Source organism: Ranitomeya variabilis, chromosome 1 (genome assembly GCF_051348905.1).
Source record: "Ranitomeya variabilis isolate aRanVar5 chromosome 1, aRanVar5.hap1, whole genome shotgun sequence".
Lineage (NCBI taxonomy): Eukaryota > Metazoa > Chordata > Amphibia > Anura > Dendrobatidae > Ranitomeya > Ranitomeya variabilis.
In genome coordinates this window covers 442,226,201-442,298,289 of record NC_135232.1, presented here as the reverse complement: position 1 = coordinate 442,298,289, position 72,089 = coordinate 442,226,201, and positions in this window count along the sequence as shown.

The following is a 72,089-nucleotide window of genomic DNA, read 5'->3' as shown; positions in this document are numbered from 1 at the left end:
ACATATGTTTCCAATATAGTCCGCAATATAATCAAATGAAAAATATCATCCAAAAGTACCTGCCTGTGCTCTATGAGGATCAACAACTTAATGACATCCTAAAATGTGGCATCAATATAGTATCTAGAAGGGCTCCAACCATAGGTAGTCAAATATCTCCCAACTTTTTTCAATCACATGCAATAGGACAAAAAAAGACATGGTTGGACTATCCGGGTTTCTATAAATGTGGCACAAATAATTGTAGTACCTGCAAACATGCCTTGGTAACTAAAACATTTCAAAATGCGGAAGGTACAATTGAATTTAACATTAAACAATATATAAATTGCAACTCTACGAATTTGATATACAAAATTGCTTGCAATAAATGTAATATGTCATATATCGGATGTACATCGAGGAAACTAAAAATCCGTACTCGAGAACATTTGCATGACATTATTAATACAACAACTGGCAATAGAAATATATCAGCGGCATCCAGACATTTTGTTACTTGTCATGCACGCAGTACCGAAAGTTTCCAAATACAGGCCATAGAGCGGGTAACTACGCCTCGGAGGGGCGGAGACATGAGGAGACGTCTCTTAACACGGGAGGCATATTGGATATTTCATCTAAATACTAGGTACCCGATGGGTCTAAACAAACGTGCAGAAACCATGCTACATTACTGTTAAGTATAAAGTGAATATTTTAAATGTATATGTCTTGATTGTCAATGTTTTTAATAGGACCTTTTGTAATGTCATGTGACATAGCAATTGAATCTGATTGGTTGCTCCTTGTATATAGGAGTAACACAATCGGATTTAGATATGGCTTTGATAAAGATCTTCGGATCGAAACGCGTTGCCGTTTGCTCCTCACACAGGGATATATATACCGGAGGGAGAATAGTCATGTGTCATATTTTAATGTTGGACTGAAATAAACTTTTGGCATTTTTTACGGAGCTGGAACTCAACTTCCTTTTTTCCTTCTACTGAAATGTTTGTTCAGTAAATGCTCTCAATACTTCGGGCTCCTTTTTCATCAATTACTGCATCAATGTGGCGTGGCATGGAGGCTATCAGTCTGTGGGACTGCTGAGATGTTATGGAAGCCCAGGTTGCCTTGATAGCAGCCTTCAGCTCTTCTGCATTGTTGGGTCTGGTGTCTCTCATCTTCTTCTTGACCCATACCCATACCCATATACAGTATTCTCTATGGGGTTAAGGTCAGGCGAGTTTGCTGACCAATCAAGAACAATGATTCTGTTGTTTTTAAACCAGGTATTGGTACTTTTGGCAGTGTGGACAGGTGCCAAGTCCTGCTGGAGAATGACATTTCCATCTCCAAAAAGCTAGTCAGCAGAGGGAAGCATGAAGTGCTCTAAAATTTCCTGGTAGACGGCTGCACTGACTTTGGTCTTGATAAAACACAGTGGATGTACACCAGCAGATGACATGGCTCCTCAAACCATCACTGATTGTGGAAACTTCACACTAGACCTCAAGCAGGTTGGATTGTGTGCCTCTCCACTCTTCCTCCAGACTCTAGGAACTTGATTTCCAAATGAAATGCAAAATTTACTTTCATCTGAAAACAACACCTTGGACCACTGAGCTATAGTCCAGTTCTTTTTTTCCTTGTCCCAGGTAAGATGCTTCTGGCATTGTTTATTGGTCATAAGTGACTTGACACAAGGAATGTGACACTTGTAGCCATGTCCTGGATACCTCTGTGTGTGGTGGCTCTTAAAGCAATGACTCCAGCCAGCTGCAGTCCACTCCTTGTGAATCTCCCCCAAATATTTGAATGGTCTTTTCTTAATAACCCTTTCAAGGCTGCTGTTATCCCGGTTGCTTGTGCACCTTTCTCTACCACACTTTTTCCTTCCACTCAACTTTCCATTAATATGCTTGGATACAGCACTCTTAACAGCCAGCTTCTTCACCACTGACCTTTTGTGGCTTACCCTCCTTGAGGAGTGTTTCAATGACTGCCTTCTGGACATCTGTCAATTCAGTAGTCTTCCCCAAGATTGTGGAGCCAACTAAAACTTTTTAAACACTTAGGAAGCCTTTGCATTTGTTTTTTGTTATTCTAATTTACTGAGGTAATGACTTTTGGTTAGTGATGAGCGAGTATGCTCGCCACTACTCGGTACTCGCCCGAGCATCTCACTGCTCGATATGCTCGGAGCTCGCCGAGTGTTTCCGGGGTTGTTCGGCGGGAGCTTGGGTCCTCTCCCTGCATGTTTGGCACAGAGGGCCAATGAACACAAAGGGATTGTCTGCCACACACTGTAATGCTGCAGCCATGTTGGTTGTGGCATTACAGTGATTGGCTGACTGCACATTGTCATCATGTCTATATCATACCTTGCACTGCCATGCTCGTTACAGTCTACTCCGGAATCAGGCAGTGTAGGGAGGGGTGCTGCTGACCTAGAGAGAGATTTGCTTGCTTCTTAGTTAGTGTAGATATACCACAGTATATTATACACATATCCATCTCAACTAACAGTCCTTCTGAGGACTAATTCAGCTGCATATATATCAGTGCTAGGCAGGCAGGCAGGCAGTGTATGTGGCACACTGCAGTGCATATAGCAAGAGGGTCTATTCCAGTTCTGTCTGATGCTGCTTTTACAGATATTTGTAGACATAGCCCCAGGTATCAGGGGCCAGGAATATTTTTTTTGGATCTTAATCCTGATTATTTGCTTAAAAAGCAATCCAGAGAACATCGTTTTTCTGCTCCATTTGCTTGTTTGTGCTTGCTTGCACAGATCAGATCCTTTCCATATTACAGCTCTAAAAATCAATCTATCTAAAACTGTGGTTTGTCTGTCACATGGACCACATATAAGTGCGCTCAAAATTCTGCCATTTCTGGCCTCCATTTAAATTTTGTTGCAGTGTGTTAGCGAAGTTATTGACTTGAAAAACGATAAAGGTTGCACCATGATTTACCAAGAATGATTACTCTAGGACATTGAAAATGCATTACTGCTATAGAAAATAGGAAAAAAGCGCTATATTGGCCAATTTATGCATGAAGTACCTTCCTTTTTTCATAGCAATTTTTTGCAGATAAATATTTCATATGTACATTATATAGCGCTTTTTTCCTATTTTCTATGGCAGTAATGCATTTTCAATGTTCTAGAGTAATCATTCTTGGTAAATCATGGTGTAACTTTTATCGTTTTTCAACTTATATGTTGTTTTTTTTTGTTGGCGCCTGTTCACACTAGCTTGGATGTGCTGGTCTTTTTCTCTTTTTGTATTAAGCAAAGTTACTGACACCAGTTTGCTGTTAAAATAGTTACCTACAGGCCAGCTATTTAAAACTGTGGTTTTCCATCACACGGATCACATATAATAATAATAATAATAATAATAATTTTATTTATATAGCGCCAACATATTCCGCAGCGCTTTACAACTTATAGAGGGGACTTGTACAGACAACAGACATTACAGCATAACAGAAATCACAGTTCAAAACAGATACCAGGAGGAATGAGGGCCCTGCTCGCAAGCTTACAATCTATGAATATATAAGTTCACTCCAAATTCAGCCATTTGTAGTGAATGTGGAAAATATTGTCCTCCATTTAAAATGCAAGGCACATGGCAAGGGATGGGGGAACTGGACATGATGGTAATGGTGCATGCAGAGGCTGAGGCCATGGGCAAGCTGAAATTGTGCCGCAACAAACACCCACATCTTCTCGCCCGACCTTCCTGTCCCAATTACTAGGGGACAGCAGCACCCCAATATTGAACCAAGAACAGTGTCAAAAGGTTGTTGGTTATATCTAACCAATAATGGATAATGCTTCCAGTCACTTTGCCACCACCACCACTACCTTGTCTTCCACACGCTCAAGTCTCAGTAGCCATGAGTCTGGACCACATATTCCTCACACTGAGTCTCCTTCCTCCCACCATGCCGAGTGCCCGGAGACAACTGATCCCACACTTGGACACTCCAAAGAGCTGTTCACTTTTCCATTTATAGATTCAGGCCTTTCGCCTGGTCCACTTGAAGTGGGGCAAAAGGAGATTGCATGTAGCGATGCCCAAATATTTGAGCAGCCACGGTTACATGAAGGCGATGGTGGGAAAGTGTCACAAGAGGTGGACGATGATAAGACACAAATGCCAGAAAATCAGAAGGAGGACCAGGGTACGGATGTGGAAGACGAGGTGGTGGATGATATAGTAACTGACCCAACCTGACAGGAGGACCTACAGAGCGAGGATAGCAGCACACAGGGGCAGGGAGGCATGGCACCCCAACAGGCAAGAAGAAGCAGTGTGGTCGCCGCAGACAGAATGCGGGCAACCACTCCCCATAACACCAACATGAAGGAAGTTGCCAGTACAATTGTTAGGTCTTCCCGTGTTTGGTTGTTTTTTAAAGACTCTGCCGATAACCCCAAAAAGGCCATTTGCACAATCTGCCAGGCCCGCATCAGCAGGGGTAGCAAAACTACCAGCCTGACCACCACCGGCATGGTCAGGCACATGGCAGCAAAGCAACCGACTTTGTGGGCCGAACCCCAGGGTCCAGGAACAGTGTCTGCGGGTGACACCACTGCTTCTTCAGCTGTTGTGCGTGCAAGCCAATCTGCTGTCCATGGTGCATGTGAAGATGCCTCCTGCCCTGCACCTGTCATTGCACACACTCAACTAGCACCATCAGCAAGCATGTCCACGTCCTTGTCCTGGTCCATATCCCAGTCCTTTGGAACGCAAGCGCAAATACGCAGCCAACGCCCCACAGGCCACACTACTAAATTCCCACATTTTGAGACTGCTTGCGCTCGAAATGTTGCCTTTTAGGCTCATGGAGACAGAAGCTTTCCGCAACCTGATGGCAGCAGCCGTCCCTCGGGACTCGGTCCCCAGCCGCCACTATTTCTCCCGGTGTTCCATCCCCGCATTACACAAGCACATGTCCCACAACATTAGCCGTGCTCTTAACAATGCAGTTACCGGGAGAGTCCACCTAACCAAAGACACGTGGACAAGTACTTGTGGGCAGGGATGGTACATCTCACTGACGGCACACTGGGTTAACATAGCGGAAGTTGGGACCCAGACAGACCTTGGGATAGATCACGTCCTCCCGACTCCAAGGATTGCCGGCCCTAGGTCAATCAGGGTTGCCCCCACAGTCTACAACTCCTGCACCTCATCCGCCTCCTCTTCAGCCTCCATCTCTGAAATTACCACATCAGTTACAAGGTGAAAGCACTGCAGCACTGCCTCAGCCAAGTGGCAACAGGCTGTGCTGAAGCTAATATGCCTAGGAGACAAACCACACAATGCTGAAGAGTTGTGGACAGCTCTGAAAGAGCAGACAGATCTGTGGCTGACAAAGCTGAACCTACAGCCAGGCATAGTCGTGTGTGACAATGGCCATAACCTGGTGGCTGCTCTGAGGCGTGGCGTGCTCACACACATACCATTCCTGACCCATGTGCTTAACCTCGTGGCTCAGCGGTTTCTCAAAACCTACCCAGAGCTGCCAGATCTGCTTGCAAAGTACGCCGCCTGTCTATCCATTTTAGAAAGTCAGCTACAGCTTCTGCCGCCCTTGCTGTGCTTCAGCAGCGTTTTCAGCTGCAGGCTTACTGACTGGTGTGTGATGTCCCCACGCGTTTGAACTCTACACTGCAGATGTTGGAAAGGAAATGTGAGCAGAAAAATGCAGTTGTTGATTACCAGCATCAACAACGCCTTCGGTATTCAGTTTAGACTCCACACATAAGACCTCTGGAGTGGACATGGACTCCACCAAGATGGTGAGCGGCAATGATGCCATAATTAGCATCACCATTCTGCTTCTCTGTGTCCTGAAACACTCTGTGATCACAATCAAAGAAGATGCATTGCAGGCAGAGCACGATGAGATGGAGCAAGGAACCATACAGAGTGATTACACACAGCCCAGCCTCATCTCCTCCCAACATGGATTGGGTGACAATGAGGAAGAGGAGGAGGAGAAGGAAGAGATAGAACAGGAGCTAGTTTCATGCGCTATAGACGGTACTACCTGCACAACTGTCATACCATCTGTTCAGCGTAGATGACCTGAAGACAGGGAGGAGGAGGACAGCATGGTCAGTGTCAGGACTCTGAACATTTTTTACCTTTTGTGCATTACTGCCCTTTTCCAAGATGGCGTCTTTGGTCTCATGTGCACTGTGTCTTCCTGCTATAAAACTCCACCCCAGCCTTCAGTCTGTGCTAGAGTACTCTGCCTTGCATCCAGCTCCTGACCTCTGATTACTCCCTGGCTATACACCTGCTCCTGTGAACCTGTGTGGTGATCCTGCTACTCAGCTCTGAGTTCCTGCTGCATACACAAGTTTCCAGTAATCCAAATTCATCTGCTGTTCGTGTTTACTTCCATCTGCATTTGCTGGACATGTAAGCTGTTAATGCTTTGCAATAACCTGAGACTATTAATCAGGCCTCCCTGGTTGAGCTAAGATATGATTTGAACTGCCTAATAAGCATATCTATCTGTGCCTGGACTAAGACAAGGATTTATTCGTGTCAAGTATCCTCAAGAATAACTATGCTTCATAGACTTTCTGCTTGATTGCATTTTCCTCTGAAGTTTCCTATAGACTGCTAAGCTGCATTTATTATTTGCACCAAGTGTTGTGGACTTGAGTTTCTCTCTGCACCTGTTTGAATCACAGTGTGATAATATAGACTTTACCACTTAGAAAACTGTGTCCTGTAGTTGTCTTGTTCCACGCAAAGAGTCTCCTGAGTTATCCCCTATAATTATTACAGGATACTCTAGCCTAAAAAAAAAAGGAGACTGCTGGAACAATGACTGCAGAAAGCAAATTAGAGCAGGTGTTTTCCATAATTAGATCACTGCAGAAAGATGTGGAAGGTCTGCAAAAGAAGTTTGGAAGCTTTGAACACAATCAACAAGTGTTTGGACAAACTTTGCAGGACTTGAGAAACCGCATGGCAGCCCAGGAAAACAAACTTGCTGGCATAGAGTCCCAGTATGGATGGGTTTTCAGGACATAAGCACGCAAATAGCTGCACAAGTGACTTTACCCTCTGGGCAACCGCCACCAGCTGGCCCACCTAAGTTGCCCCCATTCAGATTTATTGGTGATCGCGACAAATTTCATGGCTTTGTGAATCAATGTATGCTATATTTTGATGTGCATGCTGACCGTTTTCCTACTGATAGATCCAAAGTATTGTGTGTAATAATGCTACTGACCTCACGAGCGCTCGCCTGGGCGAATACGATGATTGAGTCTCGTGACCCACGGTTAAATGACTTGGATGATTTCTTGGCCGCTATGGCATTAATGTTTGATGACCCTAATCGCCGTGCAACCGCTGAATCTGCTTTGTTGTCTTTACGCCAGGCTAAACATTCTGTTATTGAGTATGCCACTGAATTCAGGAGATTGGCGGTAGATACCAATTGGGACAGTTATGCACAATTGCCTATTTTTAAAAGGGGTCTGTCTAGTATTGTAAAAGATGAACTAGCCCGCTCTGAGTCACCACAAGAGCTAGAGACATTTATACAGCATTGTGTGCGCATAGACATTCGCCTTACTGAGCGTAGGCAGGAGAAATTTGCTGCATATAACCGTGTTTCTAACTTTACCCTTCCTTCCAAAGAGCCTGCAGGTAAAACCTCTCGGGAGGTGGAGGAGTGTTATGACCTGGTGATTAAGAGGCCACACTGATATGACCTGGTGGCTAAAACGCAACATGGGACGAGCTCTGAGGAGGTGGTATTTCTACTGACCGCAGTTCCTAATCCTAACAACAACACTAGTAATAGCCGTGGGATGTTCCTGACTCTCCCTAGACACCTCGTCACAGCCTAAGAGCTAACTACCCCTAAAGTAGGAAATAGAAAGCTATCTTGCCTCAGAGAAAACCCCCAAAGGAAAGACAGCCCCCCACAAATATTGACTGTGAGTGGAGAGGGAAATGACGTACACAGAAATGAAATCAGATTTCAGCAAAGGAGGCCAATACTAAACTTGATAGACAGAGAGAAAAGGATACTGTGCGGTCAGTATTAAAAACTACAAAATCCACGCAGAGTTTACAAAAATGAACTCCACACCGACTCACGGTGTGGAGGGGCAAATCTGCTTCCCCAGAGCTTCTAGCTAGCCTGAATATGACATAGTGACAAGCTGGACAAAAAGAGACATATTTGCAGAGCAATAGAGTCCAAACAAATGGACAAACAAGAACTAGCAAAAACTTATCTTTTGCTGACAAGGACAGGCCATATGAGAAATCCAAGGAGAGAACCAAATCCAACCAAGAACATTGACAGCTGGCATGAACTAAAGCCCAGAGCAGGTTTAAATAACAAACCCAGGCAAGGCGATCAGTGGAGGCAGCTGCTACAGCTACCTAAAGGAGCAGCAGTTCCACTCGAAACCACTAGAGGGAGCCCAAGGGCAGAACTCACAAAAATACCATTAGCAACCACAGGAGGGAGCTCCAGAACGGAATTCACAACAGTACCCCCCCCCTTGAGGAGGGGTCACCGAACCCTCACCAGAGCTCCCAGGCCAATCAGGACGAGCCAAATGGAAAGCACAAACCAAATCGGCAGCATGAACATCGGAGGCAACAACCCAAGAATTATCCTCCTGGCCATAACCCTTCCACTTGACCAGATATTGGAGCCTCCGCCTCGAAAAACGAGAATCCAAAATCTTCTCCACCACATATTCCATTTCCCCCTCAACCAACACCGGAGCAGGAGGATCAACTGAGGGAACCATAGGTACCACATATCTCCACAACAAGGATCTATGGAACACATTATGAATGGAAAAAGAAGCTGGAAGGGCCAAACGAAAAGACACCGGATTGATAATTTCAGAAATCTTATAAGGCCCAATAAAGCGAGGCTTGAACTTAGGGGAAGAAACCTTCATAGGAACATGACTAGAAGACAACCAGACCAAATCCCCAACACGAAGCCGGGGACCAACACACCAACGACGGTTAGCAAAACATTGAGCCTTTTCCTGAGACAACGTCAAATTGTCCACCACATGAGTCCAAATTTGCTGCAACCTGTCCACCACAGAATCCACACCAGGACAGTCAGAAGGCTCAAGCTGCCCCGAAGAAAAACGAGGATGAAAACCAAAGTTACAAAAAAAAGGCGAAACCAAGGTAGCCGAACTAGCCCGATTATTAAGGGCAAACTCGGCCAACGGCAAAAAGGTCACCCAATCATCCTGATCAGCAGACACGAAGCATCTCAAATAGGTTTCCAAGGTCTGATTGGTTCGCTCCGTTTGGCTATTTGTCTGAGGATGGAATGCTGAAGAAAAAGACAAATCAATGCCCATTCTAGCACAAAAGGACCGCCAAAACCTAGAAACGAACTGGGAACTTCTGTCAGACACAATATTCTCCGGAATACCATGTAAACGAACCACATGCTGAAAAAATAATGGAACCAAATCAGAGGAGGAAGGCAACTTAGGCAACGGTACCAAATGGACCATCTTAGAAAAACGGTCACAAACCACCCAGATGACAGACATCTTCTGAGAAACAGGAAGATCAGAAATAAAATCCATGGACATGTGCGTCCAGGGCCTCTCAGGAATAGGCAAAGGCAAAAGCAACCCACTGGCACGGGAACAGCAAGGCTTAGCCCGAGCACAGGTCCCACAGGACTGCACAAACGAACGCACATCCCACGACAAGGAAGGCCACCAATAGGACCTAGCCACCAAATCTCTGGTACCGAAAATCCCAGGGTGACCAGCCAACACCGAACAATGAACCTCAGAAATTACCCTGCTAGTCCATCTATCAGGAACAAACAGTCTCCCCACTGGACAGCGGTCAGGTTTATCAGCCTGAAACTCCTGAAGTACCCGCCGCAAATCAGGGGAGATGGCAGAAAGAATCACCCCCTCCTTGAGGATCCCAGCCGGCTCAAGAATTCCCGGAGAGTCAGGCAAAAAACTCCTAGAAAGGGCATCAGCCTTCACATTCTTAGATCCTGGAATATACGAGACCACAAAATCAAAACGGGAGAAAAACAGAGACCACCGAGCTTGTCTAGGATTCAACCACTTAGCAGACTCGAGGTAAATCAGATTCTTATGATCAGTCAAGACCACCACGCGATGCTTGGCTCCCTCAAGCCAATGTCGCCACTCCTCAAATGCCCACTTCATAGCCAACAACTCCCGATTGCCGACACCATAATTACGCTCAGCAGGCGAAAACTTTCTGGAGAAGAAAGCACATGGTTTCATCAAAGAGCCATCAGAATTTCTCTGAGACAAAACGGCCCCTGCCCCAATCTCAGAAGCATCAACCTCAACCTGAAAAGGGAGCGAAACATCTGGCTGACGCAACACAGGGGCAGAAGTAAAACGACGTTTAAGCTCCTGAAAGGCCTCAACAGCCGCAGAGGACCAATTCATCACATCAGCGCCTTTCTTCGTCAAATCGGTCAGAGGCTTCACCACACTAGAAAAATTAGCAATAAAGCGGCGATAAAAATTAGCAAAGCCCAAACATTTCTGAAGGCTCTTTACAGATGTGGGTTGAGTCCAATCATGAATGGCTTGGACTTTAACAGGGTCCATTTCAATAGCCGAGGGAGAAAAAATGAAACCCAAAAAAGAAACCTTCTGAACTCCAAAGAGGCACTTAGACCCCTTCACAAACAACGCATTAGCACGAAGGACCTGAAACACCATCCTACCCTGCTTCACATGAGACTCCCAATCATCGGAAAAAAACAAAATATCATCCAAATACACAATCATGAATTTATCCAGATAATTCCGGAAGATATGCATAAAGGACTGAAATACCGATGGAGCATTAGAGAGCCCGAATGGCATCACAAGATATTCAAAATGGCCTTCGGGCGTATTAAATGCTGTTTTCCATTCATCACCTTGTTTAATACGCACGAGATTATACACCCCTCGAAGGTCGATTTTAGTAAACCAACTGGCACCCTTAATCCGAGCAAACAAATCAGAAAGTAAAGGTAAAGGGTACTGGAATTTGACCGTGATCTTATTGAGAAGGTGATAATCTATACAGGGTCTCAAGGAGCCATCCTTCTTGGCAACAAAGAAGAATCCAGCCCCCAATGGTGACGAAGACGGGCGAATATGCCCCTTCTCCAAGGACTCCTTTACATAACTCCGCATAGCGGCATGCTCTGGCACAGACAGGTTGAAAAGTCAGCCCTTAGGGAACTTACAGCCAGGAATCAAATTAATGGCACAATCGCAGTCCCTATGAGGAGGCAGGGAACTGGACTTGGGCTCATCAAATATATCCTGGAAATCCGACAAAAACTCAGGAACTTCAGAAGAAGGGGGCGAGGAAATTGATATCAAAGGAATATCACTATGTATCCCCTGACAACCCCAACCAGTTACAGACATAGATCTCCAATCCAGCACTGGATTATGTACCTGTAACCATGGAAAACCCAGCACAACAACATCATGCAAATTATGCAACACCAAAAAGCGAATATTTTCCTGATGTGCTGGAGCCATGTACATGGTTAACTATGTCCAGTACTGAGGTTTATTCTTGGCCAATGGCGTAGCATCAATCCCCCTTAAGGGAATAGGGCTCTGCAAAGGCTCCAAGGAAAAACCACAGCGCTTGGCAAATTCTAAGTCCATTAAGTTCAGGGCAGCACCAGAATCCACAAATGCCATAACAGAAAAGGACGACAATGAGCAAATCAGGGTAACAGACAAGAGAAATTTAGGCTGTACAGTACTAATGGTAACAGACCTAGTTACCCTCTTAGTACGCTTAGGGCAATCAGAAATAGCGTGAGCAGAATCACCACAGTAAAAACACAGGCCATTCTGACGTCTGAATTTCTGCCTTTCTGCTCTAGTCAAAATCCTATCACATTGCATAGGATCAGGACTCTGCTCAGAGGACACTGCCATATGGTGCACCACCTTGCGCTCGCGCAGACGCCGATCGATCTGAATGGCCAAAGACATTGACTCATTCAGACCAGCAGGCATGGGAAACCCCACCATAACATCTTTAAGGGCTTCAGAAAGACCCTTTCTGAAAATCGCTGCCAGGGCATACTCATTCCATTTTGTGAGCACAGACCACTTTCTAAATTTCTGGCAGTATACTTCTGCTGCTTCCTGACCCTGACACAGAGCCAGCAAAGTCTTTTCTGCCTGATCCACAGAATTAGGCTCGTCATACAGCAATTCGAGCGCTTGAAAAAATGCATCAATATTGAGCAATGCAGGATTTCCTGGCTCAAGGCAGAATGCCCAGTCCTGCGGGTCACCACGCAGCAAAGAAATAACAATCTTCACCTGCTGAATGGGGTCACCAGAGGAACAGGGTCTCAGAGCAAAAAACAATCTGCAATTATTTTTGAAGTTCAAAAATTTAGATCTATCCCCAGAAAACAAATCAGGAATAGGAATTCTAGGCTCTAATACCGGAGTCTGGACAACATAATCTTGGATACTCTGTACCCTTGCAGCGAGTTGATCCACATGCAAGGACAGACCCTGAACCTCCATATCAGCACCAAAATCCTGAACCACCCAGAGATTAAGGGGAAAAAAAAAACAAGCTACAAAGGAAAAAAAAATGACTCAGAACCTTCTTTTCCCTCTTTTGAGATGCATTTAACACATTGTTGGCCAGCTGTACTGTTATGACCTGGTGGTTAAGAGGCCACACTGATATGACCTGGTGGCTAAAACGCAACATGGGACGTGCTCTGAGGAGGTGGTAACTCTACTGACCGCAGTTCCTAATCCTAACAACAACACTAGTAATAGCCGTGGGATGTTCCTGACTCTCCCTAGACACCTCGTCACAGCCTAAGAGCTAACTACCCCATAAGTAGGAAATAGAAAGCTATCTTGCCTCAGAGAAAACCCCCAAAGGAAAGACAGCCCCCCACAAATATTGACTGTGAGTGGAGAGGGAAATGACGTACACAGAAATGAAATCAGATTTCAGCAAAGGAGGCCAATATTAAACTTGATAGACAGAGAGAAAAGGATACTGTGCGGTCAGTATTAAAAACTACAAAATCCACGCAGAGTTTACAAAAATGAACTCCACACCGACTCACGGTGTGGAGGGGCAAATCTGCTTCCCCAGAGCTTCCAGCTAGCCTGAATATGACATAGTGACAAGCTGGACAAAAAGAGACATATTTGCAGAGCAATAGAGTCCAAACAAATGGACAAACAAGAACTAGCAAAAACTTATCTTTTGCTGACAAGGACAGGCCATATGAGAAATCCAAGGAGAGAACCAAATCTGTTGTGAGTTTGGTTTTTGGGCTCCCCCGGTGGTCACTGGTGGTACTGGACTTGTGTGCTTCACTTTCTCTGTTCACCTGTTTCCATCAGGATATGGGTGTATCCTATTTAGCCTTGCTGCTCAGTTATTCTAGTGCCGGCCATCAATGTAACCAGAGCCTTTCTGTTGCATGTTCCTGCTTCTAGACTACTATCAGCTAAGTTGGACTCTTAGTCCTAAGTTTGTTTTGCATTTTTGTTCCAGTTCACAGTTATGTTATTTTTCTGTAGCTGGAAGCTCTTGTGGGCCGAAATTGCCACTCCGGTGTCATGAGTTGACACATGAGTCTTAAAGTAATTTCGGGATGGTATTTTAATAGGGTTTTCAGCTGACCGTGAAGTTCCCTATTGTATCTTCTTGCTATCTAGTAAGCGGACCTCGCTTTGCTGAACCTACCTTCATACTGCGTATGTCTTTTCCTCTGAACTCACCGTCAATATATGTGGGGGGCTTCTGTCTCCTTTTTGGGGGAATTTCCCTAGAGGTAAGCCAGGTCTGTCTTTTCCTCTATTAGGGTTAGTTAGTCCTCCGGCTGGGGCTAGGCGTCTAGGGATAAAACGTAGGTACGCCACCCGGCCACTGTTAGTTGTGTGGTAGGTTTAGCTCACGGTCAGCTCGAGATTCCATCACCCAAGAGCTGTTCTGTTATTTATGTTCTCTGACGTTCCCTTGCCATTGGGAACCATGACAGTATGGCCGGCCCAGTGTTAAAACCGTTGGCAGAAGAAAGGAGAGAAAAAGAAGTCTGCAGATTTTTTTTTTTTTTTTCCTCTGAGCTTGCTCTATAGTTGACTTAGTTGCATTTCTGCTCTAATTGCAGCCTTTGTCTCTCTCTCTCCTTCTAATCCTTGAATGGCTCTGATCTCACCTGATTAAAATGGATCCTCAGAGTTTGGCTACAGGTTTGAATAATCTTGCTACGAAGGTTCAAAATTTACAGGATTTTGTTATTCATGCTCCTATATCTGAACCTAGAATTCCTATACCAGAATTTTTCTCCGGGGATAGATCTCGTTTCCTGAATTTCAAAAATAATTGTAAATTATTTCTTTCCCTGAGATCTCGCTCCGCTGGAGATCCCGCACAGCAGGTTAGGATAGTAATTTCCTTGCTGCGGGGTGACCCTCAAGACTGGGCATTTGCATTGGCACCCGGGGATCCTGCGTTGCTCAATGTGGATGCGTTTTTTCTGGCTTTGGGGTTGCTTTATGAGGAACCTAACTTAGAGATTCAGGCTGAAAAAGCCTTGATGGCCCTATCTCAAGGGCAAGATGAAGCTGAAATATACTGCCAAAAATTTCGTAAATGGTCTGTGCTTACTCAGTGGAATGAGTGCGCCCTGGCGGCGAATTTCAGAGAGGGTCTCTCTGATGCCATTAAAGATGTTATGGTGGGTGTTGTGAATTTGCTTTTTGCTCCCTCTAGTGGTTACTAGTTTTTTGACTCTGGTTTTTCTGTCATTCCTTTTATCCGCACCTGGGTCGTTAGTTAGGGGTGTTGCTATATAAGCTCCCTGGACCTTCAGTTCTATGCCTGGCAACGTAGTTATCAGAGCTAGTCTGCTGTGCTCTTGTCTACTGATCCTGGTTCCAGTTATATCAGCTAAGTCTGCCTTTTGCTTTTTGCTATTTGTTTTGGTTTTGTATTTTTGTCCAGCTTGTTCCAAATCTATATCCTGACCTTTGCTGAAGCTCTAGGGGGCTGGTGTTCTCCCCCCGGACCGTTAGACGGTTCGGGGGTTCTTGAATTTCCAGTGTGGAGTTTGATAGGGTTTTTGTTGACCATATAAGTTACCTTTCTTTATTCTGCTATCAGTAAGCGGGCCTCTCTGTGCTAAACCTGATTCATTTCTGTGTTTGTCATTTCCTCTTACCTCACCGTCATTATTTGTGGGGGGCTTCTATCCAGCTTTGGGGTCCCCTTCTCTGGAGGCAAGAAAGGTCTTTGTTTTCCTCTACTAGGGGTAGCTAGATTCTCCGGCTGGCGCGTGTCATCTAGAATCAACGTAGGAATGATCCCCGGCTACTTCTAGTGTTGGCGTTAGGAGTAGATATATGGTCAACCCAGTTACCACTGCCCTATGAGCTGGATTTTGTATTCTGCAGACTTCCACGTTCCTCTGAGACCCTCGCCATTGGGGTCATAACAGTTTGCCAGGCCAGTATTAAATGTTTAATGCATTGCAGAAGAGGGATTATAAGAAAGAAGATTCTGAGTTTTTTTTTTTTTTTTTTCTTCTTCCCCTTTACCTCAGAGTGGCTATGCTTGCTGCAGACATGAATGTCCAGACCTTGATTACAAGTGTGGACCAGCTGGCTACTCGTGTGCAGGGCATACAAGACTATGTTATCAGAAATCCTAGGTCAGAACCTAAAATACCGATTCCTGAACTGTTTTCCGGAGACAGGTTTAAGTTTAGGAATTTCGTGAATAATTGTAAATTGTTTTTGTCCCTGAGACCCTGTTCATCTGGAGATTCTGCTCAGCAAGTAAAAATTGTTATTTCGTTCTTACGGGGCGACCCTCAGGATTGGGCTTTTTCACTGGCGCCAGGAGATCCGGCATTGGCTGATCTTGATGCGTTTTTTCTGGCGCTCGGTTTACTTTATGAGGAACCCAATCTTGAGATTCAGGCAGAAAAGGCCTTGCTGGCTATGTCTCAGGGGCAGGACGAGGCTGAAGTGTATTGCCAAAAATTTCGGAAATGGTCCGTGCTGACACATTGGAACGAGTGTGCACTGGCCGCTAATTTTAGAAATGGCCTTTCTGAAGCCATTAAGAATGTTATGGTGGGTTTTCCCATTCCCACAGGTCTCAATGATACTATGGCACTGGCTATTCAAATTGACCGGCGGTTGCGGGAGCGCAAAACCGCAAATTCCCTCATGGTGTTGTCTGAACAGACACCTAATTCGGTGCAATGTGATAGAAAAACCGCAAATTCCCTCATGGTGTTGTCTGAACAGACACCTGATTTAATGCAATGTGATAGAATCCTGACTAGAAATGAGCGGAAAATTCATAGACGCCGGAATGGCTTGTGCTACTACTGTGGTGATTCTACACATGTTATCTCAGCATGCTCTAAACGTATAGCTAAGGTTGTTAGTCCTGTCACCGTTGGTAATTTGCAACCTAAATTTATTCTGTCTGTAACTTTGATTTGCTCACTGTCATCTTATCCTGTCATGGCGTTTGTAGATTCAGGTGCTGCCCTGAGTCTCATGGATCTCTCATTTGCTAAGCGCTGTGGTTTTACTCTTGAACCATTAGAAAATCCTATTCCTCTTAGGGGTATTGATGCTACACCATTGGCAGCAAATAAACCGCAGTATTGGACACAGGTTACCATGTGCATGACTCCTGAACACCGCGAGGTGATACGTTTCCTGGTTTTACATAAAATGCATGATTTGGTTGTTTTGGGGTTGCCATGGTTACAGACCCATAATCCAGTCCTGGACTGGAAGGCTATGTCAGTCTCAAGTTGGGGCTGTCGTGGTATTCATGGGGATTCCCTGCCTGTGTCTATTGCTTCTTCTACGCCTTCGGAAGTTCCGGAGTATTTGTCTGATTATCAGGATGTCTTCAGTGAGTCTGAGTCCAGTGCACTGCCTCCTCATAGGGACTGTGACTGTGCTATAGATTTGATCCCAGGCAGTAAGTTTCCTAAGGGAAGACTGTTTAATCTGTCGGTACCTGAACATACCGCTATGCGTTCATATATCAAGGAGTCTCTGGAGAAAGGACATATTCGTCCGTCTTCTTCCCCTCTTGGTGCGGGATTCTTTTTTGTGGCAAAAAAGGACGGATCTTTGAGACCTTGCATTGATTATCGGCTTTTAAATAAGATCACTGTCAAATTTCAGTATCCTTTACCGCTGTTGTCTGACTTGTTTGCCCGGATTAAGGGTGCCAAGTGGTTCACCAAGATAGACCTTCGTGGTGCGTACAACCTTGTGCGCATTAAGCAAGGTGATGAATGGAAAACCGCATTCAATACGCCCGAAGGTCATTTTGAGTACTTGGTGATGCCTTTTGGGCTCTCCAATGCGCCTTCAGTTTTTCAGTCCTTTATGCATGACATTTTCCGGAAGTATCTGGATAAATTTTTGATTGTTTATCTGGATGATATTTTGTTTTTTTCTGATAATTGGGATTCGCATGTGGAGCAGGTCAGGTTGGTCTTTAAAATTTTGCGTGAAAATTCTTTGTTTGTCAAGGGTTCAAAGTGTCTCTTTGGTGTACAGAAGGTTTCCTTTTTGGGGTTCATTTTTTCCCCTTCTGCTGTGGAGATGGACCCAGTCAAGGTCCGAGCTATTCTTGATTGGACTCAGCCCTCGTCAGTTAAGAGTCTTCAGAAGTTCTTGGGCTTCGCTAACTTCTACCGTCGTTTTATTGCTAATTTTTCTAGCATTGTGAAACCTTTGACGGATATGACCAAGAAGGGCTCCGATGTAGCTAACTGGGCTCCTGCTGCCGTGGAGGCTTTCCAGGAGTTGAAACGCCGGTTTACTTCGGCGCCTGTTTTGTGCCAGCCTGACGTCTCACTTCCCTTTCAGGTTGAGGTGGATGCTTCGGAGATTGGGGCAGGGGCCGTTTTGTCGCAGAGAGGCCCTGGTTGCTCTGTTATGAAACCTTGTGCCTTTTTCTCTAGGAAGTTTTCGCCTGCCGAGCGAAATTATGATGTGGGCAATCGGGAGTTGTTGGCCATGAAATGGGCATTTGAGGAGTGGCGTCATTGGCTCGAGGGTGCTAAGCATCGTGTGGTGGTCTTGACTGATCACAAAAATCTGATGTATCTCGAGTCTGCTAAACGCCTTAATCCGAGACAGGCCCGCTGGTCATTGTTTTTCTCCCGCTTTGATTTTGTTGTCTCGTATTTACCAGGTTCAAAGAATGTGAAGGCCGATGCTCTTTCTAGGAGCTTTGTGCCTGATGCTCCTGGAGTCGCTGATCCTGTTGGTATTCTTAAAGATGGAGTTATCTTGTCAGCTATTTCTCCGGATCTGCGACGTGTGTTGCAGAGATTTCAGGCTGATAGGCCTGAGTCTTGTCCACCTGACAGACTGTTTGTCCCGGATAAGTGGACCAGCAGAGTCATTTCCGAGGTTCATTCCTCGGTGTTGGCAGGTCACCCGGGAATTTTTGGCACCAGAGATCTGGTGGCCAGGTCCTTTTGGTGGCCTTCCTTGTCAAGGGATGTGCGGTCATTTGTGCAGTCCTGTGGGACTTGTGCTCGAGCTAAGCCTTGCTGTTCTCGTGCCAGCGGTTTGCTCTTGCCCTTGCCTGTCCCGAAGAGACCTTGGACACATATCTCCATGGATTTCATTTCTGATCTTCCGCTATCTCAGGGCATGTCCGTTATCTGGGTGATATGTGATCGCTTCTCCAAGATGGTCCATTTGGTTCCCTTGCCTAAGCTGCCTTCCTCTTCCGATCTGGTTCCTGTGTTTTTCCAGAACGTGGTTCGTTTGCACGGCATCCCTGAGAATATTGTGTCAGACAGAGGATCCCAGTTCGTTTCCAGGTTCTGGCGATCCTTTTGTAGTAGGATGGGCATTGATTTGTCGTTTTCGTCTGCTTTCCATCCTCAGACTAATGGACAGACGGAGCGAACCAATCAGACTTTGGAGGCTTATTTGAGGTGTTTTCTCTCTGCTGATCAGGACGATTGGGTGACATTCTTGCCGTTGGCTGAGTTTGCCCTTAATAATCGGGCTAGTTCCGCCACCTTGGTTTCGCCTTTTTTCTGCAACTCTGGTTTCCATCCTCGCTTTTCTTCGGGTCATGTGGAGCCTTCTGACTGTCCTGGGGTGGATTCTGTGGTGGATAGGTTGCAGCAGATCTGGAATCATGTGGTGGACAACTTGAAGTTGTCACAGGAGAAGGCTCAGCGCTTTGCCAACCGCCGCCGCGGTGTGGGTCCCCGACTACGCGTTGGGGATTTGGTATGGCTTTCTTCCCGCTTTGTTCCTATGAAGGTCTCCTCTCCCAAATTTAAACCTCGTTTTATTGGGCCTTACAAGATATTGGAAATCCTTAATCCTGTATCTTTTCGTCTGGATCTTCCTGTGTCGTTTGCTATTCACAATGTATTTCATAGGTCCTTGTTGCGGCGGTACATTGTGCCTGTAGTTCCTTCTGCTGAGCCTCCTGCTCCGGTGTTGGTTGAGGGCGAGTTGGAGTACGTGGTGGAGAAGATCTTGGATTCTCGCCTCTCCAGGCGGAGGCTTCAGTACCTGGTCAAGTGGAAGGGCTATGGTCAGGAGGATAATTCCTGGGTGGTCGCCTCTGATGTTCATGCGGCCGATTTAGTTCGTGCCTTTCATGCCGCTCATCCTGATCGCCCTGGTGGTCGTGGTGAGGGTTCGGTGACCCCTCACTAAGCGGGGGGTACTGTTGTGAATTTGCTTTTTGCTCCCTCTAGTGGTTACTTGTTTTTTGACTCTGGTTTTTCTGTCATTCCTTTTATCCGCACCTGGGTCGTTAGTTAGGGGTGTTGCTATATAAGCTCCCTGGACCTTCAGTTCAATGCCTGGCAACGTAGTTATCAGAGCTAGTCTGCTGTGCTCTTGTCTACTGATCCTGGTTCCAGTTATATCAGCTAAGTCTGCCTTTTGCTTTTTGCTATTTGTTTTGGTTTTGTATTTTTGTCCAGCTTGTTCCAAATCTATATCCTGACCTTTGCTGGAAGCTCTAGGGGGCTGGTGTTCTCCCCCCGGACCGTTAGACGGTTCGGGGGTTCTTGAATTTCCAGTGTGGATTTTGATAGGGTTTTTGTTGACCATATAAGTTACCTTTCTTTATTCTGCTATCAGTAAGCGGGCCTCTCTGTGCTAAACCTGATTCATTTCTGTGTTTGTCATTTCCTCTTACCTCACCGTCATTATTTGTGGGGGGCTTCTATCCAGCTTTGGGGTCCCCTTCTCTGGAGGCAAGAAAGGTCTTTGTTTTCCTCTACTAGGGGTAGCTAGATTCTCCGGCTGGCGCGTGTCATCTAGAATCAACGTAGGAATGATCCCCGGCTACTTCTAGTGTTGGCGTTAGGAGTAGATATATGGTCAACCCAGTTACCACTGCCCTATGAGCTGGATTTTGTATTCTGCAGACTTCCACGTTCCTCTGAGACCCTCGCCATTGGGGTCATAACAGGTGGGGTTCCCTGCACCTACAGGTCTGAATGAGTCCATGACAATGGCTATTCAGATTGATCGGCGTTTGCGGGAGCGCAAACCTGTGCACCATTTGGCGGTGTCTTCTGAGAAGGCTCCAGAAAATATGCAATGTGATAGAATTCTGTCCAGAAGCGAACGGCAGAATTTTAGGCGAAAAAATGGGTTGTGCTTCTATTGTGGTGATTCAACTCATGTTATATCAGCATGCTCTAAACGTACAAAAAAGGTTGATAAGTCTATTTCAATTGGCACTTTACAGTCTAAGTTTATTCTGTCTGTGACCTTGATTTGTTCATTATCGTCAATTACCGCGGATGCCTATGTCGACTCTGGCGCCGCTTTGAGTCTAATGGATTGGTCCTTTTCCAGGCGCTGTGGGTTTGATCTAGAGCCTCTGGAAGTTCCTATACCTCGGAAGGGTATTGACTCTACACCATTGGCTAGTAATAAACCACAATACTGGACACAAGTGACTATGCGTATGAATCCAGACCATCAGGAGATGATTCGCTTCCTTGTGTTGTACAATCTACATGACGTTTTGGTGCTCGGATTACCATGGTTGCAATCTCATAACCCGGTCCTTGACTGGAGAGCAATGTCTGTGTTAAGCTGGGGATGTCAGGGGGCTCATGGGGACGTACCTTTGGTTTCCATTTCGTCATCTATTCCCACTGAGATTCCGGAATTTTTGTCTGATTATCGTGATGTTTTTGAGGAGCCTAAGCTTGGTTCACTACCTCCTCACAGAGATTGCGATTGTACCATAGATCTGTTTCCGGGCAGTAAATTTCCAAAGGGTCGTTTATTTAATCTATCTGTACCTGAACATGCTGCTATGCGAGAATATATTAAGGAGTCCCTGGAAAAGGGACATATTCGTCCTTCTTCATCTCCCTTAGGAGCCGGTTTTTTCTTTGTATCTAAAAAAGATGGCTCTTTGAGGCCGTGTATTGATTATCGACTCTTGAATAAAATTACAGTCAAATATCAGTATCCTCTGCCACTGCTGACTGATTTGTTTGCTCGAATAAAAGGGGCTAAGTGGTTCTCTAAGATTGATCTCCGTGGGGCGTATAATTTGGTGCGAATTAAGCAGGGGGATGAGTGGAAAACCGCATTTAATACGCCCGAGGGCCATTTTGAGTATTTAGTAATGCCTTTTGGTCTTTCAAATGCCCCTTCAGTCTTTCAGTCCTTTATGCATGACATTTTCCGTGAATATTTGGATAAATTTATGATCGTGTATCTGGATGATATTTTGATTTTTTCGGATGACTGGGATTCTCATGTCCAACAGGTCAGGAGGGTTTTTCAGGTTTTGCAGGCTAATTCCTTGTGTGTGAAGGGTTCTAAGTGTATTTTTGGGGTTCAAAAGATTTCTTTTTTGGGGTACATTTTTTCCCCCTCTTCCATTGAGATGGATCCTGTCAAGGTTCGGGCTATTTGTGATTGGACGCAACCTTCTTCTCTTAAGAGCCTTCAGAAATTTTTGGGCTTTGCTAATTTTTATCGTCGATTTATAACTGGTTTTTCTGATGTTGCTAAACCTTTGACTGATTTGACCAAAAAGGGTGCTGATGTTGCTGATTGGTCCCCTGCTGCTGTGGAGGCCTTTCGGGAGCTTAAGCGCCGCTTTTCTTCCGCCCCTGTGTTGCGTCAGCCTGATGTTACTCTTCCTTTTCAGGTTGAGGTCGATGCTTCCGAGATCGGAGCTGGGGCGGTCTTGTCGCAGAAAAGTTCCGACTGCTCCGTGATGAGACCTTGTGCGTTCTTTTCTCGAAAATTTTCGCCCGCCGAGCGAAATTATGATATTGGTAATCGGGAGCTTTTGGCTATGAAGTGGGCTTTTGAGGAGTGGCGTCATTGGCTTGAGGGGGCTAGACATCAGGTGGTGGTATTGACCGATCACAAGAATTTGATTTATCTTGAATCTGCCAGGCGCCTGAATCCTAGACAGGCGCGCTGGTCGTTGTTTTTCTCTCGGTTTAATTTTGTGGTCTCATACTTACCAGGTTCTAAAAATGTGAAGGCGGATGCCCTTTCTAGGAGTTTTGAGCCTGATTCCCCTGGTGATTCTGAACCTACAGGTATCCTTAAGGATGGGGTGATATTATCTGCTGTTTCCCCAGACCTGCGACGGGCTTTGCAGGAGTTTCAGGCGGATAGACCTGATCGTTGCCCGCCTGGTAGACTGTTTGTTCCTGATGATTGGACCAGTAGAGTCATCTCGGAGGTTCATTCTTCTGTGTTGGCAGGTCATCCCGGGATCTTTGGTACCAGGGATTTGGTGGCTAGGTCCTTCTGGTGGCCTTCCCTGTCTCGAGATGTACGAGTTTTTGTGCAGTCTTGTGATGTTTGTGCTCGGGCCAAACCTTGTTGTTCTCGGGCTAGCGGATTGTTGTTATCTTTGCCTATTCCGAAGAGGCCTTGGACTCACATCTCTATGGATTTTATTTCTGATCTCCCTGTTTCTCAGAAAATGTCTGTCATCTGGGTGGTGTGTGACCGTTTTTCAAAGATGGTTCATTTGGTGCCCTTGCCTAAGTTGCCTTCCTCATCCGAGTTGGTTCCTCTGTTTTTTCAAAATGTGGTTCGCTTGCATGGTATTCCGGAGAATATCGTTTCTGACAGGGGGACCCAGTTCGTGTCTAGATTTTGGCGGGCGTTCTGTGCTAGGATGGGCATTGATTTGTCTTTTTCGTCTGCGTTCCATCCTCAGACTAATGGCCAGACTGAGCGAACTAATCAGACCTTGGAGACTTATTTGAGGTGTTTTGTGTCTGCGGATCAGGATGACTGGGTTGCCTTTTTGCCGTTGGCGGAGTTTGCCCTCAATAATCGGGCTAGTTCTGCCACTTTGGTTTCTCCTTTCTTTTGCAATTCGGGGTTTCATCCTCGTTTTTCTTCCGGTCAGGTGGAGTCTTCGGATTGTCCTGGAGTGGATACTGTGGTGGATAGGTTGCATCGGATTTGGGGACAGGTGGTGGACAATTTGGAGTTGTCCCAGGAGAAGACTCGGCATTTTGCTAACCGCCGTCGTCGTGTTGGTCCTCGTCTTCGTGTTGGGGACTTGGTGTGGTTGTCTTCTCGTTTTGTCCCTATGAGGGTTTCTTCTCCTAAGTTTAAGCCTCGGTTCATCGGCCCGTATAAGATTTTGGAGATTCTTAACCCCGTGTCCTTTCCATTGGACCTCCCAGCATCTTTTTCTATCCATAATGTCTTCCATCGGTCATTATTGCGCAGGTATGAGGTACCGGTTGTGCCTTCCGTTGAGCCTCCCGCTCCGGTGTTGGTTGAGGGTGAATTGGAGTACGTTGTGGAGAAGATCTTGGACTCCCGTGTTTCCAGACGGAAACTTCAGTATCTGGTCAAGTGGAAGGGCTACGGTCAAGAGGATAATTCTTGGGTGACAGCCTCTGATGTTCATGCCTCTGATTTGGTCCGTGCCTTTCATAGGGCTCGTCCTGATCGCCCTGGTGGTTCTTGTGAGGGTTCGGTGCCCCCTCCTTGAGGGGGGGGTACTGTTGTGAGTTTGGTTTTTGGGCTCCCCCGGTGGTCACTGGTGGTACTGGACTTGTGTGCTTCACTTTCTCTGTTCACCTGTTTCCATCAGGATATGGGTGTATCCTATTTAGCCTTGCTGCTCAGTTATTCTAGTGCCGGCCATCAATGTAACCAGAGCCTTTCTGTTGCATGTTCCTGCTTCTAGACTACTATCAGCTAAGTTGGACTCTTAGTCCTAAGTTTGTTTTGCATTTTTGTTCCAGTTCACAGTTATGTTATTTTTCTGTAGCTGGAAGCTCTTGTGGGCCGAAATTGCCACTCCGGTGTCATGAGTTGACACATGAGTCTTAAAGTAATTTCGGGATGGTATTTTAATAGGGTTTTCAGCTGACCGTGAAGTTCCCTATTGTATCTTCTTGCTATCTAGTAAGCGGACCTCACTTTGCTGAACCTACCTTCATACTGCGTATGTCTTTTCCTCTGAACTCACCGTCAATATATGTGGGGGGCTTCTGTCTCCTTTTTGGGGGAATTTCCCTAGAGGTGAGCCAGGTCTGTCTTTTCCTCTATTAGGGTTAGTTAGTCCTCCGGCTGGCGCTAGGCGTCTAGGGATAAAACGTAGGTACGCCACCCGGCCACTGTTAGTTGTGTGGTAGGTTTAGCTCACGGTCAGCTCGAGAATCCATCACCCAAGAGCTGTTCTGTTATTTATGTTCTCTGACGTTCCCTTGCCATTGGGAACCATGACACAAATCCAACCAAGAACATTGACAGCTGGCATGAACTAAAGCCCAGAGCAGGTTTAAATAACAAACCCAGGCAAGGCGATCAGTGGAGGCAGCTGCTACAGCTACCTAAAGGAGCAGCAGTTCCACTCGAAACCACCAGAGGGAGCCCAAGGGCAGAACTCACAAAAATACCATTAGCAACCACAGGAGGGAGCTCCAGAACGGAATTCACAACAGAGGAGGTGCCCATGCAAATTGATTCCGTTCAGAGGCGCAAGATCAATGAGCGCCGGGAGCATCGCCTTCGTGAAAGTCTATGTTTCTACTGCGGCCAGTCTGACCACTTCTTGATCAATTGTCCTAAGTGTCCTAGACGGACTAACAAGGTGCTAGCAGCAATAGGAGAGTATGACAACTGTGATGATGAATCTGACATCTCTGAATGTAGCCTGCCTTTAAACGCTGTATTCCATTCACTTTCTATGACTTCACCCCCCAAGGAGCTAAAGGAAAAGAACTCTCACTGTTCTCTCCCTATTAAGATCCTGTGTTCAGGACAGTGGATTTCCAGTTCAGCTATGATTGACTCTGGTGCAGGTGGCAATTTCATGGATATCGCATTTGCCAAGGGACATGGTATTAAAATTCAGCAAAGATCCTCTCCAATTACCATGGAAACAGTGGATGGGTCACCTTTAATCTCTGGGCCTGTGGATCAGGAGACCGTACCCCTTGAAATTTTGTTGGAGCCTAATCATCAGGAGTAACTTTCTTTCTTGCTAATTTCTTCTCATTTTCCTGTGATTTTAGGCATTCCTTGGTTGCGTTCTCAGAACCCAATTATCAACTGGGAGACCAAGGAGATTATCTTCCCAACAAGGAGCAACTCAGCGTTAACAGAAGCTGTCCCTGAGTCCACAGCTACGGAACCACATGTACAGGTATTTTCTTTACCTCCAGCTTATAAAGAGTTCTCTGACATCTGTGACAAGAAGAATGGAGATCAGCTTCCTCCACACAGGCATTATGACAGTCCCATTGATCTGCTTCCCGGGGCAGCCATTCCTTTTGGTAACGTATACCCTTTGGCGGCACCTGAGCTTCAACCTTAAAAGAGTATATTGATGAAAATCTGGCCAAAGGCTTCATACGTCCTTCTTCCTCACCAGCAGGGGCACCTATCTTTTTTGTAAAGAAGAAGGATGGGACCCTGAGACCCTGTGTTGACTATCGAGAACTCAATAAGGTAACTGCACGAAACCGTTAACCTTTGCCTCTGATTCCCGAATTACTGGAAAGAGTCCGCCATGCTAAGGTGTTCTCTAAACTGGATCTTCGTGGGGCTTATAATTTGGTGCGTATTCGTCCAGGGGATGAGTGGAAGACAGCATTCAAATGCCGGTATGGACACTTTGAATCTCTTGTGATGCCCTTCGGGCTTTGTAACGCCCCTGCAACATTTCAACACCTTGCTAATGACATTTTCAGAGATTTGTTGGACCAGTTTGTAGTGATCTATTTGGACGATATACTAATCTTTTCTGACTCTCTACAGGAACATGAAGAACATGTGAAAACTGTTTTAAGACGTCTGAAAGAGAACCATATGTATATTAAGCCGGAGAAATGCGAGTTCCATCGTTCTGAGATACAGTTCTTAGATTATATCCTCTCTCCCCAGGGGCTGAACATGGAATCTGGTAAGATTCAGGCTATCCTTGACTGGCCGGTACCCAAGAACGTTAAGGAGGTCCAACGTTTTATTGGTTTTGCAAATTTCTACAGACGCTTCATTCGAAATTTTTCTGATATTGTCCGTCCCATTACTTCCTTGACAAAGAAGGAAAAGCCCTTTAAGTGGTCATCACAGGCTCTAGAAGCTTTTAATCAGCTTAAGATCTGTTTCACATCAGCACCGGTGTTGATACACCCAGATCCAACACTTCCTTTCATTGTGGAGGTGGACGCTTCTGATAATGCTTTGGGGGCTATTCTCTCCCAAAGAACTGGAGAGAAGGGTCTGCTACATCCTTGTGCTTTCTTTTCCCGTAGACTAACCTCAGCAGAGAAGAATTACGACGTGGGAGACAAGGAATTGCTGGCTATTATTGCGGCTTTCAAAGAATGGAGGCATCATTTGCAAGGAGCTGCACAACAGATCATAGTGCTAACTGACCATCGCAATCTAGAGTTCCTTAGATCCGCTAGATGTCTTTCTCCTCGTCAGGCTCGTTGGAACTTATTTTTAAATCAATTTAACTTTGTTATCTCGTACCGTCCAAGTTCTCGTAATGGGAAGGCTGATGCTTTATCCCGAATCCATGCTGCGGATTCCGTACCTGGAGCCCCGTCCAAGACCATTCTATCTGATGCCAATTTCATCGGAGTTATCCATGATCAGGACTTGTGGAAGGAGTGCAGGGAGGCCTATGATGGTGATGTATTTCTGGCCAACCCACCTGTAGATATTAATCTTGTCTTTAAGGGTGGCATGTGGTTCAGAGATCGACGTATCTACGTCCCGGAGGTCATCCGTCTGCAGATTGTCAAGTTGGTACATGACTCCAAGTTGGCTGGTCACAGGGGGGTACAGAAGACACAAGAGTTCCTGAGCCGATTCTTCTGGTGGCCAACTTGCCTGAAGGATACCAAGGACTATGTTCTCTCTTGCGAGGTATGTGCCCATTACAAGACTCCTCATGTGGCGGCACCTATGGGCCTTCTACAACCATTAACTGTTCCGTCCCGCCCTAGGGGGTCTATATCAATGGACTTTATTGTGGAGCTGCCTACATCGGGGGGCATGAATACAATCATGGTGGTAGTTGATCGCCTGACTAAAGCTGCTCATTTTGTTCCGTGCACCGGCCTCCCCTCAGCTAAAGATACAGTGAACTTGGTTGTACAGAATGTCTTTCGGTTGCACGGGGTTCCGGATGAGATCATCTCTGACCGTGAAGTAGAGTTCACTTCAAGATTCTGGAAGGGATTTTGCTCTGCACTCAATATTAATGTCTGTCTCTCTTCTGTTTACCTTCCCCAGACAAATGGTCAGACTGAGGGTACCAACCAGACGCTGGAACAATATCTAAGATGTTATGTCAGCCATCTCCAGGATGATTGGTTGGAGTTGTTGCCGTTAGCCGAATTTTCATATAATAATTCTCAGAGCACCTCCACTAAATTTACATCTTTCTTTGCCAATCTGGGTTATCATCCGTGTATTTTACCTAGGTCTCCAATTAATTCTCCGGTTCCGGCAGTGGAGGAAAGGCTGACTGCGATGAGACAGAATCTGGAGGTTCTGAAGGAATCCCTGACCACAGCTCAAGAACGTTATAAGAGATCGGCTGATAGATTCCGTAAACCTGCACCCATGTTCAAGGTTGGAGATTCCGTGTGGTTAGCAACTAAGAATCTGAAGTTAAACGTTCCTTCACAAAAACTTGGACAGAAATTCATTGGCCCTTTCAAGATCAACGGTATTGTGAGCTCTGTGGACTGCCGGCTGAAGCTGCCTAGGACAATGAAGGTACACCCAGTTTTTCATGTATCTTTACTAAAGCCTGTATCTCCTAATACCTTCCAGGGACATGTTGTGCCACCTCCGCAGCCTGTGGTGATTAATGGGCAAGAACAATTCGTGGTGGAGGAAATTATTGATTCCAGGATTCGCAGGAATCGGCTCCAATATCTGATAAGATGGCAGGGATATCCCCCTGAGGAAGACTCTTGGGAACCTGTGGAAAACATCAATGCCCAACAGAAGATTTCTCGTTTTCATCAGAGATTCCCTGAGAAACCAGGTCCAGGATCGTCCTGAGGCCGCTTCTAAGGAGGGTGTAATGTCAGGACTCTGAACATTTTTTACCTTTTGTGCATTACTGCCCTTTTCCAAGATTGCGTCTTTGGTCTCATGTGCACTGTGTCTTCCTGCTATAAAACTCCACCCCAGCCTTCAGTCTGTGCTAGAGTACTCTGCCTTGCATCCAGCTCCTGACCTCTGATTACTCCCTGGCTATACACCTGCTCCTGTGAACCTGTGTGGTGATCCTGCTACTCAGCTCTGAGTTCCTGCTGCATACACAAGTTTCCAGTAATCCTCCTTCATCTGCTGTTCGTGTTTACTTCCATCTGCATTTGCTGGACATGTAAGCTGTTTCTGCTGTGCAATAACCTGAGACTATTAACCAGGCCTCCCTGGTTGAGCTAAGATATGATTTGAACTGCCTAATAAGCATATCTATCTGTGCCTGGATTAAGACAAGGATTTATTCGTGTCAAGTATCCTCAAGAATAACTATGCTTCATAAACTTTCTGCTTGATTGCATTTTCCTCTGAAGTTTCCTATAGACTGCTGAGCTGCGTTTATTATTTGCACCAAGTGTTGTGGACTTGAGTTTCTGTCTGCACCTGTTTGAATCACTGTGTGATAATATAGACTTTACCACTTATAAAACTGTGTCCTGTAGTTGTCTTGTTCCACGCAAAGAGTCTCCTGAGTTATCCCCTATAATTATTACAGTCAGTCGTCCTCTTGGTGAGGATACAGAAGTCTTGCCTGTTAGCAGTCTGGCACGCATGGCTGAGTTTATGTTACGCTGCCTTTCCCTTGACCCTCGCATTCTCAAAATTTTGGGTGACAGTCATTACTGATTGGTGACACTTCTAGACTCATGCTTAGTGTTGAGCGATACCGTCCGATACTTGAAAGTATCGGTATCGGAAAGTATCGGCCGATACCGGCAAAGTATCGGATCTAATCCGATACCGATACCCGATACCAATACAAGTCAATGGGACTCAAGTATCGGAAGGTATCCCTGATGGTTCCCAGGGTCTGAAGGAGAGGAAACTCCCCTTCAGGCCCTGGGATCCATATTAATGTGTAAAATAAAGAATTAAAATAAAAAATATTGATATACTCACCTCTCCGACGCAGCCTGGACATCACCGCTGGTAACCGGCTGCCTGCTTTGTTTAAAATGAGCGCGTTCAGTACCTTCCATGACGTCACGGCTTCTGATTGGTCGCGTGCCGCTCATGTGACCGCCACGCGACCAATCAGAAGCCGTGACGTCATCCCTCAGGTCCTAAATTCCTAATTCTAGGAATTTAGGACCTGAGAATTACGTCACGGCTTGTGATTGGTCGCGTGGCGGTCACATGGGCGGCCACAACCAATCACAAGCCGTGACGTCATCTAAGGCCCTGAACGCGCTCGTTCTTAGGAAGGAAGGCTGCCGGAAAGAAGCCGAGGGTGAGTATATTCCTATTAGGTATATACTCACCCTCGGACGCGCCCTGCTCCTTTCCGGCAGCCTTCCTTCTTAAGAATGAGCGCGTTCAGGGCCTTAGATGACGTCACGGCTTGTGATTGGTTGCGGCCGCCCATGTGACCGCCACGCGACCAATCACAAGCCGTGACGTAATTCTCAGGTCCTAAATTCCTAGAATTAGGAATTTAGGACTTGAGGGATGACGTCACGGCTTCTGATTGGTCGCGTGGCGGTCACATGAGCGGCACGCGACCAATCAGAAGCCGTGACGTCATGGAAGGTACTGAACGCGCTCATTTTAAACAAAGCAGGCTGCCAGTTACCAGCGGTGATGTCCAGGCTGCGTCGGAGAGGTGAGTATATCAATATTTTTTTTTTTAATTCTTTATTTTACACATTAATATGGTCCCGATACCAATTCCCGATACAACAAAAGTATCGGATCTCGGTATCGGAATTCCGATACGGCAAGTATCGGCCGATACCCGATACTTGCGGTATCGGAATGCTCAACACTACTCATGCTACAAGGAGATCTTTCTATCTCTTATTTCCGAAGCGGACAGGTCTACTAAATTGTGACATTACCAGAAGGCCCTTGTTGAGGAATTGTTAAACAAATTCCCATCTGAAAACACTGGTGGCAGAGGTCACAGTTCCTTGGACAACCAAGGAGTACAGGCGAGAAAGACACAACCCCAATCCAGCAGAGGCAGGGGAACACTGGAAAGATCTGGAACAGTTTTCTCAGACCCTCCCATCGCACGGGCCATGAGGCGTGGGTTACTTTCACAAGGAGTGCAAAGTTTGGGAAGATGCTGAGGGAGTACCTTGCTGACCGTACATACTTCCTCCATGATTCCTCTGTGCCTAATAATTGTTGGGTATCCAATCTGGACACATGACATGAACTGGCTCTCTACGCCTTGGAGGTCCTGGCCTGCCCTGCTGCTAGCATTTTGTCATAGTGTGTTTTTAGTGCCCCGGTGGAATTATAACTGATAAGCGCATCCGCCTGTCAACTGAAAATGCTGACAGGCTGACTCTTATAAAAATGAGCAAGGGCTGGATTGGGACAGACTTCTTAATGGAGTGCCCCCAGACGCAGGGCCGTGGAGTACTCGTTACCGGGCCTCTCAGTCTCAGTCCTGGGGTTGTCACGGTGGCTAGACCCGGTCCGTGACCCTGCTAAGGGGCGTCCAATGAAAGGTGTGATGATGGTGCGTGGTGCAAGGTGGGATGAATAACGAGGACACAGGGTTGCAGTCTCTTTACCTCTTTACTGAAGGCTTCAGGGTCCGCAATCCAGAGTACTGCTAACAGGGCTGGCTGAGACCGGCCGGTCCGAAGGCACATCCAGAGTTCCCTTTGCAGGTGGAAATCAGTGCCTACCTTCTAGCGCCTGTGTGTTGTAGTCCTTCCCTGCTGAGCCCCACGGGATAGTCCCCACAACTGTTGTGTCTGTTTCTGATGTTCTTTCTCACAACTCGTATCTGTTCTGATGTTCTTCTCCGTCCCCCAGATGATATGGCTAGGAAGCACCCGTATGAGGGGTAGGCCTGGAGTTCTTCCGGGACCCTAGCGTTGCCCCTCTCCCACAATTGCCCCCTATGTCTGCTTAGGTGTTTTAGGTGAGACAGCCAACCTAAAGTCAACTGTCCTGCTGCTGTTTGAAGTACTGCTTGGAGCCCAATACTTCCTCGGCGTTCCGGCCACCGGCTACGCGCCTCAGTAGGATGTTGCCACGATCTTAAGGCACGACTCCTACTGGTTCTATTCTCCTTTTTGCTGCGAGCTCATTTCTCACTTCTCCACAATAAACTTCGCTTCGTATCCTTCCTTAAGATGCCACCGCATTCAAGTGCAGGCGCGGCTCCGTAACGTTCTGTCCTGTTCGCTAGGTCACTGTCAGGATCCCACCCCTGACAGGGACCCCCCTGAATCTTCCCCTGCAACACCCTCTGCCACAGGATGTTGCCTGGATCAAACCCAGTCAGCTTCTAACTAACTTCCTATCCAGCCCCCAGTTTTACCCAAGTGTGAGGAGTGGCCTAATGCATAGAACCCTTTGCTCCCCCTGGTGGCTGAGATGTGAAATGTAGTGTGTGACTGTGATACCTGGTCAGGTGAACTCCTTAAGTGCCATCAGACGTACCATCACTCCCCTTAGTGGCGGAGCATCAGTACTGCAATGACCAGGTCTCTGGGGTGCTGCATTAACAACACTGAATGATAGCAGCGTAACATAAACTGAAATTCAGTGGGGTTTTTTGGGAGGTCTATTCCCCTGCACCTCTTCACACCCACACATGGTGTATGCTTTCTGATTTTAGCTATTTGCTGTTGTCCTCCTCCTTCTCCTCATCCTCATCCTCCACCACCATATCACCAGGGTGACCGTGGTCCGTGATGCAACACCCACATAATTTTTTTAAAAAGTGTCTATGATGCCCGTAAAAAAAATGGTTATACAGTATGTTCATGTATAACCCCCCCCAGGGTAAATGTTTGTAAGCCCATATACTTAGTGCACAGGCATTACAAGTATTGGAGACTTGCTCCTTTGTAATGGGAACATTTTTTTATGAGGCCCTCCTGTACGTCTCTTCCAAGGGGCATTGGAGTGCCTCCAAATTTTTGGCACCCCTTGCAATCACTGTATAGGCAAACAATATGGGAGAACCACTTCCTAATAATGGGAACATTTTTTCATGATGCCCTCATCTACGTCTCTTCAAAGGGGCATTGGAGTGCCTCCAAATTTTTGGCACCCCTTGCATTCACTGCATAGGCAAACAGTGTGGGAGACCCACTTCCTAATAATGGGAACATTGTTTTCAGGAGGCCCTCCTCTATGTCTCTTCAACGGGGTATTGGGGTGCGTCCAAATTTTGGGCAACCCTGTCACTCACTGCATATGCAATAACAGTATAGGAGACCTACTGTTTAATAGCAGGAACAACAAAGCATAGCTGGCTGATGGCTCTCTAAGGATAGTGAGGGCCGACTGCTGGCCCTTTAAGAATAGTAAAGGCCTCCTGGTGGCCCTATAGAAATAGGCTTTGTGACTTTCAGAGTCCTTCCTTCATAAATAAAACAGGATGTGTCTGATGATGTGGTATAGAAAATGTTCAGCACAGCCTCACAGGGGGAGGTGCATAGAGATAGCTTCCCAAACCTTAATACATGAAATGTTAACAACTAGCACACTCCAAAAGATGTGATGCAAAGGGGTTTGTTTAATATACATACAGTAGTCACAAACGTTTTGGTCCGCATTGGACCTTCATCAGTGTGCTAGCGAATAGCGAGAAATGGTACAAGTGGTAAAACCCCGGTAGAGATTTAGGTAGTTTGCATCAAAATTGTGGTGAGTTTAACATGGAATGTATATCTACAAGCCAATGTGGGATGGCAGGTCAGTCTGAAAAGTGGGAGAGAGGGAGGCACAGGGACTACGCGGTACTACTGACCTGCCATCCCACATTGGCTTGTAGATATACATTCCATGTTAAACTCAGTCACCACAATTTTGATACAAACTACCTAAATCTCTACCGGGGTTTTACCACTTGTACCATTTCTCGCTATTCGCTAGCACACTGATGAAGGTCCAGTGCGGACCGAAACGTTTGTGACTACTGTATGTATATTAAACAAACCCCTTTGCATCACATCTTTCGGAGTGTGCTAGTTGTTAATATTTCACGTGTCTGATGATGTGTCACACATCACATGGCCAGATAAGGTGGTAAAATGTTAAAATGACATTTCCCAGTGAATGCATTTGTCTTGGTTGAAAGTAGTGATGAGAGAGTATACTTATTGCTCGGGTTTTCCCACGCACGCTTGGGTGGTCTCCGAGTATTTGTTAGTGCTCCGAGATTTTGTTTTCTCGCCTCAGCTGCATGATTTACGGCTGCTAGACAGGCTAGCAATCTTGCAACCCCCACATGTATTCAGGCTGTCCAGCAGCCGTAAATCATGCAGCTGAGGCGAGGAAAACTAAATCTCCGAGCACTAAAAAATACTCGGAGATCACCCAAGCATGCTCAGAAAAACCCGAGCAACGAGTGTACTCGCTCATCACTAGTTGAAAGCAATGCTAAAGTTCAAAAATGCATCAAAAACGCTACGTGTGAACATAGCCCAAGGTGTGGAGGAGCATTTTTTTTTGTTATTTATTTTGCCTTATATACAAGTCATTACCCTAGAAAGGATGTTCCTTAACATATTTCCCAGGAAAATCCATTTTGGTTTCATTTTTGTATGTTTTATTGTGAATCTTGTACAGTGGCAGGGGTTGCAATAATCATGAGCACTTGTTGTCCATAAATTCCCGGGTCCTGGTTTTATGGTCATACCAGGCTTTTTGTCTGGACTGGGCCGTTCCCTGATGTTCATTAGCCAAGGTAGCTAGCTGGGCGAGACAGTCTCTAAACTCAAGAACGTAGGGAATGATGGGTGTTCCGATATCTGTGATATCTCCCTCCAATTGTTCTTTCAGAAGAGTGAGAGACCCACGGACCTTCTGCTCCCACAAAATGACTTTGTAACTCCCCAATGTCATTTTCAAGGAGGATATCTGCAGGACGTCCTCCCATAACTCCAATCCAACACAGTTTTTCTCCAAAACCTTAATCCAAAAGTACCAAAGCTCGCTGTATATATTTGCGGACACCCCCCGCCTGGATAATGGGAATTCCTGGGCCCTGGTGAATTGCCTCGGGTCGATCCACATGGGGGTCAGCGATAGTCAGGAATGCCCCTGTGTCTCTAAATCCCGACACTTTGTATCCATCAATTAAGCCATTCTGCAGGTGGCAATGCCATTGCTCTGTATTTCTGATGGACAAAGGCCGGAGTCTGTACACTCCAGGAGGGGTATCTATCCATATTGCTGTGGTCGGTGGTCCACTCTGGTGGGGGTGGTGGTAGCTCTTCCTCAGGCGGGATGGAGTGCACAAGATGTACTGGACATGGTGGGGCTCCCTCCAAATCCTTGAGGGACAGCCAGACTGCAAATGTCCAGGTTGCCCACACCCATAACATCTCCTCTCTGTGATACCCCCAGGTCGTGGTCGGAACTGTTGGGGCCCAGGATTGTGAGGCGTAATTGTCATCGGCTTGCGACTAGGTGGAAGGGCAGATATAATCTGAAAGGGACGGGGAGCGGGAGAAGGCCATGGTTCATTGTCCAGAAGCCTCCTCCATTGCGGCCGGATAGTTAGTGCTTCATCTGCCAGGGCTGCAGCTCTATCCACGGTGCACGGCATGCACTCCCGGACCCATTCCCGTACCTCTGCGGGGCACTTGGCAAGAAATTGTTCTATAAGGAACGCCTGTATAACATCTTCCACAGTAAAGGCGTTTTCTGCTTCCAGTCATCTCCGACATGCCTGGGACATCTTATGTGCATACATCCTAAACGATCCCCCCGTAGTGCATAGGAGGTCTCGGAACTTGGCCCTATATGAGTCTGGGATAATAGCATGGTAATCCAGGATAGTCTGCTTTACAATGTTATAATCCCGATTCTGCTGTGAGTCAATGGTTCGGTAAGCCTCCGCCAGGCTACCCTTCAGGAGTCCCACTAACAAACGCATACAGTTAGAGTGGGATACCTCCATCACAGCACACTGCTGTTCAAAGTCCTTGAAGAACCCCTCCACATCTCCAGAAGCCTCATCAAATGGCTTAAACTCTGTCCGGGTGATCCATATAGGCTCCCGGATCGTTGGGTTTACACTCCACATTGCATTACTCCCTCTTTCCAGCTCCATTGCTTCTTGTCTCCGCTGTGCCAGGTGGGCAGCCTCTTCCTTATACTCCTGAGAGACGCCTGGGCCCAGAACTGCCATCTCTTCTTCGTACCACACCACCCACTGACTTTTTGGGGTGGGGGTCCTCGTCACCTGGGCTTGTCCTTCAGACATATAGGAGTAGGTAGTCTGGCTAGCACCCACCAGTAGATCAATTAAGGCCTCTTTAGTCAGTCCCTGGTAGTTCAGGCCCAAGTCTCTGGCTCTCTCCTGTAAACTGGATACAGTCCAATTTTGGTACTCACTCTGTGTGTGGTTCTCCATTAGGTTACACTCTGTTGATCCCTCTGCTTGCCACCAGTTGTCACGGGGTCCTTCTCCGATATCGCACAATCAATAGAGCAAGAGTATAGTAAACAATTCCAAGACCTTTATTTAGGCAAAAATACGAAAGGTCCATATACGATCCACCACACAAAGGATAAAATAGTCCGGAACACGAATGCAGTTCAGTAACAGGATAAAAGTCCAACAATCCAGCAGACAGAGGATAGCATAGTCCTTATACTCTTCTTTCTCTCTGAGATGCTATGAACACATCAACATTCCACACAAGACTGATCTCTGTCTCACCTCCCTGATATCTCAGGTCTCCCTGATCATTCACACGTCAGGAGGGGGAAGGTCTCAGGGGCTCATTGTTTCAACAAGCTAGGTCAACATGTCATTAGCATATTAGCAAACAATACAGTGCTGTGGGGGCTGATATCAGATGGCAGCAACAGCCATTCATCAATCAGCAAACAACTTCTTCTACAAGAGAACACCATGAAAATAAGTAAAATAGAAATATACACAAAAATGATACCCACATAGCATATCACACCATCAGACCTAATATTGGTGTTCAGCCAGGAGGCCCTACTTCATAGCTCCCAACTGTCCCTCATTGTGCGGGACTGTCCTGATTTGGAGGCTTTGCCCCGCAGTCCTGCACGGTACTATGCTTCTCCTGCACACAGCAGGAGAAGCAGCCGACACGAACCCTTGTTTAGGCTAATCAATTTGGCTTGCTATTTTTCCCCACCAGCAGCTTCACCAATAATTCCCATGCAATTGAGCCTCATTGGGTGCTGCAGCCTTGTAAAGCCTGACATTAAGCTAAGCCTGACACTGTATCATGTGCTTTATAATGAGACAGCAAATCATGGCACAATTGCTGGTACATACTACATAATGTAAAATTACACTCAAGTCCGCTCCGTACACACATGGCTCCGCTCGGTACACCTCGTACACACACACGGCTCCGCTCGGTGTCGTACTATTACGGCATAAGTAGTAAAGGGGTTAAAGAACAGCAGCAGAATGGGGGGAATATACCAAGATAAGGGATATATTACCAGGTTGGGGGATATACAGTATATACCAAGATGAAGCCCAGTATAAGGGACATATACCAGTGTGTATAAAGATAGACTAGCTATTGAACTGGTTTTATGCCTGGGTAGCGAGCATTTATATTGGTACATGGTCTCCATCCTGGTATGTGCTGCTTCCATCCTGCGCCCTAATCTTGTCATGTGCTGCTACCATCTTGCGCCCCATCCTGTCATGTGCAGCCCCCAACCTGCACCCTAATCTTGTCATGTGCTGCTACCATCTTGCGCCCCCATCCTGTCATGTGCAGCCCCCAACCTGCGCCCTAATCTTGTCATGTGCTGCTACCATCTTGTGCCCCCTTCCTGTAATGTGCAGCCCCCATCCTGCTCCCTCATCCTGTTTAATGCGCCTCCATCTTGTCATGTGCTGCTCCCATCTTGCGCCCCATCCTGTCATGTGCTCCCATCCTGCGCCCCAATCCTGTCATGTGCTTCCATCCTGTGCCCCATTCTGTCATGTGCTGCTCCCATCCTGCGCCCCATCCTGTCATGTGCTCCCATCCTGCGCCCCAATCCTGTCATCTGCTCCCATATTGCGCCCCATTCTGTCATGTGCTGCTCCCATCCTGCGCCCCCATCCTGTCATGTGCTCCCATCCTGGGTTGCCATCCTGTCATGTTCTGCTCCCATCCTGTGCCCCCATTCTGTCATGTGCTCCCATCCTGCGCCCAATCCTGTCATGTGCTCCCATCCTGCGCCCCATCCTGTCATGTGCTCCCATCCTGTGTTGCCATCCTGTCATGTGCAGCCCCTCATCCTGTTTAGTGCGCCTCCATCTTGTCATGTGCTACTCTCTTCCTGTGCCCCAATCCTGTCATGTGCTCCCATTCTGCACCACCCCAATCCTGTCATGTGCTCCCATCCTGCACCCCAATCCTGTCATGTGCTCCCATCCTGCGCCCCATTCTGTAATGTGCTGCCCCCATCCTGCGTCGCCATCTTGTCATGTGCTACTCCTATCCTGTCATGTGCTGCTCCCATCCTGCATTGTGTGGCCATTATACAGTATGGAGCATCATGTGTGGCCATTATACAGTATGGAGCATCATGTATGGCCATTATACAGTATGGAGTATCATGTGTGGCCATTATACAATATGGAGCATCATGTGTGGCCATTATACAGTATGGAGCATCATGTGTGGCCATTAAACAGTATGGGGCATCATGTGTGGCCACTATATAGTATGGAGCATCATATGTGGCCATATTTTTTTGTTTATAATTATTATTTATGAAACGTTGCGATCAGCAGTGCTAAATGGGTGTGGTTGGGGCGTGGATATGGGTGTGACTAGTTGCAAAATAGGTGTGGTCAGATGCCTGGCTTCAAATTTGCCGTGGCGCGCTGCGTGCGCCGCAATCTTTGTCACTCTTTCCCTTCTTAAAAAGTTGGGAGGTATGCTACTTGCTAATTCAAATTGTTTGGGATAAAACTGTGTTGCAGTGAGGAATCAGGAAGACACATTTCCTGTTAAAAATCGTTAGGCCTAACATTGGTGCAGATTTGGCTTTCAGTACCATCTTTATGCTGATGACACACAACTATACACATCAGCCCCTGACCTTAGCAGATTTGGCTTTCAGTACCATCTTTATGCTGATGACACACAACTATACACATCAGCCCCTGACCTTACCCCCGCTGTACTACAGAACGCCACTGACTGTCTGTCTGCAGTCTCTAACATCATGTCCGCTCTCTATCTGAAGCTCAACCTCTCCAAAACTGAACTTCTTCTGCTCCCGCCTTCTACTAACCTCCCTAAATCTGACATTTCCCTCTCCGTGGGTGGCACCATAATAACACCCCGGCAGCAGGCACGCTGTCTGGGTGTCATGTTTGACTCCGATCTCTCCTTCACCTCCCACATACAATCTCTTGCCCGCTCGTGCCGCTTACACCTAAAGAACATCTCTAGAATCCGCCCTTTTCTCACCATGGAGACAACAAAAACTCTCACTGTCGCCCTAATCCACTCCCGTCTGGACTACTGTAACTCTCTTTTAATTGGCCTCCCCCTCACGCGACTTTCCCCTCTCCAGTCTATCCTTAATGCAGCAGCCAGGGTCGTCCATCTGGCTAATCGTTACTCGGACGTGTCCGCTCTTCGCCAGTCATTACACTGGCTGCCCATTCATTACAGGATACAATTCAAAGTACTTGTTCTCACCCACAAAGCTCTCCACAGTGCGGCACCCCCTTACATCTCCTCCCTCATTTCTGTCTATCGGCCTAACCAACCTCTGCGCTCTGCAAACGACTTTCGACTAACCTCTGCACTAATCCGTACCTCCCACTCCCGACTCCAAGACTTCTCCCGTGCTGCGCCAATCCTCTGGAATGCTCTACCCCAAGATATTAGGACCATCCACAACTTGCATAGCTTTAGGCGCTCACTCAAAACTCATTTGTTCAGAGCGGCCTATCGCGTTCCCTAATCAGTCATTTTATGTTTGTGTGTGTGTGTAGCCCATTCACTATCTCACCTACCCCCCACCCCCTGAAGATGGCTGGACCATCATTGTAAATACATCATTGTAAATACACACCTGTACTTTGTATCTCCCCACCTCATTGTAGATTGTAAGCTCTCACGAGCAGGGTCGTCTTATTTTGCTTTATTGCTGTATTGTTAACATTGTTACCTATGACTGTTGTGTTTGAAACTGTTAAACTGTAAAGCGCTGCGGAATATGTTGGCGCTATATAAATAAAGATTATTATTATTATTATTATTATTGGTGTTCAGCCAGGAGGCCCTACTTGCTAATTCAAATCGTTTGGGATAAAATTGTGTTGCAGTGAGGAATCAAGAGGACACATTCCTGTTAAAAATCGTTAGGCCTAATATTGGGGTTCAGCTAGGAGGCCCTATCAGCTAATCCAAATCTTTTTGGATAAAACTGTGTTGTTTTGTGGAATCAGGAGGACATATTTCCTCTTAAAAATTGTTAGGCCTAATACTGGGATTGAGCCAGAAGGCCCAATTTTCTCATTCAAATTGTTTGGGATAAAACTGTGTTGCAGTGAGGAATCAGACAGCAGCATTTCCTCTTAAAAATCATATAAGAGTGTTGTTTAGGCACACTAAGAAAATAAATAGTGATTGTTTGTTTAGTGACAGGTGACTGACATGTATGGGCCTAAAGTTGTGAAACAGCAGCTTATAAGAGGGAAAGGGTACACAATACATGAGTCGGAAAAAGCGAGGTTGTGGCGAAAGGGGGAATAGGCTTAGTGTTCGATGTGTACATGGGTTAGATGTTAATATTAATGAAAGCTCAACTGAGCAAACACGGTCTTGTCCTATCCAAAGACCACTGAGAACACCTGTTACTGGACGGGCTACTCCACTCCCCTTCTTTGGCAGCTGCACAGTACACCTCGTAGATGAGGGCCAGATAGAGTATATGCTCCAGTGGATGGCAAGCACTGCATCAAGTTGCTTCTCCTCCTATTCCTCCAGCTTAACATCACACACAGTACAATCTTCAGAGGTGGCACCCCAATCACCCTTTTTTTCCACAGTGTCAAAAAATTCCAAACCCTCAACTGACTGTGGGAAACCACAGATGAGCCATTCTTCAGAGCTGTTACACAATCTATTCCATGGGAATGAGAGGTCTGCTTTAGAGATTCACAGAATCCAGAGGAGAAAAGCATCTGCACCGATGCCCCAAATTTTTTCTTGGTGGATCCTGGGCCAGACAAAGTAGAGTCCGAGCAGACTGGGGGGTGGATGTGATCCTGATGAGACTCAGATATCAGAGGTGCACGTGGATTATACTGTGGTTTCAGGGCATAAAGAGGAGGAGGGTGACTCTCAGGGTGAGGAGTTGGATAACAGAGAGGATGACAATGAGGTTGTAGATCCCATTTGGTATGAACCCAGAAATACGCAGCTGAGTAGCACAGCAGAGGAGGTGGTCGTGGAGGAGGAAGAAGAGGAGGTTACGTAGCGGCTTCCCGCACAGACATGGAGTGATGCAACCATGACAAGCACTGCATCCTCAGCCACAACTCTGGCTGTGGCCAGCACCAGTCACGAGACTGTAGTTCACAGGGGCAGCAAAGGAGACAACAAAGGATGACCCAACTTCCATTATCTGCCAAATGTGCACAAAAAACTCAGTAATTGCAGTAGTTTGACAACTACATACAACAACCACTGATGCATGTCATTTGCAAAGCTCCAACCGGAAATACGCCCCACGATAGACATGAAGGATGACAGCGAAACTCCACTAATGCATAAATCCTATAGAAAAACTACGGAGTATAGATACCCATTGAGTCATAAGTAAAAAATGACAACTTTTATTAAGCATAATCAAATCACATAAGTTACAAACATTACAGACAAAGTGCACGTATAATGCATGTGCGGCGGACAAACCACACTGCAGATATCACCTGGGGTATAGAAGAGGCAAAAATTGCTGACTACTCTGGGCCTGCTAATAAATCAGTAGAGCATGTTTATCAGTTTAAAGTGCATAGTGCTCCTTAAAAAACGGCATGTGCCTGATCCTTCCATCCATATCACTGCTCCATAACCCACAGTAGGTATAAATGCTAGTCATATACTACTGCCAATCTTACCCAAATGTCGTTGGTGTCAGTGTGTGTCCGGCGGCCCCGACGCGCGTTTCGCGTGAGCTTCCTCGGGGGGACGTTATTGTGTGTCTAACTGGGGCTGTATTTTAAAGGACAACATCAGCTGTGGCGGCCATAGCGTTTCTTAATTGGCGCATGCGCACCGTCACCTCTGGGACGCCGCGCGCATCATCCCCGGCGCTCACGGCGCTGCGAACAGGCAGAGGAAAAATCCTCAAGACGTCATTTCCTGTTCCGCCGCTGATGAGTGCAGGTGGATGATGGTCGGCATGCCCCAGTGCGGCGCGCGTGCGCACATACACCAGCGGCCATTTTACCCAAGGGATAAACTAAGGGCAACTGAGACACGTAATGTATCATTATTTATAAAAGTGTGGACCTAAAGTGACCGTGCCAAATAGAAAACAATAAAAAGAAAAAGGATAAAACAAAAACAGAATAAGAAATTCGTACAACTAACTACTATAATAAGAATTAATTTTCACATAATTCATATATAAATATAAAGTGCATGACTTCGTGACTATTCACAAATATAGCAGAGTGTATAATGAAGGACTACGCCAAACAAAAAATTATTATTATGTGTATACCACTTGTGCCAACTAGAACCATCATATGAGCGGAGCAAAATAATACACAGTCTCCAGCAATATAGTGAAGAGTGTGTAGCCAGGGGGCAAGCCCCTGAATAGTCATATAATAATACAAAGGCACCGGTCACATCATGGTCCCTAGATCACACCTATACAAGAACCAACCCTATGAAAAAATAATATACCAAGCAAAATTCTGATACAGGTCTTGGCCCAAATTCTGCTGTCATCCAAAGTTCTAAATTAATTCTTGGAAAATATATGACTGCAGTCCATAACTCATGAGATTCTCTTTCAATGTGTATATCCTCCAGGAAGCACAGCTGTCCAGATGTCCAGATGTCCAATCCAAGCCCAGATGAACAGACAATGAAGATGGATACGAGCATTACAGGTACTATAAATAGACAAAAAGACACACAAAATTAAAATCCAGATACAAGAGATTTTAGTGACCCGGAACTCCAAAATTATAAAAAGGGTGCAAAGCTTAGTTGTTCATTAAGCCCGTGTGGGGCCATGGTGCCTAATACACTTATCCAGCGGCATTCCAATTGTGCAAGTTTTTTCTTAAGATCCCCTCCTCTTATTCCTCCCCTCACGTGATCAATCCCAAATACTTTTAACTCCTTAGGGTTACATCCGTGGTACTGCTTAAAGTGTCTAGGTATAGACTTAAGAGGAACATCGTCAGTTGTCTCCTTGGCCGCCATAATGTCCCTGATATGTTCACGGGTCCTAACCCTCAGTTCGCGTGACGTCAATCCGACGTAAGATAACCCGCAGGTGCATTTGGCCATGTAGATCACAAATGTGGTACTACATGAGATGTAATCTGTGATTTTAAATTCTTTGCCATCCACAGAGGCAAATGACAATGTCCTCACGTGGTTTCTACACGCCAAGCAGTCGCCACATGGGAAAAAAAACCATTTTCTTTTCCCAATACCAAAAATTGGTGGAGTTTTTTTGACGTAATGGCTCTTGACCAAAATGTCTCTCAGATTTTTTGCTCTCCTAGCCGTCATAAGGGGTTCCTCTGAGAGACATTTGGCCAGAACCGGTTCTGTCTTTAGAATGGGCCAATGTCGCCTCAAGATGTTCCTCATTTTACCCCATTGATGGTTATATGTAGATATATATCTAATTACCTCACCATCCTTCTTCTTAGTTTTGGGTATCTGTGATAAAAGGTCACATCTTTTCTGGTTTTTGGCCCGAACAAACCCTCTTTTTATGCTCCTATTACTGTATCCACGTGATCTAAATCTCTCCCCAAGGTCCACGGACTGTTTAGCAAATGCTTCCTCAGTAGAACATATCCTCCTCATTCTCAAAAACTGCCCTATAGGGATAGCTCCAATTGTGGAGCTATTATGGGATGAGGAGGCATGAAGCAGTGAATTAACTGAGGTTTCCTTTCTGAAGACGTCTGTTCCTATGGAGCCGTCATCTTGGATCTGCAGCATGATATCAAGAAAAGGTATATTCACCCTACCAAAATTATAGGTGAGCCTGATGTTGAGGCTGTTACGGTTCAAATCCTGCATAAACTGATGCAAATTTTCAATAGGCCCCTGCCAAATAAACAGAATATCATCTATATACCGATACCACCCCAGTACTTGGGGGGCGGAGTGTGCGTCTCCAAAAATCATTCTTTCCCAATATCCCAAAAATAAATTAGCATACGAAGGCGCACACGCCGCCCCCATCGCGGTCCCGCGATTCTGGATGTAGTATCGGTCCTTAAAGGTAAAACAATTATGTGTCAGGATGAACCGCAAGAGCCTCAACACCAGGTCCACCACATCAGATTCAATATTACTGGATTCTAAAAAGAAAGTCACAGCCTCAATCCCATCCTCATGATGGATTGAGGTGTAGAGTGTCTCGATATCTGCTGTCACCAGTATCATGTCTGGCTCCAAGGAAAGACCGTCTAGTCTCCGCAGGACGTCCGACGTATCCCTGACATAGGAGGGCAAAGTCTCAACCTGGGACCTTAGATAGTAGTCTATGTATTTACATACTGGGTCACATAGCCCTCCCATGCCAGAGACAATCGGACGTCCCGGGGGATTAATTGGGTCCTTGTGGACCTTGGGGAGGAGATAGAACGTGGGCAGAATAGGGCATTCCACCACCAACCCTTGAAATGTTTTTTTATTGATGGTTCCCTGATACAGGGACTCCTCCAAGATTTCCATCAATTCTCTCATGAATTTAGGTAGGGGATCATGGGGAAGCAAGGTGTACGTCTCCTTATTGCGTAATTGTTTAAAAGCCTCTTTTTCATATTTCTCCGTAGGCCATACGACCACGTTCCCCCCCTTATCTGATGGTTTTATCACCACATCCTGCAAGTCACGTATTTCTTGCAGTGCCTTTCTCTGACCTTGTGTAAGATTGTCTTTCTTATTTTTATTGCTGATCGTTTTCAAATCAGCAGTCACTAAATTAGTGAATATTTCTACTTGAGGACAGAGTGATAGAGGGGGGAACGTGGTCGATCTGGCACAAATAGATGGGGGAGGCATACCTGTACGAGGATTGGTAGATTCATTTTCCAGTTCTTCCAATATAGCGATAGCCTCTTGTTCAGAAACCTGAGTCCCCTCTGATGTAGATCGGGAATGGAGTTTTTTCAAAATAAGTTTTCGTGAAAATAAATTCAAATCTTTTACTGCTGTAAAGTAATCATAATTATTGCAAGGGGAAAATGAAAGACCAAGACCCAGAACCTCACATTGAGTTTCTGTCAAGATATGTTGTGATAGATTTATTACCTCAAGTGTGGCGTTCTTGGGTCTCTTGTCTTTCTGAGGAGATATGGGTGTTTTTCTCTTATTACCATATTGGTGACCTTCTGCCACCGTTCTTTGTAAGTGTCACTTCTCTCAGATCCTGTACTTCCTTTTTCGTCTTTTTTTTCGTCAATAGACGACACTGACGAAAATGAGACTGATCTAGCTCTTGAAGCCGCTCTCCTATTAGGCACATTACTCCTCCATCTGTATACTCTGTTATTTTTTGCATCAGAGACATCACGCTGATATTTTTTAGTTTTCAAAGATACAATTTCTTTCTCCCATTTCTGGATATCAATATCAAGTTCATTTTTGAAAGATATATTAGTTTCTGGGGTAAGAATCTTATTAATTTCCTCCTGAATTTCTTCTAATTCTTTATCCAGGTCACTGATAGTTAATTCATTATTTTTAATGAGGAGGGTCATAAAACCTTTAGAACAGTTTGCTGCAACCTCCTCCCAATCATTTTTAAAAGATTCATTGTCTATATTAAAGGAAGGGAATACTTGTATTCGTAATCCTCTCGGGATTAGTCCACAGGCTATATAACGTTCCAAGAAAGACTTGTTCCACCACAACCGGGTTTTTTTCTGTAGCAACTCCTTAAATCTATTGGTCAGTTCAGTCAAATCTCTTGATCTGGAATCTAAAACCGCACACGCATCAACGTTAAACACTTTGTCAAGTTGAACAAGCCACGTTTTTTCACGTGCTTTAAAGTCCATTTCACCAGTGTAGATAGCTGTGAACACACAGAAAAGCACTAAATACAACAACCACTGATGCATGTCATTTGCAAAGCTCCAACCGGAAATACACCCCGCAATAGACATGAAGGATGACAGGGAAACTCCACTAATGCATAAATCCTATAGAAAAACTACGGAGTATAGATACCCATTGAGTCATAAGTAAAAAATGTCAACTTTTATTAAGCATAATCAAATCACATAAGTTACAAACATTACAGACAAAGTGCACGTATAATGCATGTGCGGCGGACAAACCACACTGCAGATATCACCTGGGGTATAGAAGAGGCAAAAATTGCTGACTACTCTGGGCTTGCTAATAAATCAGTAGAGCATGTTTATCAGTTTAAAGTGCATAGTGCTCCTTAAAAAACGGCATGTGCCTGATCCTTCCATCCATATCACTGCTCCATAACCCACAGTAGGTATAAGTGCTAGTCATATACTACTGCCAATCTTACCCAAATGTCGTTGGTGTCAGTGTGTGTCCGGCGGCCCCGACGCGCGTTTCGCGTGAGCTTCCTCGGGGGGACGTAATTGTGTGTCTAACTGGGGCTGTATTATAAAGGACAACATCAGCTGTGGCGGCCATAGCGTTTCTTAATTGGCGCAGGCGCACCGTCACCTCTGGGACGCCGCGCGCATCATCCCCGGCGCTCACGGCGCTGCGAACAGGCAGAGGAAAAATCCTCAAGACGTCATTTCCTGTTCCGCCGCTAATGAGTGCAGGTGGATGATGGTCGGCATGCCCCAGTGCGGCGCGCGTGCGCACATACACCAGCGGCCATTTTACCCAAGGGATAAACTAAGGGCAACTGAGACACGTAACGTATCATTATTTATAAAAGTGTGGACCTAAAGTGACCGTGCCAAATAGAAAACAATAAAAAGAAAAAGGATAAAACAAAAACAGAATAAGAAATTCGTACAACTAACTACTATAATAAGAATTAATTTTCACATAATTCATATATAAATATAAAGTGCATGACTTCGTGACTATTCACAAATATAGCAGAGTGTATAATGAAGGACTACGCCAAACAAAAAATTATTATTATGTGTATACCACTTGTGCCAACTAGAACCATCATATGAGCGGAGCAAAATAATACACAGTCTCCAGCAATATAGTGAAGAGTGTGTAGCCAGGGGGCAAGCCCCTGAATAGTCATATAATAATACAAAGGCACCGGTCACATCATGGTCCCTAGATCACACCTATACAAGAACCAACCCTATGAAAAAATAATATACCAAGCAAAATTCTGATACAGGTCTTGGCCCAAATTCTGCTGTCATCCAAAGTTCTAAATTAATTCTTGGAAAATATATGACTGCAGTCCATAACTCATGAGATTCTCTTTCAATGTGTATATCCTCCAGGAAGCACAGCTGTCCAGATGTCCAGATGTCCAATCCAAGCCCAGATGAACAGACAATGAAGATGGATACGAGCATTACAGGTACTATAAATAGACAAAAAGACACACAAAATTAAAATCCAGATACAAGAGATTTTAGTGACCCGGAACTCCAAAATTATAAAAAGGGTGCAAAGCTTAGTTGTTCATTAAGCCCGTGTGGGGCCATGGTGCCTAATACACTTATCCAGCGGCTTTCCAATTGTGCAAGTTTTTTCTTAAGATCCCCTCCTCTTATTCCTCCCCTCACGTGATCAATCCCAAATACTTTTAACTCCTTAGGGTTACACCCGTGGTACTGCTTAAGGGTGTCTAGGTATAGACTTAAGAGGAACATCGTCAGTTGTCTCCTTGGCCGCCATAATGTCCCTGATATGTTCACGGGTCCTAACCCTCAGTTCGCGTGACGTCAATCCGACGTAAGATAACCCGCAGGTGCATTTGGCCATGTAGATCACAAATGTGGTACTACATGAGATGTAATCTGTGATTTTAAATTCTTTGCCATCCACAGAGGCAAATGACAATGTCCTCACGTGGTTTCTACACGCCAAGCAGTCACCACATGGGAAAAAAACCCATTTTCTTTTCCCAATACCAAAAATTGGTGGAGTTTTTTTGACGTAATGGCTCTTGACCAAAATGTCTCTCAGATTTTTTGCTCTCCTAGCCGTCATAAGGGGTTCCTCTGAGAGACATTTGGCCAGAACCGGTTCTGTCTTTAGAATGGGCCAATGTCGCCTCAAGATGTTCCTCATTTTACCCCATTGATGGTTATATGTAGATATATATCTAATTACCTCACCATCCTTCTTCTTAGTTTTGGGTATCTGTGATAAAAGGTCACATCTTTTCTGGTTTTTGGCCCGAACAAACCCTCTTTTTATGCTCCTATTACTGTATCCACGTGATCTAAATCTCTCCCCAAGGTCCACGGACTGTTTAGCAAATGCTTCCTCAGTAGAACATATCCTCCTCATTCTCAAAAACTGCCCTATAGGGATAGCTCCAATTGTGGAGCTATTATGGGATGAGGAGGCATGAAGCAGTGCATTAACTGAGGTTTCCTTTCTGAAGACGTCTGTTCCTATGGAGCCGTCATCTTGGATCTGCAGCATGATATCAAGAAAAGGTATATTCACCCTACCAAAATTATAGGTGAGCCTGATGTTGAGGCTGTTACGGTTCAAATCCTGCATAAACTGATGCAAATTTTCAATAGGCCCCTGCCAAATAAACAGAATATCATCTATATACCGATACCACCCCAGTACTTGGGGGGCAGAGTGTGCATCTCCAAAAATCATTCTTTCCCAATATCCCAAAAATAAATTAGCATACGAAGGCGCACACGCCGCCCCCATCGCGGTCCCGCGATTCTGGAGGTAGTATCGGTCCTTAAAGGTAAAACAATTATGTGTCAGGATGAACCGCAAGAGCCTCAACACCAGGTCCACCACATCAGATTCAATATTACTGGATTCTAAAAAGAAAGTCACAGCCTCAATCCCATCCTCATGATGGATTGAGGTGTAGAGTGTCTCGATATCTGCTGTCACCAGTATCATGTCTGGCTCCAAGGAAAGACCGTCTAGTCTCCGCAGGACGTCCGACGTATCCCTGACATAGGAGGGCAAAGTCTCAACCTGGGACCTTAGATAGTAGTCTATGTATTTACATACTGGGTCACATAGCCCTCCCATGCCAGAGACAATCGGACGTCCCGGGAGATTAATTGGGTCCTTGTGGACCTTGGGGAGGAGATAGAACGTGGGCAGAATAGGGCATTCCACCACCAACCCTTGAAATGTTTTTTTATTGATGGTTCCCTGATACAGGGACTCCTCCAAGATTTCCATCAATTCTCTCATGAATTTAGGTAGGGGATCATGGGGAAGCAAGGTGTACGTCTCCTTATTGCGTAATTGATTAAAAGCCTCTTTTTCATATTTCTCCGTAGGCCATACGACCACGTTCCCCCCCTTATCTGATGGTTTTATCACCACATCCTGCAAGTCACGTATTTCTTGCAGTGCCTTTCTCTGACCTTGTGTAAGATTGTCTTTCTTATTTTTATTGCTGATAGTTTTCAAATCAGCAGTCACTAAATTAGTGAATATTTCTACTTGAGGACAGAGTGATAGAGGGGGGAACGTGGTCGATCTGGCACAAATAGATGGGGGAGGCATACCTGTATGAGGATTGGTAGATTCATTTTCCAGTTCTTCCAATATAGCGATAGCCTCTTGTTCAGAAACCTGAGTCCCCTCTGATGTAGATCGGGAATGGAGTTTTTTCAAAATAAGTTTTCGTGAAAATAAATTCAAATCTTTTACTGCTGTAAAGTAATCATAATTATTGCAAGGGGAAAATGAAAGACCAAGACCCAGAACCTCACATTGAGTTTCTGTCAAGATATGTTGTGATAGATTTATTACCTCAAGTGTGGCGTTCTTGGGTCTCTTGTCTTTCTGAGGAGATATGGGTGTTTTTCTCTTATTACCATATCTGGTGACCTTCTGCCACCGATCTTTGTAAGTGTCACTTCTCTCAGATCCTGTACTTCCTTTTTCGTCTTTTTTTTCGTCAATAGACGACACTGACGAAAATGAGACTGATCTAGCTCTTGAAGCCGCTCTCCTATTAGGCACATTACTCCTCCATCTGTATACTCTGTTATTTTTTGCATCAGAGACATCACGCTGATATTTTTTAGTTTTCAAAGATACAATTTCTTTCTCCCATTTCTGGATATCAATATCAAGTTCATTTTTGAAAGATATATTAGTTTCTGGGGTAAGAATCTTATTAATTTCCTCCTGAATTTCTTCTAATTCTTTATCCAGGTCACTGATAGTTAATTCATTATTTTTAATGAGGAGGGTCATAAAACCTTTAGAACAGTTTGCTGCAACCTCCTCCCAATCATTTTTAAAAGATTCATTGTCTATATTAAAGGAAGGGAATACTTGTATTCGTAATCCTCTCGGGATTAGTCCACAGGCTATATAACGTTCCAAGAAAGACTTGTTCCACCACAACCGGGTTTTTTTCTGTAGCAACTCCTTAAATCTATTGGTCAGTTCAGTCAAATCTCTTGATCTGGAATCTAAAACCGCACACGCATCAACGTTAAACACTTTGTCAAGTTGAACAAGCCACGTTTTTTCACGTGCTTTAAAGTCCATTTCACCAGTGTAGATAGCTGTGAACACACAGAAAAGCACTAAATACAACAACCACTGATGCATGTCATTTGCAAAGCTCCAACCGGAAATACGCCCCGCAATAGACATGAAGGATGACAGGGAAACTCCACTAATGCATAAATCCTATAGAAAAACTACGGAGTATAGATACCCATTGAGTCATAAGTAAAAAATGACAACTTTTATTAAGCATAATCAAATCACATAAGTTACAAACATTACAGACAAAGTGCACGTATAATGCATGTGCGGCGGACAAACCACACTGCAGATATCACCTGGGGTATAGAAGAGGCAAAAATTGCTGACTACTCTGGGCCTGCTAATAAATCAGTAGAGCATGTTTATCAGTTTAAAGTGCATAGTGCTCCTTAAAAAACGGCATGTGCCTGATCCTTCCATCCATATCACTGCTCCATAACCCACAGTAGGTATAAGTGCTAGTCATATACTACTGCCAATCTTACCCAAATGTCGTTGGTGTCAGTGTGTGTCCGGCGGCTCGACGCGCGTTTCACGTGAGCTTCCTCGAGGGGACGTAATTGTGTGTCTAACTGGGGCTGTATTTTAAAGGACAACATCAGCTGTGGCGGCCATAGCGTTTCTTAATTGGCGCAGGCGCACCGTCACCTCTGGGACGCCGCGCGCATCATCCCCGGCGCTCACGGCGCTGCGAACAGGCAGAGGAAAAATCCTCAAGACGTCATTTCCTGTTCCGCCGCTGATGAGTGCAGGTGGATGATGGTCGGCATGCCCCAGTGCGGCGCGCGTGCGCACATACACCAGCGGCCATTTTACCCAAGGGATAAACTAAGGGCAACTGAGACACGTAACGTATCATTATTTATAAAAGTGTGGACCTAAAGTGACCGTGCCAAATAGAAAACAATAAAAAGAAAAAGGATAAAACAAAAACATGTATGAACCGGCACATGCACAATCACCATGCCTTAGTCTGGGAATCTTACTGCACTAAAATGTCGACTAGCGGACACCTCATCAACCACCAACCCTTCCATCAACACCATCTTCTGCTTCTTCCTCCTCCGACACCATGCCAAATCTTCTCAAACAGGTCTGTAGCCACAAAAACTCCCCTTGTTTATCCCCTACAGTCGGAGTGAGTGAGAGCCTGTCAGGTGTTTCAGAAGTGGATATGCCTGCTGTTTTTGTGTTACCTAGCACAACACATCTTTCTCAATCCAACATAACATCTACGCTAAGAGCTTAAACTCAACCATCTCCAATCTGTTGGCCATGAAAATGCTGCCTTTCCACCTGGTGGATACAGACAGTTTCCGAAAATTGATGGCCGTCGCAGTCCCCCAGTATCAGTTGCCCAGTCGCCATTACTTCTCTAAGAAAGCTGTGCCTGCGTTACACCAGCATGTCGCAGACAACATACCCATTCCCTGAAAAAATCTATATATACGAGGGGGCATTTCACCACTTACACATGGATGAGCAAATATGAGCAGGGGCGTTACATCTCACAGACTGGGCACAGGATGACTGGTGGGTGTAAGGGCAGCTGGTCAAGGGGCTGTTCCACAAGTCTTGGAATCGTCTGTATCTAACATTTTCTCCACTGCTTCTGGATCTTCCGCCTTCTCTAGGGCCTGCACCTGTGCCTTCAACCTCTCCTTATTGAGACACACGTTCCAACTGTGCAAGGAGAATCCCCCCCACCTCAGTACCGGGCAACCTGGGCTCACCGCAATCTGGCAGTGTTAAAGTTAATATGCCTTGGAGATCACAGTTGCAGAGCTCAAGAGTTGTGGACAGCTATCAAGGGCCGAGTGTCACGAACCCCGGGTGTACCTGCCGCAAGGTGGGCGGCTCGCCGCAGTAAGAGAAACACAAGCAGAGCAGTGGAGAACTCACCAGGCAGGACCCGAACTGCAAACAGGACCTGAACCACGTGACCGAGGGGGAGTAGCCGAGGGCAGAGACAGGCGCCGGAATGCAGGGGAGCCGGATGGCGCCGGAGAGAAGTCAAACGTGCCGAGGTCAAAGCCGGGAGGTCAAATGAGGTACTGGGGTGAGAAAGAAGGATAGTCAGATGAAAGCGGGAGATCAGGGAGCTGAACCAAGCAAAGAAGTACCGAAAGCGATGCAAGGTGAACGAAGTCAGAACAGACAGGCCAGGAGGTCAGAACCAAGGAAATGCACACGCACACCAGGGGGTCAGACACACAGACAAAACGAAAGTATAACTGACAGAGAATCCTGGTTCAGAGTGGATATAAATACCCCTCCAAGATCCAAAAGGAGGCCACATACAATTAACCCTGAGAGGGCAGGGCATGAACCCTGTCCAATCCATGACTGTACCCCCTTCTTAACGGGGGGCCACTGGACCCCCAGGTTTATCTGGGTATCTGGCATGAAAGGCCCACACCAGTTGATCGGCATGCACCGAAGTGGCCGAGACCCATGAGCGATCCTGAAGAGAATAATCTTTCCAGTGTATCAGATACTGGAGCTTCCAGCGCACCCACCAAGAGTCAATGATGCGCCCCACCTCATACTCCAGCTGCCCCTCTACCAATGCTGGCATAGCATCGGACGAAGAATCCTCCCTAACCATCCCCACCAGCTTTAACAGGGACCTGTGGAAAACATCAGAAATTTTACAGGAGGTGGGCAACTGAAGTCTGTAGGCCACCAGATTGACAACCTCCACAATTTTGTAAGGACCAATAAACTTGGGGCCCAGTTTCATAGAGGGTATCTTAAGTTTGATATTATGGGTGGATAGTGTGAGATAACGCTACCTGAGTGGGTTGGGAAAACTCGCTTGGCAACGGGAATTAAAGCACTCAGGCACGATTTCTCCACATAAACAGTCTATCCGGATTATTAAACATCATAAACCGTGTCACAAACAGTTCATTATATACATCAACGGAACACATTAACCACTGACAGTCTGTTCCAATAGCAGATACGTCTCTGCCCATAACCCCCTTCATCTGGAGTTACCTTATAGGAGCTCCTCCTTCACACACTGACTCCTGTTAGTGCTGGTTCCTAGGGTAAAGCTGCCTCACTGGGGCCACCGTCCTTGTGACCAGGGCACCACAGATAGTCCAGACCCGCAGTAGGAACTGTAGGTTTCCCAGCACAGAAGCCGTCCCAGGCTCTGCAGATACTGCCTCTCCGTGCACTATTCAGGAAGTCCAGTCACAGGCACTTCCAACACACAAGCCTTCAGTCCATGGTCTCACCAGGTGCTTTCAGGAATCCAGTCCATCCTCGGACATTCCAACACACTGACCATTCAGTCCATAGCCTCAGTAGGTGCTTCCAGGAATCCAGTTCATTCTATGACATTCTAACACACAGACTCTACAGGAATTCACACTCTCACACATGTGACCAAACCCTGGTCATATTATGTAGCTGTAACCACCCCCATAGGTGGGTGGTGTGTGTGGTTAGCCAGTCCCACTCAGCTCACCAGCTAATCCTATAAGCCCCCCTTATAAGTAAACACAACAAACACTTGTGGAACTATAAGTCCCAGCATAACCATATCATTTTGGGCTTACAGCGCAGAGCACCTCTGCGACACATACCGGCCATTTACCGTAATGTCAGTCCCTAATTCACCATCGTAATTATGCCTCCAATCGCATCCTGAAGCGCACACACAGCAAACCCTGGTTGTAACATGGGTCACTGCACCACAATAGTCACACCCTCTTCCCCACTACAAATGCCGGACCTGACCCCCTCTCCTGTCTGCAAACCGTTTGTACCTTTTCTGGGCCTTAGAGATGTTCCTCTGAACCTCCCTCCAAAGAGTTCTCAAATGTTGTACCACGTATTCGGCCCCAGGACAACCTGAATCCAAGCGGGAAAACTCCCCAAAATGTGGGTTAAACCGATAGTTGACCTGAAAGGGAGTCTTCCCGGTAGACTGACTCATACGATCGTTGAACGCAAATTCTGCCACGGGCAATACCTCACACCAGTCCTCCTGTCTGGAAGAGGCCAGATATCTCAGAATTTGCTCCAAAGATTGGTTCGTATGTTCTGTCTGTCCATTAGACTCCGGGTGATAGGCAGAGGAAAAGGACAACATAATCCCTAGCTTCTTACAGAAAGCCCTCCAAAACCTGGCCACAAACTGCACACCTCTATCTGATACCACATTCACAGGCACTCCATGCAACCAAACTACATGCTGCATAAATAAGCGGGCCAAGGTTTCAGCAGACGGCAATGCGGGCAGAGGTACAAAGTGGGCTTGTTTGGAGAACCTATCCACCACCACCCATACCACCGAGTTGCCCCTGGAAGGAGGAAGATTCATGATAAAGTCCATGGACAAATGTGTCCATGGTCTATCCGGAATTGGCAAAGGCACAAATTCCCTGGCCGGCCGGCCGGACATGAGAACTTTTAGAACGGGCGCACACCCCACATGCAGTCACAAACTTTTTTATATCTGATACCATAGAGGGCCACCAGAAACCCCTCGCAACTGCCCCCCGCGTAGCTGCAATCCCAGGATGAGCACATAACACAGAATCGTGAAATTTGCAGGAGTCTGAGATGGAAATGTTCAGGTACGAACAATTTACATGAAGGTTTGTTACTAGGAGCCCACTTTTGGGCCTCCAAAATTTCTCTCTGTAAATCAGATGAGACTTCGGCCACCACTACTCCTGGCTGAAGAATGAAGGAGGGGGGTTCTGGAGGGGACACAAAATCAAAGCTTTGGGATAAAGCATCAGCCTTAATATTTTTAGATTCGGGTCGGAATGTGTTAGCAAAATGAAAACGAGAATAAAAAGCACCCACCGAGCCTGTCTGGGGATCAATCTCTTGGCAGACTCGATATAGGCCAAATTTTTATGATCAGTGATAACAGTGATGGGATGGACGGCCCTCTCCAAGAAATGCCTTCATTCTTCAAAGGTCAACTTAACTGCCAACAATTCCCTTTTGCCAACATCATAATTTCTCTCGGCAGAAGAGAATTTTTTTTAGAAAAGAAGTTGCACAGCATAAGATTAGTAAGGGTGGAAGGACCCTGAGACAAAACTGCCCCCACCTCAGAAGCGTCAACCTCCACAATAAAAGGTCTTGACGGATCAGGTTGTACCAACACAGGAGCTGAAGTAAAACATTTTTTCAACGTCAGAAAATAATTTTTCGCAGCCACGGAACCAATTTTTCACATCAGCCCCCTTGAGAGTAAGGTCCGTCAAAGGCTTTACCACCTGCGAAAAACCCTTAATAAACTTCCTATAGAAGTTAGCAAAGCCCAAAAATTGCTTCAACCCCTTTAAGTCATGAGGCTGCACACAATCCGTAATGGTCTGGACCTTCTTAGGATCCATGCGGAATCCCTCCTCTGACACAATTAAACCCAGAAAGGACAGTTCTTGTACGAAAAATTAACATTTCTCCAATTTGGCATACAAATGATTCTCCCTGAGTCTCATAAGAACCATACACAGATGGTGCAAGTGAGTTTGACTATCCACCCAGTACACCAAAATGTCATCCAGGTAACCACATAATGCCCAATTACACTACCGTTCAAAAGTTTAGGGTCACCCAGACAATTTTGTGTTTTCCATGAAAACTGATACTTTTATTAATCAAATGAGTTGTCAAATGAATTGAAAATCTAGTCCAGACATTGACAAGGTTTGAAAAAAAGATTTTTATTTGAAATAATGTTTTTCTCCTTCAACTTTTGCTTTCATCAAAGAATGCTCCCTTTGCAGCAATTACAGCATTGTAGACCTTTGGCATTCTAGCACTTAATTTGCTGAGGTAATCTGGAGAAATTTCACCCCATGCATCCAGAAGCCCCTTCCACAAATTGGTTTGGCTTGATGGGCACTTTTCGCGTACCATATGGTCAAGCTGCTCCCACAACAACTCAGTGGGGTTGAGATCTGGTGACTGCGCTGGACACTCTATTACAGATAGAATACCAGCTGTCTGCTTCTTCCCTAAATAGTTATTACATAATTTGGAGGTGTGCTATGGGTCATTGTCCTATTGTAGGATAAAATTGGCTTCAATCAAGTGCTGTCCACAGGGTATGGCATAGCGTTGCAAAATGGAGTGATAGTCTTCCTTATTCAAAATACCAGCATCTTTTCAGTTGTTCTGCGTCTCACAAATGTTCTTCTGTGTGATCCAAACACCTTAAACTTGGATTCCTCTGTCCATAACACTTTTTTCCAATCTTCCGCTGTCCAATGTCTGTGTTCTTTTGCCAATATTAATCTTTTCCTTTTATTAGCCAGTCTCAGATATGGCTTTTTCTTTGCCACTCTGCCCTGAAGGCCAGCATTCCGGAGTTGCCTCTTCTCTGTAGACGTTGACACTGGCATTTTGCGTGTACTATTTAATGAAGCTGCCAGTTGAGGACCCGTGAGGCGTCGATTTCTCAAACTACAGGCTCTAATGTACTTGTCTTGTTGCTCAGTTGTGCAGCGGGGCCTCCCACTTCTCTTTCTACTCTGGTTAGAGCCTGTTTGTGCTCTCGTCTGAAGAGAGTAGTACACACCGTTGTAGGAAATCTTCAGTTTCTTGGCAATTTCTCGCCTTCATATCTAAGAACAAGAATAGACTGTCGAGTTTTCACAGTTTTAATGGAACCAACAAGTGTAATGCTCCAGATTCCCAACTAGCTCAACGGAAGGTCAGGTTAATAGGTTCTTTAATCAGCCAAACTTGCACAAGGGTTTTCAAGGGTATTCTAACCATCCATTAACCTCCTTACATAGTTAGCAAACACAAAGTACGATAAGAACACTGAAGTGATGGTTGTTGGAAATGGGCCTCTATACACCTATGAAGATATTGCATTACAAACCAGACGTTTGCAGCTAGAATAGTCATTTACCACATTAACAATATATAGAGTGTATTTCTGAATCATTTATTATTAGCTTCATTGGAAAAACTGTGCTTTTCTTTCAAAATAAGGAAATTTCTAAGTGATCCTAAACTTTTGAACGGTAGTGTAGGTCGGTGATAATAACATTAATGAAATTCTGAAAAACAGCAGGAGCGTTAGTGAGACCAAAGGGCATAACCAAATTTTCAAACAGTCCATCAGTCATCAGAAATGCTGTTTTCCATTCATTCCCATCCCAGACCCTTATAAGGTTATAAGCCCTAACCTCCATGGGCTCAGAGTCAGATGCAATTTCACCCAAGTTGGAGTATAATGGAGCCTCCTGCTGCATCACTCCTCTAGCATGGAGCCTCCGGTCCATGCGGACCGCCTGAGTCATGACGTCCTCCAGAGTATCGGTGGACACATATAAAGCCAGAGCATCCTGTAGATGGTTGGACAGGCCCCTGTGGCACAAACCCCTCAGGGTGGCGTCGTTCCAGGATCCTTCAGTGGCCCAGCATCTAAACTCTGAACAGAACCATTCCTCTCAGTGATTCCCCTGTATCACACTCATCACCATATCCTCTGCCAGGTGCACTCTATCAGGTTCATCATAATTGTGCTCCAGAGACTCAAAAAACAGATTCACCAACATACGGAGGGAGAGAGAGATAAAGTCCATACCTGTGGAGCTCCCCTTAACAAAGACGTAACGATCCCTACCCTCTGCCTTTCATTTCCAGAAGCGCAGGGAGGTAATTCAAAAAACAACTTGCATCCCTCTTTAAAAACCCTAAACAACTTTTTATGCCTGGAAAAATTGTCAGGTAATTTTACGGGTGGCTCGGGGTCCACAAGAGACACATCAGTGGGGCCCCCATCCCGAGTTCCTGATGGGACAGGACCCTGTAAAGTGCCTGCCACATCTCTCTGCACCTGTAGATGCGAATGAGCCAGGGCTTGCTGTTCCATGGACAGCTTCTGCATTAACTGGGAGAGTTCACTTACTTGGTCCGAGAGAGCATGTACCGGATCCATAACAGTGAGCACCCCACCACCCGACCAGATGGAAAGAGAATGTGCGGTCAGTTATATTGTCACTAACCCTGGGTGTACCTCCCGCAAGGCGGGTAGCTTGCCGCAGTAAGGGAGACACAAGCAGAGCTGCGGAGATCTCACCGAGCAGTGAGCAGGACCTGAACCACGTGACTGAGGGGGGGTAGCCAAGGGCGGAGTGTTGTGTATCCGCTTTTTGGGCTCCCCTGGTGGTTGCTGGTGGTACTGGTGACTTGTTTGCACTTTGCTGCTTCTGTTCACCTGCTTCCATCAGTGTTTGGGAGTTTCCTATTTAGCCTTGCTCTCCAGTCATTTCCTTGCCGGTCATCATTGTAACCAGAGCCTTCGGTTGCATGTTCCTGCTACTAGTCTGCTGATCAGCTAAGTGGACTTTGTCCTTTTGTTTTGTACCTTTTGTCCAGTTTGCAGTTTTTGTAATTCTCTGTAGCTGGAAGCTCTTGCGGGCTGAAATTGCCACTCCTGTGTCATGAGTTGACACAGGAGTCTTAAAGTAATTTCAGGATGGTTTTTTAAAGGGTTTTCAGTTGACCGTGAAGTCCTCTTTTGTATCCTTCTGCTATCTAGTAAGTGGACCTCTCTTTGCTAAATCTACTTTCATACTGTGTATGTCTTTTCCTCTTAATTCACCATTATTACATGTGGGGGGCTGCTATCATCTTTTGGGGTATTTCCCTAGAGGTAAGCCAGGTCTGTTTCTTCCTCTACCAGGCGTAGTTAGTCCTCCGGCTGGCGCGTGGCATATAGGAAGCCGTAGGTATGCTCCCTGGCTACTGTTAGTTGTGTGGTAGATTTAGCTCACGGTCAACTCGAGTTTCCATCACCCGAGAGCTCGTTCGTTACTTATATGTTTCTTACGTTCCCTTGCCATTGGGAACCATGACAGCGGAGACAGGCACCGGAGTGCCAGGGAGCCGGATGGTGCCGGAGAGAAGTCAAACTTGCTGAGGTCAAAGCCGGGCTCAGGTCACATTAGGTACCGGGGGTGAGATGAAAGGATAGTCAGGTGAAAGCCGGAGATCAGGGAGCCAAACCAAGCAAAGAAGTACTGAAAGCAACACGAGGTTAACAAAGCCAGATAAACAGGCCAGGAGGTCAGAACCATGGAAAGCAGTCAAACAAACACAGTATGCACATGCACACCAGGGGGTCAGACACACAGACAAAACAAAAGTATAACTGACTGGGAATCCAGGTTCAGAGGGGATATAAATACCCCTCCCAGATCCAAAAGGAGGCCACATACAATTAACCCTGAGAGGGCAGGGCATGAACCCTATCCATACCATGACACTGAGTTAGAGCAATGGCTGTCTCCACTGAACCTGGAGCCAGGGAAGGCTGTATGTGATAACGGTGCAAACCTGGTGGGGCCCTACATCGGAGCAACCTCACACACATTTCTTGCATGGCTCATGTCCTCAATCTGGTGGTCCAGCAATTTCTCTGCCACTATTCCAGCCTTGATGCGCTGCTGCAGAAGGCACAGTCACTGCGTTCTCACTTCTGACAATCGCACCCCACAGGTCATTGACTCGCATCACTACAGAGGTCTTTCGGTCTACCGGTTAATCGTTTGATATGCAATGTTCTGACACAGTGGAATTCCACTCTCCACATGTTGCAGCGACTGTGCGCAGCAGTGATGAACACTGGTGCAGTATGTCCTTTTGCATAGTCTGGGCCAACACAGTATGAATGTGGTGCAAATTACGCTTGTGAAGTGGGCACAGATGAATCACCTCTGCACCCTTCTGCACAGTTTCGAAATGGCTATTAAGATGATTAGTGCTGACAATGCCATCATCAGCATCACTATTCTGGTCATCTACATGCTGGATCACATTTTGTCTGTGTGAGGAGGTGGTGGTCCCAGAGGAAGAGGTGGAAGCAAAGAAAGATAACAATACCCAGGGCCGTATTTAGAGTTTCTGCTGCCCTAGGCACTTTTAGTGCTGCCTCCCCCTTTGGTGAGTATGACACTATCGGCAGTGACTTTGGCAAGAATCGCTGATGTGAAAGTAGCCTTTTGCAGCAGATTGGGCAGTTTTTCTGCATCTGCCGTGTAACGGATCACTTACGGCAACACTGCGTTCGGCCTCATTCATTCCTCATGGGATTTGTGGCACTTGCCGTGATCTGGCAAATGCGGTACCATACCTCCCAACTTTTGAAGTAGGGAAAAAGGTATAAAGTCTGCGGCGTGCGTAGTGCGCCGCGGCAAATTTTAGGCCACGCCTCTGACCACACCCATTTCACAACTAGTCACACCCATATCCACATCCCAAGCACACCCATTTAGCACTGCTGATCACACTGTTTCATATACAATAATTATAAACAAAAATAAATATGGCCACACAGTGCTCCATACTGTATAATGGACACACATGATGCTCCATACTGTATAATGGCCACACATGATGCTCCATACTGTATAATGGCCACACATGATGCTCCATACTGTATAATGACCCCACATGATGTTCAATACTGTATAATGGCCCCACATGATGCTCCATACTGTATAATGGCCACACATGATGCTCCATACTGTATAATAGCCACACATGATGCTCCGTACTGTATAATGGCCACACATGAAGCTCCATACTGTATAATTACCCCACATGATGCTCAATACTGTATAATGGCCACACATGATGCTCCATACTGTATAATGGCCACACATGATGCTCCATACTGTATAATGGCCACACATGATGCTCTATACTGTATAATGGCCACACATAATGCTCCATACTGTATAATGACCCCACATGATGCTCAATACTGTATAGTGGCCACACATGATGCTCCATGCTGTATAATGGCCACACATGATGCTCCATACTGTATAATGGCCACACATGTTGCTCCATACTGTATAATGGCCACACATGATGCTCTATACTGTATAATGGCCACACATGATGCTCCATACTGTATAATGGCCACATATGATGCTCAATACTGGATAATGGCCATTGGCCACACATGATGCTCCATACTGCATAATGGCCACACAAGATGCTCCATACTGCATAATGACCCCACATGATGCTCCATACTGTATAATGGCCACACATGATGCTCCATACTGCATAATGACCCCACATGATGTTCAATACTGTATAATGGCCACACATGATGCTCAATACTGTAGAATGGCCACACATGATGCTCCATACTGTATAATGGCCACACATGAAGCTCCATACTGTATAATGGCCACACATGATGCTCCATACTGTATAATGACCCCACATGATGTTCAATACTGTATAATGGCCACACATGATGCTCCATACTGTATAATGGCCACACATGATGCTCCATACTGTATAATGGCCACACATGATGCTCCATACTGTATAATGACTCCAATTCTAACTCCAACCATAACCCCAACACACCCCTAATGCTAATCCCAACCCAATCCATAACCCTAATCAAAACCCTAATGCCAAAACACCCCTAACTCTAATCCCAACCCTAACCCTAATCAAATCCCTAAGCCCAACACACCCCTAATCATAATCTCAACCCTAACCTCAAACCTAACCCTAAACCCAACCCTAACCTTAACCCTAATTCCAAACCTAACCCTAATCCCAAATGTAACCCTAATGCCAACCTTAACCCTAATCCAAACCCTAATCCCAACCCTAACCTAATCCCAACTCTAACCCTAACTTTAGCCCCAACCCTAACCCTAACTTTAGCCCCAACCCTAACTTTAGCCCCAACCCTAGCCCTAACCCTAACTTTAGCACCAAACCTAACCCTAACTTTAGCCCTAACCCTAACTTTAGCCCCAACCCTAACCCTAACTTTAGCACCAACCCTAACCCTAGCCCTAACCCTAACTTTAGCACCAACCCTAACCCTAGTTCTAACCCTAACTTTAGCCCTAACCCTAACCCTAACTTTAGCCCCAACCCTAACTTTAGCCCCAACCCTAACCCTAGCCCTAACCCTAACTTTAGCACCAGCCATGGCCCTAACCCTAACTTTAGCCCCAATGCTAACCCTAACCCTAACTTTAGCCCCAACCCTAACCCTAGCCCAAACCCTAACCCTAGCCCTAACCCTAATTGGAAAATAGAAATACATACATTTTTTTATTTTAGCATTTTTTCCTAACTAAGGAGGTGATAAAGGGGGGTTATTTACTATTTTTTATTTTGATCATTGTGATAGGATCTCACAGTGACCAAAATAAAACAAGAGTAAGAATCTTCCTCTGCCGGCCGGCACTTCACGGCGGGCGCACTGCTCATGCGCCCGCCATTTTCTTCCCAGAGGAAGAAGCCAGCGGCCAGGAGGGTACGCAGGAGGACCCAGGGACAACGGTAAGTATGATAGGGTCCCCAAATCCCCCTATTTCTCTGTCCTCTGATGTGCGATCACATCAGAGGACAGAGAATGACATGACGCTTTTTTTTGCAAAACAGGGGTCGGTAAAAACCAACCCCGATCATGTTCTTTGGGGTCTCGGCTACCCCCGGCAGCCGAGACCCCAAAGATCTGCCGTATGCCAGCCGGCGGGCGCACTGCGCATGCGCCTGCCATTTTTTTCTTGGAAAAAGATGGCGGTGCCCATCGGGAGCCATGAGGAGCATCGAGGGAGATGGGTGAGTATCAGGGGGCTATCGGGGACCCCATTTTTCTGTCCTCTGATGTGCGATCACATCGGAGGACAGAGAAATTAAATGGGAAATCGCGGTTTGTTTTTTTGCGGCCACCGGTAAATGGTTAATTACCGGCGGTCGCAACCCGGGGGTCAGTAAACCCCCCCCGAATCATGTTCTCTGGGGTCTCGGCTACCCTCGGCAACCGAGACCCCAGAGAAAATCTGACTCTGGGGGGCGCTATTCACTTTTTTCACAGCGCCGTTAATTAACGGCGCTGTGGTTTAAGTACCCTTAACTGCTGCCGTTAAAAGGCGTATCGGCGGTCGTTAAGGGGTTAACATTGCTTTCAACCAAGACAAATGAATTCACTGGGAAATGTCATTTTTACATTTTACAACCTTATCTGGCCATGTGGTGTGTGACACATCATCAGATACATCCTGCTTCATTTATGAAGGAGGGATTCTGAAAGTCACAAAGCCTATTTTTATAGGGCCATCAGGCGGCCGTTACTATTCATCCATCAGTTGGCTATGCTTTATTGTTCCCATTATAAGCTATGGGTCTCCTATACTGTTATTGCCTATGCAGTGAGTGGCAGGGCTGCCAAAATTTTGGACGCACCCCAATAACCCTTTGAAGAGATGTACAGGAGGGCCACCTGAAAGCAATGTTCCCACTATTAGGAAGTTGGTACTCCTATACTGTTTGCCTATGCATTGAGTGCAACGCCTGCCCTGCACCAAATTTAGATGCACCCCAATACCGCTTTGAAGAGACGTACAGGAGGGCCTCCTGAATACAATCTCACAATATTAGGAATTTGGCCTCTCATACTTTTTGCCTATGCATTGAATGCAAGGCCTGACCAAAATTTAGATGCACCCCAATAACCCTTTGAAGAGACCTATAAAGGGTCCTTCTGAAATCAATGTTCCCATAATTAGGAAGTTGGTACACCCATACTGTTTGCCTATGCAGTGAATGCAAGGCCTGCCCCAAATTTGGACGTGCAAGGAGGAAGACTGGGCTGTGGGTACCTGTGTCATGCCGAGTCCAGAACTGTCGAGGCTGTGTCCAGTGTTGCCGGCGGGAAAGAATGGGGAACCGGACCATGACCTGGGGATAGGTGGCATGGCTAAGCCAGGCAGTGAGCAGGAAGCGCAGGAAAGAGGTCTCAGTTTACCGCCGGCCGTGAGAACAGAGAGAGGTGTGTGGCACGCTCCGCAGCAACAGAGGCAGCGCAGCGATGTGCCCCGGCAGAGCTTAGGCAAATGCTCCAGAGTGAGCAAGTGATTGTTCAGAGTGCCGTGCGCGTGGCCAAGCAGAGTGCAGTGCTTGCGCAGAGGAGCAGGAGCTAGTGGCAGGACCCTGAGGTGCGTTCCCAATTATTGATAGACACACAGCAGCACATGTGTGAGACTGAAACTCCTGCAGCGCTCCCTAGTTTGGCTGCAAAGATTTATGGGCTAGGGGCTCAGCGGACAAAACCGGTGACCGCCGATTGCCGCCGGAAGCTGGACTGTGATTAGTTGTAATTCATCTGAGGACACCACGCCGACAGTTGCCGCTGCTCCAGCTGCCATCAGACTGTATGTGGATGAGGCCTAGAGAAGACAACGATAAGCGTCATTTCAATAGCAGACTGTTGTGTTAACCCTTTTACTTCCCTTGTTTAGTGTTTATTAGCTCCTTGCGAGGAGACCATTGCCATCCTTCTTGTTAAAAATTAAATAGCATTGTTATACAGCTTTGTTCTGTAATCCCTGCATTACTGTATTCCCGCACCTGCTTACAGACGCACACCAATAACCCTTTGACAGACGTACATGAGTGCCTCCTGAACGCAATGTTCCCATTATAAGGAAGTTGGTACTCCCATACTGTTTGCCTATGCATTTAATGCAAGGCCTGCCCAGCCCCAAATATAGATGCACCCCAATACACCTTTGAAGAGACGTACAGGAGGGTCACCTGAAAGCAATGTCCCCATTATTAGGATGTTGGTACTCCCATACTGTTTACCTATGCATTTAATGCAAGGCCTGCCCAGCCCCAAATATAGATGCACCCCAATACCCCTTTGAAGAGACGTACAGGAGGGCCACCTGAAAGCAATGTCCCCATTATTAGGATGTTGGTACTCCCATACTGTTTACCTATGCATTCAATGCAAGGCCTGCCCTGCCTCATATATAGATGCACCCCAATACCCCTTTGAAGAGACGTACAGGAGGGCCACCTGACAGCAATGTTCCCATTATTAGGATGTTGGTACTCCCATACTGTGTAACTATGCATTGAATGCAAGGCCTGCCCTGCACTAAATTTAGACGCACCCAATACCCCTTTGAAGAGACGTACAGGAGGGCCACCTGAAACCATGTTACCATTATTAGGAAGTTGGTACTCCCATACTGTTTGCTATGCAGTGAGTTGCAGAGTTAAGACTGAAGAACCAGCAGTGTAGAATTGCAGTATTGAGGCTGAATAGCCTGCAGTGGAGAATTGTAATATTGAAGCTGGAGAACCTGCTGTCAATTGCAGTGTTGAGGCTGAAGAACCAGCAGTGGAGAACTGCAGTGTTGAGGCTGAAGAATCTGCAGTAGAGAATTGCAATATTGAAGCAGAAGAACCTGCAGTCAATCGCAAAGTGAGGCTGAATAACCTGCAGTGGAGAATTGCAATATTGAAGCTGAAGAACCTGCAGTCAATTGCAGTGTTGAGGCTGAATAACATGTAGGGGAGAATTGCAGTGTTGAGGATGAAGAACCTGCAGTGGAGAATTACAATATTGAAGCAGAGGAACCTGTAGTCAATTGCAGTGTTGATGTTGAATAACCTGCAGTGGAGAATTGTAATATTGAAGCTGGAGAACCTGCTGTCAATTGCAGTGTTGAGGCTGAAGAACCAGCAGTGGAGAACTGCAGTATTGAGGCTGAAGAATCTGCAGTAGAGAATTGCAATATTGAAGCAGAAGAACCTGCAGTCAATCGCAGTGTGAGGCTGAATAACCTGCAGTGGAGAATTGCAATATTGAAGCTGAAGAACCTGCAGTCAATTGCAGTGTTGAGGCTGAATAACATGTAGGGGAGAATTGCAGTGTTGAGGATGAAGAACCTGCAGTGGAGAATTACAATATTGAAGCAGAGGAACCTGTAGTCAATTGCAGTGTTGATGTTGAATAACCTGCAGTGGAGAATTGTAATATTGAAGCTAAAGAACCTGCAATCAATTGCAGTGTTGAGGGAGAATAACCTGCAGTGGAGAATTGCAATATTGAAGCTGAAGAACCTGAGGTCAATTGCAGTGATGAGGCTGGATAACCTGCAGTGGAGAATTGCAATATTGAAGCTGAAGAACCTGCAGTCAATTGCAGTGTTGATGCTGAAAAACCCTCAGTGGAGAATTCCAATATTGAAGCTGAAGAACCTGCTGTCAATTGCAGTATTGAGGCTGAATAACCTGCAGTGGAGAATTACAATATTGAAGCTGAAGAACCTGCAGTCAGTTGCAATGTTGAGGCGGAAGAACCGGCAGTGGAGAATTGCAATATTGAAGCTGAAGAATCTGCAGTCAATTGCAGTGTTGAGGCTGAAAAACCCTCAGTGGAGAATTCCAATATTGAAGCTGAAGAACCTGCTGTCAATTGCAGTATTGAGGCTGAATAACCTGCAGTGGAGAATTACAATATTGAAGCTGAAGAACCTGCAGTCAGTTGCAATGTTGAGGCGGAAGAACCGGCAGTGGAGAATTGCAATATTGAAGCTGAAGAATCTGCAGTCAATTGCAGTGTTGAGGCTGAAGAACAGGCAGTGGAGAATTGCAATATTGAAGCTGAAGAACCTGCAGTCAATTGCAGTGTTGAAAAAAAAAAAAAAACCTATACAGAAAGAAATACCAGAAATAACAATTTATATAGACCAATGAAAAAACACTAAAATAATTAACCCTTAAAAAATTCCATCAGACAAGAAAACATTTTTTTTATAATTCAGAAATATTTTATTTAAAATTAATTGCAATCACAAACATACACTCACCGGCCACTTTATTAGGTACACCATGCTAGTAACGGGTTGGACCCCCTTTTGCCTTCAGAACTGCCTCAATTCTTCGTGGCATAGATTCAACAAGGTGCTGGAAGCATTCCTCAGAGATTTTGGTCCATATTGACATGATGGCATCACACAGTTGCCGCAGATTTGTCGGCTGCACATCCCAAAGATGCTCCATACAAGGCAGGATGGATCCATGCTTTCATGTTGTTTACGCCAAATTCTGACCCTACCATCCGAATGTCGCAGCAGAAATCGAGACTCATCAGACCAAGCAACGTTTTTCCAATCTTCTACTGTCCAATTTCGATGAGCTTGTACAAATTGTAGCCTCAGTTTTCTGTTCTTAGCTGAAAGGAGTGGTACCCGGTGTGGTCTTCTGCTGCTGTAGCCCATCTGCCTCAAAGTTCGACGCACTGTGCGTTCAGAGATGCTCTTAGGCCTACCTTGGTTGTAACGGGTGGCGATTTGAGTCACTGTTGCCTTTCTATCAGCTCGAACCAGTCTGCCCATTCTCCTCTGACCTCTGGCATCAACAAGGCATTTCCGCCCACAGAACTGCCGCTCACTGGATTTTTTTTCTTTTTCGGACCATTCTCTGTAAACCCTAGAGATGGTTGTGCGTGAAAATCCCAGTAGATAAGCAGTTTCTGAAATACTCAGACCAGCCCTTCTGGCACCAACAACCATGCCACGTTCAAAGGCACTCAAATCACCTTTCTTCCCCATACTGATGCTCGGTTTGAACTGCAGGAGATTGTCTTGACCATGTCTACATGCCTAAATGCACTGAGTTGCCGCCATGTGATTGGCTGATTAGAAATTAAGTGTTAACAAGAAGTTGGACAGGTGTACCTAATAAAGTGGCCGGTGAGTGTACATCACCACAATATATGGAAATTTTATATAAATTTTTTTTTTTTTTTTTTTTAAACAATTTTGAACATATATTTTATTTTTCAGAATATAAAATGTATACATAAAAGTTCAATAAAACTCCTCCCATCGAGGTTTCCTTGGGATTTAATGATGTTTTAAATACTAATCCCGTATGTGCAGGACAAGGCAATTCCAAACTGACCAGTATAAAAAATTAAAATAAATATACTGCAGCAAATAATAATATATTATGTGATAAAAATTATATATAATAATAAATCAAATATAAAAAGCAAAAATATAAAAATAAAAAATAATATATTTGGTGAATAATGTATACGTGTGTGAATACACACATACACCACCCTTATGTGCAACAATTTAATATTCAAATATAATAATAAAGTGCAATAGTGCATAAAAAATGAATCAAATTGTATACAACAATATATATAAAGCTCAGTGAAAAAAAGGGGTCCAACACCTAAATAATTATATATAACTATCACAACGCTGCAAAAATGTGCCAATGCCTTATGTAAACAGAAATTTTGAAATACTGACCAGCTGGGAATGCCACTGCCCCGCACACACCACTCCAACGCCGTTTCGCTCACTGCTTCATCAGGGAGTGATGTGAGTGGGGTAGGAGGGCTATTTATATAGCAACATAACAGCTGCGAACTATATTAATTTAGGGGATGCCACAATTACATGGCGCCGAGGTACCGCATATCGCCGCCATCGCCGCCATGACCGGAACCCGGAAGTGCGTCACCAAGAGCGTCATATGACGCCGTTGACAACACACATCAAGGAACCACCCACAGAGCAAAGGCGGCACATGCGCACATCGGCGCTCAGCTTCCCCGCAGCCATCATAAACCAGGGCAAACTGAACAGAGCGGATACAGATAGAAATAATCCTAATATCTTCTAAATTTTTTACCATAATCCAAAATATGAACATATATAAAGGTAACACCGTGATAATAATTATAATAAGAATGATTAATAAAGTGAAAAATAAAAATTAATAATTATATAAATCACATACACATATGTACACCATATCACTACCGAAATTAACCATATCTGGTTTGGGTGTTTGCGGTCATTTATGCATGGTATATTATTTTTGATTATAATGATTTTGGTATGATATGGTTAATTTCGGTAGTGACGAATTTCGGTAGAGACGACATTGCAGCACCGCCCCCCACTGCCATATGCTACCTTGGTCTGGAGCGCCCAGACCAGGGCAGCAGGGTACTCGGTGCCGGGTCCTGTGTTCACAGGGGGATGTCACGGTGGCGACCTGGTCTGTGGCCCTGGGCGCCCATGTAAAAGGGGAAGGTCTTTAAAGGAAATAAAGTTTATGTTCGTGACACCACCTGTGGTATTCGGTCAGTGGGGACCGACGCTGCTTCAAGGGGTCCGCTGGGGTGATGTTATGGCAGCTAGATGGTATAACTTCCCACAAGTGAAGTATATCCCCAGGGCTCCTGGTGTGTAGATGGAAGATGGTGAAAGGCGCAGTAAAGAATGAGGACACAGGTTTGCAGTCTCTTTACCTTGTTTACTGTCGACTTCAGGCAGCCACAGTCCAGGGCACCAGATCACAGGGCAGGCAGGGTTTGTTTACTGTCGACTTCAGGCAGCCACAGTCCAGGGCACCAGATCACAGGGCAGGCAGGGTATGGCCGGCTTGAAGGCAAGTTAGGAGTCCCCTTATCCAGGTAAAAATCAAAGCCTTCCTCTAGCGCCGTGGTGGTGTAGTCCCTTACTGCCTATAGCTTCACATAAGGTCCTCACAGATGTTATCTCTCTCTGTCCCCTGGATAGAATAGTATATAACCCATATGACTGGTGGCTTGAGGCGGTTTATAGGGACTCTAGCACGCCCCAGCCTCTGAGGGGTGCCACCGTGCCTCGTGGATATTAGGTCGGACAGGTAACTTAGAGTTCAGCTGTCCTGCCGGTCTCTGATGTAAGTCATAGAGGTCCTTACAACCTCAGTGTTACGGCTACCGGTATCTGCGCCTCAGAAGGAGGCAGACTGCTCGGGGCTGGTCTCCCCCTGATATCTTCTCCTGTGCTTTGCTCTCCTACACATTCTCTGCAATGTATTTGGCTTTCTGAATGTCTCTTTCCAGGAACTGCTGCACTGCAGCTACACAGCTCCGTGAACCTTCCTCTGCCTCAGACTGATCCAGTCTGTTTCCTGGCAAGAACTGTTCTCAATGATGTTCTTTCCTTCTCAGTTTCCTCTTTCTGCCAGGAGCTGCAAACCCCCAAGTCTGCTCAGCTATTCTCCTATCGTACCAGCTCCACCTCAGCTGATGTTCCTCGACAAGCTCCCTTCTGGCAATCTCTGTCTCTCTCTAGCATATCTTTCTGCTTCCTTTCCCTCTGTCTCTCTGACAGGAACTGACTGAAACTCTTTCCCTCCAAACTACTTTATATCTGGGGAGTCACCTAGTAAATAGGATCAAAAGCTCTTCCTGGTGGCCTGGAGTGTGAATGTGTTGCATGTTTGTGGTTACAGTTATCCCTTCCTGCCTTCAAGCGTAACATCACTCTCCCCGTGAGGAAAGCAATGCTACTGTGATGACCAGGGACCTGGGGCGCCACAGGTCCCCTGCTGATCGTGAGGGAATTGACTGTGTGCCTTCACCCAGCTGTAATACTGAATTGACCGTGCGTGCCATACCTCAGTCTAATGCGGGCGCGTGGCCCACTGTTGAACCAGACAATCAGCCGGAGCTGTCTGGCTTACATGCCACCTCCGCCACTGAACTTTACAGCACTCTGGCGGAACCAGAGACTGTGTCACAACCCATACGTTGCTCCGACCCTGCAGGACCTCGCTCCAGAGAACCCGGACACACCACTTCCTTCAGGAGACAGTGCCTCGGTTTCCTTCAGGACCAAGCCAGGGACTTCACATGTTTACTACAGCACCATCGTGGGAGTACAAGCCTTCATCGCCCCGAAAACTTTAGACTGATAAGTTTGCCTGTTTTTTAGCCTACTGTTTCATTACCCTTGTTTATGTGTTTCGCTTTCATCCCCCCTTCATCACTAATACTCTCCCTTAGTGGTGTATCCCCTGTAATAAACCTCATAACTCTTGTTCTGCCTCCTGCTCATCACTGCATTCCACGTTCCTGCAATTTCTACACCAGCATGGAGGCGGCAGGACTAGCAGTTGGGGTGAACCCACAAACCAGCATTTCTCTGGGGGGCAATGTTGAATAATCTGCCCAAGTTCACAGGGAGTAACTCTATGTTATGGAGTTGGACAGAATGCATGAGGAGAATTCTGAGAACGCACCCCATGACTCCTGCCCTTTAAGTGACCATGATGGCTTTAGATGGGGAAGCTAGAGACTCCGTCATGTTGTGACCCCGGTGGACCGAAACACCTTTAACAAAGTGCTGCAAATACTAGAAGAGACTCATGGGGACCCCGCAGACGTAGGAGAGTTAAGGTCACGTCTATTTAGCCATATGCCAAGGGAGGGGGAGACGGTTTCGCAATACGTGAATGCCCTCCAAGAGTTTCATATTGCTATCCTTAGAAAAGGTGGCATAGGCGTAGAACCAATTGATGTAGTGCTGCGTGATCAGATGGTGACAGGCTTACGGGATGTGCTGACGAAACAGGCTTTGCTGAAGCGTTTGTGGGTTAACCCCTGCATGACCTTGCTTGAAGTGGGAAGTGAGGCATGTACACCTGATCAGGAGCAGGGTGTGACAGTCTCGGTGGGGAGGGTTTGGAGCGGAGAGGTATCAGTTAATCTGATCAGCAAACCCCAATGGGTGGAAGAATTGCCCTTTCACTTGGGCCGA